At 40.7% G+C, this 72,089-nt stretch overlaps 2 protein-coding genes across 2 annotated transcripts; both read right to left on the bottom strand.

Moving 5' to 3' along the window:
- Positions 1-27,976: 27,976 nt before the first annotated feature.
- On the bottom strand, positions 27,977-36,322 carry ndufb8 (NADH:ubiquinone oxidoreductase subunit B8). Its single transcript, XM_053640450.1, has 5 exons — positions 36,183-36,322; positions 35,381-35,507; positions 31,444-31,543; positions 30,784-30,939; positions 27,977-28,139 (listed from the first exon to the last, which is right to left on the bottom strand). The coding sequence occupies exons 1-5, from the start codon at positions 36,262-36,264 to the stop codon at positions 28,047-28,049; spliced, it is 558 nt and encodes a 185-aa protein (XP_053496425.1). The 5' UTR covers positions 36,265-36,322; the 3' UTR covers positions 27,977-28,046.
- Positions 36,323-43,611: 7,289 nt separating this feature from the next.
- On the bottom strand, positions 43,612-49,819 carry LOC128617365 (acyl-CoA desaturase 1). The gene is made up of 7 exons (XM_053640448.1): positions 49,720-49,819; positions 49,138-49,375; positions 47,924-48,054; positions 46,185-46,390; positions 45,283-45,515; positions 44,677-44,880; positions 43,612-44,340 (listed from the first exon to the last, which is right to left on the bottom strand). Exons 2-6 carry the CDS (start codon positions 49,358-49,360, stop codon positions 44,681-44,683), a joined length of 993 nt encoding a protein of 330 aa, XP_053496423.1. The 5' UTR covers positions 49,361-49,375; positions 49,720-49,819; the 3' UTR covers positions 43,612-44,340; positions 44,677-44,680.
- Between the last annotated feature and the right edge of the window lie 22,270 nt (positions 49,820-72,089).

Raw genomic sequence — 72,089 nt, 5'->3', positions numbered from 1 at the left:
GTGGGCCGAACGTACCTTCGGTACAAAACTCAAGCGCCAGACGGTCGACGAGGCCAGACAGTACGCGGAGATGACGGTAGCTCCGCTGAACCTCGAGACTCTGTTCGAAAGCCCACAGGCCGAACAGGAGTCCGAAACGTCCACCCCGCAGAGAAAACAAACGAGGTCCACGATGACTGACCCGCAGAGCGATGTGTCCTCCGTCGGCGACGAGGACGCGGGCAGCCTCTCGGACGTTTCTCTCAACTTCCCGGCCTCCCCGCAAGTACGACACGCTCCCGGCGTCCGCCCAAACTCCTGTACCAGACAGGAAAAAGACCCTATCCCTATCAGGGACCGCGAACGGGACGGTTCCGACGCACGAAGGGGAATCCGTGTCACTCCACCACAGCCTGACAGGCTCGACAAAGGCTCAATCCCACCGGGAGGCACGATAAAAAAGACACACGGCATGCAGACACGACATGACCGTAAAAATATACTCACCGAGTCCAACAAAAGAGAAAAAGAATGGTGGGAATGGACCGGCTGACATGGGGGTGAAACCCAGTGGAGTGAGCGACATAAGATGGCCAGTGCACACAGGTTAGCGCCTACCCTGACCCTAACCCTAACCCTAACCGCCTAACCCTAACCTTAACCCTAACCCTAACCGCCTAACCTTAACCCTAACCCTAACCGCCTAACCCTAACCCTAAACCCTAACCCTAACCGCCTAACCCTAACCCTAAACCCTAAACCCTAACCCTAACCCTAACCGCCTAACCCTAACCCTAAACCCTAACCCTAACCCTAACCGCCTAACCCTAACCCTAAACCCTAACCCTAACCGCCTAACCCTAACCCTAACCACCTAACCCTAACCCTAAACCCTAACCCTAACCCTAACCGCTAACCCTAACCCCAACCCTAACCCTAACCGCCTAACCCTAACCTTAACCCTAACCCTAACCGCCTAACCCTAACCCTAAACCCTAACCCTAACCGCCTAACCCTAACCCTAAACCCTAAACCCTAACCCTAACCCTAACCGCCTAACCCTAAACCCTAACCCTAACCCTAACCGCCTAACCCTAACCCTAAACCCTAACCCTAACCGCCTAACCCTAACCCTAACCACCTAACCCTAACCCTAAACCCTAACCCTAACCCTAACCGCTAACCCTAACCCCAACCCTAATCAGCCCGTGCCTCATGTTTGCAATTCGCTCTACTGTTCTTTTCCCTTCTGGTCGGCCTGTTCATAAGAATCATTCTAATTCATTACAACTCCCAATAAGGACAAACACAGGCGAACGCATACCTATGCCACCCTAGAATCCCTTGAAAGAAAAAGAAAAAAGAATTAAAAAAGAGATTAAAACAATTTAAACCTAAATGGAGAAATAAATAAATAATGGGAAAACCCACAGTACACAAGTGGGAAACAGTAATTTAATAAATAATACTATTAGGTTAAAATCTAAACAAAACAATGCAAAAAGCCCCACTACATATGAGTAAAATAGTTAATTTTCTGATTGGCCCAAGGCTGTTATCTTTCAAAAACCACAGAAACATGGGAGAGCCTCCTATTGGCCAATTCAAACAGAGTCCCGCCCCCTATACTATAAAAAGGGACAGTTGAGGAGGCAAAAGCTCACTCACTGCTTGCAGCTCTTTGAGAGAAAGCCTTTAAACAATACTCATATTCTTTGGATCCTCAATCTTTTTGCTTAATTAATTTCAAATAATAACAAGCCTGCCTGAAGAAGGTTCCAGGAGAACCGAAACGTTCAACGGCTTGTTAATTTATCCTCACTCAACAATTCAAGGAAAGGGACTCCACTGATTCAGAATAAAAATTCCTCAAAATACAATTGATAACAAAGCATATAATACAAATTAAGCCCTATTAACCGGGAGAATAACAGATATCTTATACAAATTAAGCCCTACTTCCCTGAAAATTAAAAAGCACATATTACAAATTAAGACCTATTGACCTGAAATAAAAATTCCCCAAAATACAATTGATAACAAAGTATATAATACAAATTAAGCCCTATTAACCGGGAATATAACAAGTATCTTACACAAATCAAGCCCTATTTTCCTGGAAATAAAAAAGTACACGATACTAATTAAGATCCTACTTACCTGAGAACACACAAAAAAACATTAAAAATAATAAATAAGCCTACTTACCTGGTTCTGTTCTCCCCAGGAATCCTCTGGCACCTAAAATACAGAAAAAAGGTCCAACTTCATTCATTTAGCTCCACAATCACTCTACGAACACACATACACATTAAAAAGGATAAGACTCTTAAACCATGGCTTGGCCAGAGAGAGACGGTTGGACTATGGTCACACGCGGACGCAGACGTGCCGTCCAGAGTATGGCTCGGCCTACGCCCCGTTCCCACCGCGACATAGAGCACCGTGCACAGGGGGAAAGAGTGTTCTCCTACGCGGAGATGGTCGAATACGGAGGCCGTAGGAGCACGGCCCCTACTCACTATCGTGACTTTGATCGTCGGCCTGACAGGCCGCAACCTTTTGAATCCCGGGCCCGTTCGAGGCCCTGTACCTCTGTGCCTCAGTATATGGTGCGCTCGCACCCCAAAAACAAAAAATCACACCACGGGCAGAAACAAAAGCCAAAACAGTTTACGGACCCTCATATCGACTCGGTCCGCACGTCGTTCAAGATTATAAAATTGTCACATCATATCAACAATATCCGCCAAGGGCAGCCTCCTGCGATCGGCCAGATTGTAAAATACCTGTCGGAGGTGATCAAACCGGCTTTGCCAAATGCCGCCACACGAGCCCTCATTGAGGACAATGCGAAAAAGTGGGCTCAGAACACCATCGATATTCTGAATAGCCACTACGCAAAGGCGTTGTCCGAAGAGGGGAACAAACTCGAACGGATCGGATGCGAAGGGTGGGACCGTTCCTTCGACAGAGCCACCCAGTGGGCCGAACGTACCTTCGGTACAAAACTCAAGCGCCAGACGGTCGACGAGGCCAGACAGTACGCGGAGATGACGGTAGCTCCGCTGAACCTCGAGACTCTGTTCGAAAGCCCACAGGCCGAACAGGAGTCCGAAACGTCCACCCCGCAGAGAAAACAAACGAGGTCCACGATGACTGACCCGCAGAGCGATGTGTCCTCCGTCGGCGACGAGGACGCGGGCAGCCTCTCGGACGTTTCTCTCAACTTCCCGGCCTCCCCGCAAGTACGACACGCTCCCGGCGTCCGCCCAAACTCCTGTACCAGACAGGAAAAAGACCCTATCCCTATCAGGGACCGCGAACGGGACGGTTCCGACGCACGAAGGGGAATCCGTGTCACTCCACCACAGCCTGACAGGCTCGACAAAGGCTCAATCCCACCGGGAGGCACGATAAAAAAGACACACGGCATGCAGACACGACATGACCGTAAAAATATACTCACCGAGTCCAACAAAAGAGAAAAAGAATGGTGGGAATGGACCGGCTGACATGGGGGTGAAACCCAGTGGAGTGAGCGACATAAGATGGCCAGTGCACACAGGTTAGCGCCTACCCTGACCCTAACCCTAACCCTAACCGCCTAACCCTAACCTTAACCCTAACCCTAACCGCCTAACCTTAACCCTAACCCTAACCGCCTAACCCTAACCCTAAACCCTAACCCTAACCGCCTAACCCTAACCCTAAACCCTAAACCCTAACCCTAACCCTAACCGCCTAACCCTAACCCTAAACCCTAACCCTAACCCTAACCGCCTAACCCTAACCCTAAACCCTAACCCTAACCGCCTAACCCTAACCCTAAACCCTAAACCCTAACCCTAACCCTAACCGCCTAACCCTAACCCTAAACCCTAACCCTAACCCTAACCGCCTAACCCTAACCCTAAACCCTAACCCTAACCGCCTAACCCTAACCCTAACCACCTAACCCTAACCCTAAACCCTAACCCTAACCCTAACCGCTAACCCTAACCCCAACCCTAACCCTAACCGCCTAACCCTAACCTTAACCCTAACCCTAACCGCCTAACCCTAACCCTAAACCCTAACCCTAACCGCCTAACCCTAACCCTAAACCCTAAACCCTAACCCTAACCCTAACCGCCTAACCCTAAACCCTAACCCTAACCCTAACCGCCTAACCCTAACCCTAAACCCTAACCCTAACCGCCTAACCCTAACCCTAACCACCTAACCCTAACCCTAAACCCTAACCCTAACCCTAACCGCTAACCCTAACCCCAACCCTAATCAGCCCGTGCCTCATGTTTGCAATTCGCTCTACTGTTCTTTTCCCTTCTGGTCGGCCTGTTCATAAGAATCATTCTAATTCATTACAACTCCCAATAAGGACAAACACAGGCGAACGCATACCTATGCCACCCTAGAATCCCTTGAAAGAAAAAGAAAAAAGAATTAAAAAAGAGATTAAAACAATTTAAACCTAAATGGAGAAATAAATAAATAATGGGAAAACCCACAGTACACAAGTGGGAAACAGTAATTTAATAAATAATACTATTAGGTTAAAATCTAAACAAAACAATGCAAAAAGCCCCACTACATATGAGTAAAATAGTTAATTTTCTGATTGGCCCAAGGCTGTTATCTTTCAAAAACCACAGAAACATGGGAGAGCCTCCTATTGGCCAATTCAAACAGAGTCCCGCCCCCTATACTATAAAAAGGGACAGTTGAGGAGGCAAAAGCTCACTCACTGCTTGCAGCTCTTTGAGAGAAAGCCTTTAAACAATACTCATATTCTTTGGATCCTCAATCTTTTTGCTTAATTCATTTCAAATAATAACAAGCCTGCCTGAAGAAGGTTCCAGGAGAACCGAAACGTTGCAACGGCTTGTTAATTTATCCTCACTCAACAATTCAAGGAAAGGGACTCCACTGATTCAGAATAAAAATTCCTCAAAATACAATTGATAACAAAGCATATAATACAAATTAAGCCCTATTAACCGGGAGAATAACAGATATCTTATACAAATTAAGCCCTACTTCCCTGAAAATTAAAAAGCACATATTACAAATTAAGACCTATTGACCTGAAATAAAAATTCCCCAAAATACAATTGATAACAAAGTATATAATACAAATTAAGCCCTATTAACCGGGAATATAACAAGTATCTTACACAAATCAAGCCCTATTTTCCTGGAAATAAAAAAGTACACGATACTAATTAAGATCCTACTTACCTGAGAACACACAAAAAAACATTAAAAATAATAAATAAGCCTACTTACCTGGTTCCGTTCTCCCCAGGAATCCTCTGGCACCTAAAATACAGAAAAAAGGTCCAACTTCATTCATTTAGCTCCACAATCACTCTACGAACACACATACACATTAAAAAGGATAAGACTCTTAAACCATGGCTTGGCCAGAGAGAGACGGTTGGACTATGGTCACACGCGGACGCAGACGTGCCGTCCAGAGTATGGCTCGGCCTACGCCCCGTTCCCACCGCGACATAGAGCACCGTGCACAGGGGGAAAGAGTGTTCTCCTACGCGGAGATGGTCGAATACGGAGGCCGTAGGAGCACGGCCCCTACTCACTATCGTGACTTTGATCGTCGGCCTGACAGGCCGCAACCTTTTGAATCCCGGGCCCGTTCGAGGCCCTGTACCTCTGTGCCTCAGTATATGGTGCGCTCGCACCCCAAAAACAAAAAATCACACCACGGGCAGAAACAAAAGCCAAAACAGTTTACGGACCCTCATATCGACTCGGTCCGCACGTCGTTCAAGATTATAAAATTGTCACATCATATCAACAATATCCGCCAAGGGCAGCCTCCTGCGATCGGCCAGATTGTAAAATACCTGTCGGAGGTGATCAAACCGGCTTTGCCAAATGCCGCCACACGAGCCCTCATTGAGGACAATGCGAAAAAGTGGGCTCAGAACACCATCGATATTCTGAATAGCCACTACGCAAAGGCGTTGTCCGAAGAGGGGAACAAACTCGAACGGATCGGATGCGAAGGGTGGGACCGTTCCTTCGACAGAGCCACCCAGTGGGCCGAACGTACCTTCGGTACAAAACTCAAGCGCCGGACGGTCGACGAGGCCAGACAGTACGCGGAGATGACGGTAGCTCCGCTGAACCTCGAGACTCTGTTCGAAAGCCCACAGGCCGAACAGGAGTCCGAAACGTCCACCCCGCAGAGAAAACAAACGAGGTCCACGATGACTGACCCGCAGAGCGATGTGTCCTCCGTCGGCGACGAGGACGCGGGCAGCCTCTCGGACGTTTCTCTCAACTTCCCGGCCTCCCCGCAAGTACGACACGCTCCCGGCGTCCGCCCAAACTCCTGTACCAGACAGGAAAAAGACCCTATCCCTATCAGGGACCGCGAACGGGACGGTTCCGACGCACGAAGGGGAATCCGTGTCACTCCACCACAGCCTGACAGGCTCGACAAAGGCTCAATCCCACCGGGAGGCACGATAAAAAAGACACACGGCATGCAGACACGACATGACCGTAAAAATATACTCACCGAGTCCAACAAAAGAGAAAAAGAATGGTGGGAATGGACCGGCTGACATGGGGGTGAAACCCAGTGGAGTGAGCGACATAAGATGGCCAGTGCACACAGGTTAGCGCCTACCCTGACCCTAACCCTAACCCTAACCGCCTAACCCTAACCTTAACCCTAACCCTAACCCTAACCGCCTAACCCTAACCTTAACCCTAACCCTAACCGCCTAACCCTAACCCTAAACCCTAACCCTAACCGCCTAACCCTAACCCTAAACCCTAAACCCTAACCCTAACCCTAACCGCCTAACCCTAACCCTAAACCCTAACCCTAACCCTAACCGCCTAACCCTAACCCTAAACCCTAACCCTAACCGCCTAACCCTAACCCTAACCACCTAACCCTAACCCTAAACCCTAACCCTAACCCTAACCGCTAACCCTAACCCCAACCCTAATCAGCCCGTGCCTCATGTTTGCAATTCGCTCTACTGTTCTTTTCCCTTCTGGTCGGCCTGTTCATAAGAATCATTCTAATTCATTACAACTCCCAATAAGGACAAACACAGGCGAACGCATACCTTTGCCACCCTAGAATCCCTTGAAAGAAAAAGAAAAAAGAATTAAAAAAGAGATTAAAACAATTTAAACCTAAATGGAGAAATAAATAAATAATGGGAAAACCCACAGTACACAAGTGGGAAACAGTAATTTAATAAATAATACTATTAGGTTAAAATCTAAACAAAACAATGCAAAAAGCCCCACTACATATGAGTAAAATAGTTAATTTTCTGATTGGCCCAAGGCTGTTATCTTTCAAAAACCACAGAAACATGGGAGAGCCTCCTATTGGCCAATTCAAACAGAGTCCCGCCCCCTATACTATAAAAAGGGACAGTTGAGGAGGCAAAAGCTCACTCACTGCTTGCAGCTCTTTGAGAGAAAGCCTTTAAACAATACTCATATTCTTTGGATCCTCAATCTTTTTGCTTAATTCATTTCAAATAATAACAAGCCTGCCTGAAGAAGGTTCCAGGAGAACCGAAACGTTGCAACGGCTTGTTAATTTATCCTCACTCAACAATTCAAGGAAAGGGACTCCACTGATTCAGAATAAAAATTCCTCAAAATACAATTGATAACAAAGCATATAATACAAATTAAGCCCTATTAACCGGGAGAATAACAGATATCTTATACAAATTAAGCCCTACTTCCCTGAAAATTAAAAAGCACATATTACAAATTAAGACCTATTGACCTGAAATAAAAATTCCCCAAAATACAATTGATAACAAAGTATATAATACAAATTAAGCCCTATTAACCGGGAATATAACAAGTATCTTACACAAATCAAGCCCTATTTTCCTGGAAATAAAAAAGTACACGATACTAATTAAGATCCTACTTACCTGAGAACACACAAAAAAACATTAAAAATAATAAATAAGCCTACTTACCTGGTTCCGTTCTCCCCAGGAATCCTCTGGCACCTAAAATACAGAAAAAAGGTCCAACTTCATTCATTTAGCTCCACAATCACTCTACGAACACACATACACATTAAAAAGGATAAGACTCTTAAACCATGGCTTGGCCAGAGAGAGACGGTTGGACTATGGTCACACGCGGACGCAGACGTGCCGTCCAGAGTATGGCTCGGCCTACGCCCCGTTCCCACCGCGACATAGAGCACCGTGCACAGGGGGAAAGAGTGTTCTCCTACGCGGAGATGGTCGAATACGGAGGCCGTAGGAGCACGGCCCCTACTCACTATCGTGACTTTGATCGTCGGCCTGACAGGCCGCAACCTTTTGAATCCCGGGCCCGTTCGAGGCCCTGTACCTCTGTGCCTCAGTATATGGTGCGCTCGCACCCCAAAAACAAAAAATCACACCACGGGCAGAAACAAAAGCCAAAACAGTTTACGGACCCTCATATCGACTCGGTCCGCACGTCGTTCAAGATTATAAAATTGTCACATCATATCAACAATATCCGCCAAGGGCAGCCTCCTGCGATCGGCCAGATTGTAAAATACCTGTCGGAGGTGATCAAACCGGCTTTGCCAAATGCCGCCACACGAGCCCTCATTGAGGACAATGCGAAAAAGTGGGCTCAGAACACCATCGATATTCTGAATAGCCACTACGCAAAGGCGTTGTCCGAAGAGGGGAACAAACTCGAACGGATCGGATGCGAAGGGTGGGACCGTTCCTTCGACAGAGCCACCCAGTGGGCCGAACGTACCTTCGGTACAAAACTCAAGCGCCAGACGGTCGACGAGGCCAGACAGTACGCGGAGATGACGGTAGCTCCGCTGAACCTCGAGACTCTGTTCGAAAGCCCACAGGCCGAACAGGAGTCCGAAACGTCCACCCCGCAGAGAAAACAAACGAGGTCCACGATGACTGACCCGCAGAGCGATGTGTCCTCCGTCGGCGACGAGGACGCGGGCAGCCTCTCGGACGTTTCTCTCAACTTCCCGGCCTCCCCGCAAGTACGACACGCTCCCGGCGTCCGCCCAAACTCCTGTACCAGACAGGAAAAAGACCCTATCCCTATCAGGGACCGCGAACGGGACGGTTCCGACGCACGAAGGGGAATCCGTGTCACTCCACCACAGCCTGACAGGCTCGACAAAGGCTCAATCCCACCGGGAGGCACGATAAAAAAGACACACGGCATGCAGACACGACATGACCGTAAAAATATACTCACCGAGTCCAACAAAAGAGAAAAAGAATGGTGGGAATGGACCGGCTGACATGGGGGTGAAACCCAGTGGAGTGAGCGACATAAGATGGCCAGTGCACACAGGTTAGCGCCTACCCTGACCCTAACCCTAACCCTAACCGCCTAACCCTAACCTTAACCCTAACCCTAACCGCCTAACCCTAACCCTAAACCCTAACCCTAACCCTAACCGCCTAACCCTAACCCTAACCCTAACCGCCTAACCCTAACCTTAACCCTAACCCTAACCGCCTAACCCTAACCCTAAACCCTAACCCTAACCGCCTAACCCTAACCCTAAACCCTAAACCCTAACCCTAACCCTAACCGCCTAACCCTAACCCTAAACCCTAACCCTAACCCTAACCGCCTAACCCTAACCCTAAACCCTAACCCTAACCGCCTAACCCTAACCCTAACCACCTAACCCTAACCCTAAACCCTAACCCTAACCCTAACCGCTAACCCTAACCCCAACCCTAATCAGCCCGTGCCTCATGTTTGCAATTCGCTCTACTGTTCTTTTCCCTTCTGGTCGGCCTGTTCATAAGAATCATTCTAATTCATTACAACTCCCAATAAGGACAAACACAGGCGAACGCATACCTTTGCCACCCTAGAATCCCTTGAAAGAAAAAGAAAAAAGAATTAAAAAAGAGATTAAAACAATTTAAACCTAAATGGAGAAATAAATAAATAATGGGAAAACCCACAGTACACAAGTGGGAAACAGTAATTTAATAAATAATACTATTAGGTTAAAATCTAAACAAAACAATGCAAAAAGCCCCACTACATATGAGTAAAATAGTTAATTTTCTGATTGGCCCAAGGCTGTTATCTTTCAAAAACCACAGAAACATGGGAGAGCCTCCTATTGGCCAATTCAAACAGAGTCCCGCCCCCTATACTATAAAAAGGGACAGTTGAGGAGGCAAAAGCTCACTCACTGCTTGCAGCTCTTTGAGAGAAAGCCTTTAAACAATACTCATATTCTTTGGATCCTCAATCTTTTTGCTTAATTCATTTCAAATAATAACAAGCCTGCCTGAAGAAGGTTCCAGGAGAACCGAAACGTTGCAACGGCTTGTTAATTTATCCTCACTCAACAATTCAAGGAAAGGGACTCCACTGATTCAGAATAAAAATTCCTCAAAATACAATTGATAACAAAGCATATAATACAAATTAAGCCCTATTAACCGGGAGAATAACAGATATCTTATACAAATTAAGCCCTACTTCCCTGAAAATTAAAAAGCACATATTACAAATTAAGACCTATTGACCTGAAATAAAAATTCCCCAAAATACAATTGATAACAAAGTATATAATACAAATTAAGCCCTATTAACCGGGAATATAACAAGTATCTTACACAAATCAAGCCCTATTTTCCTGGAAATAAAAAAGTACACGATACTAATTAAGATCCTACTTACCTGAGAACACACAAAAAAACATTAAAAATAATAAATAAGCCTACTTACCTGGTTCCGTTCTCCCCAGGAATCCTCTGGCACCTAAAATACAGAAAAAAGGTCCAACTTCATTCATTTAGCTCCACAATCACTCTACGAACACACATACACATTAAAAAGGATAAGACTCTTAAACCATGGCTTGGCCAGAGAGAGACGGTTGGACTATGGTCACACGCGGACGCAGACGTGCCGTCCAGAGTATGGCTCGGCCTACGCCCCGTTCCCACCGCGACATAGAGCACCGTGCACAGGGGGAAAGAGTGTTCTCCTACGCGGAGATGGTCGAATACGGAGGCCGTAGGAGCACGGCCCCTACTCACTATCGTGACTTTGATCGTCGGCCTGACAGGCCGCAACCTTTTGAATCCCGGGCCCGTTCGAGGCCCTGTACCTCTGTGCCTCAGTATATGGTGCGCTCGCACCCCAAAAACAAAAAATCACACCACGGGCAGAAACAAAAGCCAAAACAGTTTACGGACCCTCATATCGACTCGGTCCGCACGTCGTTCAAGATTATAAAATTGTCACATCATATCAACAATATCCGCCAAGGGCAGCCTCCTGCGATCGGCCAGATTGTAAAATACCTGTCGGAGGTGATCAAACCGGCTTTGCCAAATGCCGCCACACGAGCCCTCATTGAGGACAATGCGAAAAAGTGGGCTCAGAACACCATCGATATTCTGAATAGCCACTACGCAAAGGCGTTGTCCGAAGAGGGGAACAAACTCGAACGGATCGGATGCGAAGGGTGGGACCGTTCCTTCGACAGAGCCACCCAGTGGGCCGAACGTACCTTCGGTACAAAACTCAAGCGCCGGACGGTCGACGAGGCCAGACAGTACGCGGAGATGACGGTAGCTCCGCTGAACCTCGAGACTCTGTTCGAAAGCCCACAGGCCGAACAGGAGTCCGAAACGTCCACCCCGCAGAGAAAACAAACGAGGTCCACGATGACTGACCCGCAGAGCGATGTGTCCTCCGTCGGCGACGAGGACGCGGGCAGCCTCTCGGACGTTTCTCTCAACTTCCCGGCCTCCCCGCAAGTACGACACGCTCCCGGCGTCCGCCCAAACTCCTGTACCAGACAGGAAAAAGACCCTATCCCTATCAGGGACCGCGAACGGGACGGTTCCGACGCACGAAGGGGAATCCGTGTCACTCCACCACAGCCTGACAGGCTCGACAAAGGCTCAATCCCACCGGGAGGCACGATAAAAAAGACACACGGCATGCAGACACGACATGACCGTAAAAATATACTCACCGAGTCCAACAAAAGAGAAAAAGAATGGTGGGAATGGACCGGCTGACATGGGGGTGAAACCCAGTGGAGTGAGCGACATAAGATGGCCAGTGCACACAGGTTAGCGCCTACCCTGACCCTAACCCTAACCGCCTAACCCTAACCTTAACCCTAACCCTAACCCTAACAGCCTAACCCTAACCTTAACCCTAACCCTAACCGCCTAACCCTAACCCTAAACCCTAACCCTAAACCCTAACCGCCTAACCCTAACCCTAAACCCTAAACCCTAACCCTAACCCTAACCGCCTAACCCTAACCCTAAACCCTAACCCTAACCGCCTAACCCTAACCCTAAACCCTAACCGCCTAACCCTAACCCTAACCACCTAACCCTAACCCTAAACCCTAACCCTAACCCTAACCCCTAACCCTAACCGCTAACCCTAACCCCAACCCTAACCCTCTAACCCTAACCCTAACCCCCCTAACCCTAACCCCCTAACCCTAACCCCCTAACCCTAACCCCTAACCCTGACCCTGACCCCTTAACCCCAACCCCCCCAACCCTAACCCTAACCCTGACCCGAACCCTGACCCTAACCCTAACCCCTAACCCTAAGCCCCTAACCCTAACCGCTAAGCCAATCCCCAACCCTAAAACCTAACCCTAACCTTAACCCTAAAACCTAACCCTAACCTCAACCCTAACCCCAACCTTAACCTTAACCCTACAACCTAACCCTAACCCCCCAACTCTAACCGCTAACCCAAACCCCAACCCTAACCGCTAACCCCCTAACCCTAACCCCCCTAACACCTAACCCCCAACCCTAACCCCTACCCCTAACCCCTATCCCTAACCCCCTAACCCTAACCCTAAACCCTAACTCTAACCGCTAACCATAACCCCTAACCCTAACTCTAACCACCTAACCCTAACCCTAAACCCTAACCCTAACCGCTAACCATAACCCCAACCCTAACCTTTAGACCCCAACCCTCACCCTAATCCAAACCCCATCCATTAACTCTATCCCTTATCCTAAACCTTGTCCTAACCCTAACCTAAATCCCCATCCCGATCTGTGGCACAGACTTTAACTCTTATTTCATATCCTGTACCACAACCCAACATGAACCTCAATTAATACCTAACCATTGAAACCCTATCTCTCAATTCAACTTGGGGTCTCAAATCCCAAATTCCCGGCTTACACTAAGTAGTCCAATTTTTAACCAGAAAATGATGGACACACAGTTCATTCTAAAACTCCTAAAATGATCTCTCTACACATAAATACAGGATAAAATCCTGAAAGTATAAAACTTGAAAAAAAGAGAAGGAAGTTTTAGATGTGCCAGTGCACAATTAACCCGAATTTGGGATTTTATTTAAGAAACAAGCAGTTCAAAAACCTAAACCTAACCCTAACCCTAACCTGCTTGTAACCTAAGCCTAACCTAAATCCCTAAACCTAACCATAACCTTTGATCCCAAGGTCTGGCCCTAAACCATAACCTATCCCAAACCATAACCTGACCGGCATAAAATAAATAAATAGTAAAATCACGGCCAACATCATCATCAAAGCCTGAATCAGGAGTAACAACTTAGGCCCAAATGACTTCTACACTCAACGCTCAACTGTGGAGGAAGCAGAAAGCCCAACCTCGGGTAGAATTACAGCCACATATCATCAGCGAAGCCTCAATCATGGGGAATGTCTTAGCCACAGTCAACTAAATACCACCTCCAACTGAATACCATCTCCACCGCCCATTGAGAACTAGCTCGTGACCCACCAACTGAAAAATCTAATCAAGTTACGCTCGATTAGACTTGTTAAATAAGCAGACCCGAAGCCGGGGCCTGCTGCATGAACAATAGCTGTGCAATAACAAGCACCGGCCTGCACACTTCCTTGGTCCCCTATTCAACCATGCAATGGATTATTGTGATGGAGGATCATTGTATTCTTACTACAACCTAACTCTAACCCCCTAACCCTAATCCTAAACCCTAATCCTAACCTAACGGTGACTGAAGTAATTACAAAGTACTAGCAATAAAACCTAAGAACAGGATCGCAACTTAACCTCAAACAAACTGTCACAACCAACAGGATATTAGCCACATTCCGTTATCTCGACATGAAACAGGAGTAGCAACTTAAAACAAAACCCACCAAACAATCCCCAAGGAACGGATATAACTATGATCAAAATACGATCCACAATTGAATGAATAAATAAATGTAACAACTCCTGACCCACCAACTAAAAACACTAACGGAGTTAGAATCTATTAGATTTGTTAAAACCAGCAGACGCCAAGCCGGGGTTTGCTATAGGAACAATAGTTGTGCTAAACAAGCGCCGGCCCGCACACCTTCCTTGGTTCCTCACTCAACCACGTGATGGATTATTGTGATGGGGGGAACTATTGTATCCTTACAAAACCTAACTCCTAACCCTAACCTAAACTTTGAGCAATTAAGTAGTGCCAATTAGATTGTTACAGCGATGTGTAATGTCCAAAAAGCTCAAAAAGAATCGGATTCCTCGCACACTATATTCATACTTGGCCAATCAAACATAATTATGAACTGGGATTCTGATAATTGTGCACCTTTAACTCACTGTGTAGGAAAATGAGGTCAACTATATAGACAACACCTTTCATGATGTATTTAATTACTACGATTGAGGTCATTATTAGCATTAGTAGTAGTAGTAGTAGTAGTAAAATACCTAGAACCCATCTTCTGTTTTAGGCAGCATTGTGTGTTGTGCTGGATGGAACATGACTGCCCTCGTCTGGCAAAACACGGGAACGGCAATTTCCCAGAAGCAGTATTCTGTTATTAAGCTTTTAAGGGCAGTGTTTAGAAGTCTATATTTGTAATAGTTAGCCAAAAGTGGGGTAAGCTGTATTAGATGCTATGAAAATTCATGTCTCTCTCTCTCACACACATCTCTCACCCCATATAGACTTATACATGACTATTTTAATTCTAAAAACAGCTACTAAACTAAAAATAATGTGCAGATGTAAAGTCTGCAAAAAATCTTAAATACATTCTCTATTTGTTTGTGTGTGTGTGTTTTTTTTGTACTGTATATGTATTTCATCAGAGTTGCTATGAGCTTATTTCTCGTAGCAGTATCTGAACTTCAAATTCTATATTTCCTTCTCTAATGTAGTGGGTTCATAATGAAACTGCCAGATTTGTTCATGAGCACCAACGTTCATGGTCATTCTCATCACTGCTCCTATGCAACTTCATGTGTTCCCTAGGTGGCCTCATCTATTACAAAGATCTAGATTACAAAGATGAAGGTAATGTATACAATTATTACATGACAACAATAATTATCATGAGCGGGACAAAAAGGGAGAGAGAGATTAATAGTAATATCATATCATAGTTCTTACCACACTCTTGGCTAACTACTACAAATGTAAACTTGGAAGAGAATACTGCTTCTGGGAAATTGCCGTTCCAGAGTTTGGACACATGAGGGCAGTCAAGCTCCATCCTGCACAACGCCGCCTGAAACAGAAGGTAGGTTTGGGCTATTTTACACAGACACAGCTCATCAGCGTTATTACTGTGCATTGCATAGTTTTCACATATCAAGGACAATACATGGACAATACACTGTTTAACAGCATTATTATTATTATTATTATTATTATTATTATTATTATTACTATCTTTTTAAAGAACATATCCTTGTGTCATGACATGGAAATGGTTTTTATTTTTTATTTTAAAAAGTTTACATTGAAATAATATATCCAGATATCTGTACAGCTGCTTTGTGACAATGTCTATTCTTAAATATGTTGGATAAACAAACAAAATGAAAAGGTTAGATAGACCAGTCATTAAATTGAACCCCGTTCAAATGAATACAGAGGCATGCTCAGACACCACAACGTTTAAAAACTAGAAATTTGCGGCGTCATAAAGGGAACAACCGTCAAGCATACCATCAAGATAGGTCTAGAACTCTGAATGTGACGTCATAACAGATCTTATGGCTCACTGCTCCGATTTCACTATATATGTCTGTGTGTGCGCCGGGGAGACCGACAGAAAGAGAGATGGTATACATCTTTCATTCCATTAACATTCTACCTTGTACATAGCAGTATATTTATCAGCATAATAATAAAGTACACACATTCTTTTCTAATATAATATTAACACTGAAATCTTCACTATTTCTGTATATTCTCGAGTGAAATAGATGAGGCCACCTACGGAACGCATTAAGTTACATAGGAGCAGCGATGAAAATATAAATATATTTCTGATGTTATTAGAAATTTCAAAGATAAAGGTAATGTAATAATAATAATAATAATAAACTTTATTTTATAAAGCACCTTTAAAAGCAGCTTCTCAAAGCACTGTACACAAAATAAGCAGTACACAGAAAAATGAAACATAAAAGTTAATAAGAACAACAACAATGTTAATAATAATAATTATTATAAAATAATAATAATTAAAAAAGACATCAGCAGTCAAATGCAAGTTTTAAAAAGTGTGTCTTGAGTAGAGCTTTAAAAATGCCAAAAGTCTGAGCTTCCCTGAGTTCAGGAGGAAGACAGTTCCAAAGTGAAGGAGCAGAGACAGAAAAAGCCCCGTCACCCATAGATTTTAGGCATGTTTATGGAACAGTTAACAGATTACACTGTGAGGAGCGCAGTCTGAGATGTGGGGTGTAAGGGATTAGTAAACCAGATAAGTAATGTGGAGCCAAGCCATGTAATGCCTTGTATATCAACATCATGATCTTAAAATGGACATGGAACCGAGCACGAGTAATATGTTCATATTTCCTGGTCCCAGTCAGGATCCTGGCGGCAGAGTTTTGAACATATTGCAATTTGTTAATTGTGGATTTAGAAACTCCGGCTAAAACGGCGTTGCAGTAATCCAGCCGAGTGACAACAAATGAGTTAATCAGCTTTTCAGCCACAGAAAATTTTAGCATTGGGTGCAGTCTAGCTATATTTCTGAGGTGAAAAAAGGATGCCTTCACAGTGCTCTGAACAAAAAAATCAAATGTGAGGCTGGTATCGAAAATTACTCCAAGGTTCCTCATTTTACTTTGGGTCTCTAGAACAGAGCCATCAACAAACAGACAGTGGACCAGCTTTGCGAATTTGATAACGGGAACCTATAAGCATAACTTCGGTTTTCCCGCTGTTCAGGCACAGAAAGTTATTGTTCATCCATGTTTTTATATCAGAAATACATTCAGAAAGAAAACAAATATCAAGGTTTTCACCAGATTTTGAGTGAATGTAGATGTATAGCATACATTATTACATTACAACAATAATTATCATGAACGGGTCAAAAAAGGAGAGAGGGATTAATAGTAATATCTTGTCATATTTCTTACCCAGAATACCACTACTGGGAAATTGCCATTCCCGAGGGTGGATACATGAGGGCAGTCAAGCTCCATCCAGCACAACGCCGCCTGAAACAGAAGGTACACTGTAAAAAAAATCCAGTAAAATTTTACGGTAAAAAAAACTGGCAGCTGTGGTTGCCAGAAAAAAGTACTTATGTAAAATAAATTTTGTAAATACAACAAGAACACCCAGAACTGGTATGAAAAGCAAATGCACTTTTTATTTAAATTCCACAAACATAGTAAATATATACGTTGGACAACCATATTCTTCTCCTTAAAACAGCAGTACAAGAATGTATTCCATGATGGCTTCAACGTGAACAAATATTTTGAATAATTACAATCTTTAGCAGAAAGCAACGCATTCAATAACCTGAATAAGACAGTACACCATTCTATTAACAGAATAGATTACTCATCAACCAAATGCTTGGAAAGCACAAACATACAACTTTTTACAATATAAGATGCTCAAAACAAAACTTCCTTGCTATTGCATGCTTGCTCTGTTATTTGTCTTTGTGTTGAGAGTAGTATTTTGCTTTCAGAAGGTTGCTAACTGACTCTCTTTAGTCTCATTGAGCAGGTAATGATGCTTTGGTTTTAGTTATAGATTTTTACATGTGTAGCTCATACAATCAGTTATTGCATTTTTATTATTTTTCTCTTTTACAAAATAAAAAATAATAAAAATGTAGTTTTTATTTTAAAATGATAATAAAAGAGAAATTATTAAAGACTGAGATTTCAAATTCTATTTGCTGTACTTGATAGCAATAATAATCTGTATCATAGTACATTTGGTTTTACATGTGTAACTCCTATAAGCAATGACTACGTTTACATGGACAGCATTAATCTAATTATTTACCTTACTCTGATTAAGATAATAATGTGATTAAGGTGTTTACATGAGTCGCTTTTAGAATACTCCTGTCATATACCCGTTTTACATGTTTTAGAACATAATTAGATTAACAGCCCGTGTCATTACGTCACCGCGCCACGCCGTCCGACGTCCCTCCAAAATTTCACGTATCAACATACAGTTCGTCTACGTTATGGTACCGTATACAGTTTTGGGTGTTTTTATTTTATTTTTACGAACGCTTTAAGTGCAGTTAATTATTTGTCATGCTGTACGTGCAAATAGACAACTGCTTGAGGCCGTGGGATATGTCCCAAATCGCGTAATTACCGTCTATATAGTAGCATCTATATAGATACATGTATTTTTCCCCACTGCAGGCCTAAAGTAGGCAAGTATACGATTTGGGACGCGGCCGAACTCTCTTGTTCGCCGTAAAACTGCCGTGTGTGATCGTGTCCTGTCGCAAAATGCGGTGAAAACTCCCACACGACGTCATAATGTGATTAAGGTGTTTACATGTCACTACTACACGTCCATAATGCGACTAAAACAGGAGTACTCCACCTGTCTTAATTAGATTATTGCTTACTTCGATTATGACCTTAATTAGATTAAGGTAAGTAAAAATGGCTGTTTACATGGTGGTTTCTTAATTAGAGTATGGTCTTAATCGGATTAAGAGTGGATTATTGTTGTCCATGTAAACGCAGCTAATTTTATTGCATTTTAATTATTTTTTTTATTTTTTAACCCCTTTCGCCCCGACACTAGCGTTCATTCCGCCGGCGGAATGGAAAACGACTTATAGGATATTTTCAATTAGTATAAACAAATGAATTATTGTATCAACGCAGTTGTAGTACAAGATTAGTCAGGACACTTGTGGCTTTCTGTGTGTACAGTTTTATGTCTGTGTGCTTATCTGCTAGTGAGCAGGGGGATGGGAAAGGGGCGGAGTTTGAGCTCCCTGCTGGGCAAACAATTCACACCTCTCCACGAAAACATTGAGACAGAGATAAATTGGAGAGCAGGAGTAAAGCTTTTTTGATAGTAAAACACCGTATACAACTGCCACAATAAAATTATAACATTTAAACCAAAGATCGGACTTGTATAAACGTTTACTACCTTACATTACCCACACAGACGAAAATCCAGTTCGCTCGCGGTTTTATAAATCATGCACATTTCCATCGGTATAAAGTCCATCAGCTTTATTGAAGAAAGCAAATGCAAACTTCCATATTTAGTCATAAATGTCCTCTTCAAAATGCATTAAGTGTTTTGGTATCCCACTCAACTGGAATTTAGTAATTAGCCATAAACGGAACTGAGACGTCATCTAAAAAAAACTAATCTGCTTTGGCGATGTTGAAATTATAATCGGGTAGTCTAACTTGATTGACACCCACTTGGACCAATTGTAGATATTCTAGCTTTCAAACAAGCCCAAACTCGACATGATTGCCCACTCATAGGCTGAGAAAATCAAACGCGTAATCAGCACAACCAAACCTTTTACGCGTGCGTCTTGAGTTGTGTGTCAGCGGTACAGGCCAATCAGCACAATGCTACAGGGCCGTGTAGAGAAACTATCAGGAAATGGCAGCTCCACTGTAGCGGGCTTCCTGCAAAACTTAATACAGCAGGTTTTTGCATGTTTGGCAGTTTTTTCCTGATCTACCGGTTTTCGCTCAGCGTGCGATTTATCGGCGTTTTATAGCGGCGGCGTGCTCTCGAAAAAGCCTGAATGCGTCACAGCTTCTGGAGGAGTTATTTCCGAGTGGTATTTGTTTTTTTTTTCTCTCGGAGAAAGACTATGTGGATTGAGTTGAGGGGCTCTATCTACCAACCCCCCTCCCCCCAGAGAAGTCAGAGAAGAGGGGTCACTCGTGTGTCTATCATTTGAGCCATTCGGAGAGCAAGTGCTCCTTCACCTGGGGCTCTGGCACTATTTTTAATAAACATTATATTTTATAAATATATTTAAGACTTTTTTGTGTGTGTGAAATTACACATTGTGTAACAGAGTTCATGCTACTGCCATTTGTTTTCATTTGGTGCCATTTGGAGAGGTTATTTTGTGCTTTGAGACCAGGAATGGGGTTGATATCAACATTTGCTGTGAAGATATAATATTTGTGTTAAAAGTAAATATTTTTTTAAATATATATATATTTTTTAAAATTCTGAATATATTGTCCCAGGTAGGCTAGGTCAAAGAAGAAATACTTGAAATAACTGCTAATTCTTGAAGTCTTAAGTGTCTACTTTCATATGAGCCATTAACCACTACTGTGGTCTGTGAGATCACAAAACAAATCAATGCTGAACACAGGTACCCCCAAAACAGACAAAAATGTCATTTTTTTGACTACCAGTAAAAGAGGCTAAACAAAAAGAAACAGAATTGTCAAAACAGAGTTGTTGATAAGAAGAATGGCGTATAATATAGTGTGAATGATAAAAAAATTAATTTCTATGTATTTACAGAAATTCTTTAAGTAATAAAAACAGCATTTTGCGGTAGTTGCTAAGACTAACCCTGGGTTTTACATGGCACAATAAGTTTATATGTGTAATAGAAAGGTATATAATTAATAATATATATCCTCTAAAAAAAAAACAAAAAAAAAACTTTATCCACACTGTATCCTAACACTGCAATAAGTTAGATATCCTGGGAAGTAGACGACTATACACTTAGTAGAATCTTATACAGTTGCCCAGGTCATGCACTTTTTAAGACTGGACTTTAAAACATGTCACACATTGCATTTTACATCAATTTAATAATAATTCCATAACACTGTATTAGTTTTTATTTGTAAAGAATTTGGAGTCATCACTTATAATAACAAATCATTACTTATAATCATGAACACTCGTCAAGTTAAGTCCTGTCTGACTCTAAAGGAGTCATTGAAATCTAAATGATCATGTAATTAATGGGAGAGACCAGGGCAGGCCTAAAATGGATTATTTTCATAGAGGTACACACATATTCTTGTTGACCATATCGTTGAGATTTATTGTTCAAAGAACACAAGGAGAAAAAAACTGTTCAAAGAGCATGCATCTGTAGTAAACACAGTGATTTACTGTTTAGTGTACTTTACTGTTGTTTTAAGGGTTTTTATGGTAAAATAATGCAGTTTTTACACAACAATACTGCAAAACGTATCAAATTTCTTGTATTTACATTAACAGTATTTAACTGTTAATTAAATGGTAATTTCATGTTTTATAATTTACAGTTTTTTACCTTTGCTATTTTACAGTCTTTCAGCATTAAAACTACAGACATTTTTTAGTGTAATTCTTAAAGAGCATACCCTCATCTCATGACATAGAATTTTTTTTTAAGTTTACATTGAAATAATATATCCAGATATCTGTACAGCTGCTTTGTGACAATGTCCATTCTTAAACACGATAGATAAACAAAGTAACTAACCAAATGAAAAGGTTAGATAGACCAATGATCACCAAGTCTCATCACTGCTCCTATGCAACTTCATGTGTTCCCTACACAGCAAATTTTAAAGTGTTATTTTCACACTCACAGTGTTCAAATTAACACTTACCCAGAGTTTATATAGGTCCACACTAAATAGAGTTAAATTTACACTGTAAGGAGTGTTAATTTTTCTACACTTTCATAGTGTTGAAAAAGCACTGGAAGTGTTCACTGTTAAGACCATTGGTGTAGTTTTTTACTGCTCACAGGCTCCATTTACACTAAGCAAGTGTTGAATCTACATTAAATGTGTGAATAGCTCAACATTAAGGGAGTTATTTTCACCACTAAATAGTGTTCATATCCAGATTGAGGTAATTAAATGTCATTGACACCCTGTATGCCTAAAAATGCATGCCTATAAGATGTGTGTACTTGTCAATAAAAGAACAGCTAACACAAGTTGTATCAAGTTGAACTTTTATTTTCAACACAGTATATTATGTAACAAACCAGCATGAATTGAGGTACAATATATTCACCATCATCACCAACATCTCTGTAGATCAAAAGGCCTGTAGAACTTCAAACTCCAGGCTTTTACAAGTTCACCCAAGTCACATCTGTGTACTTTAAATGTATGGTGATGCTCTGAGAAACATTCTGTGAAAAGTTTGTCCACAAAATTGTCGGCTACAGCCACTCTGCGCACATAACTTAAACTTTAACGAAGGATAGAAACTTACAAAACAGGACTCAAACAGGAAGTAAGCGCAGGAGTAAAGTCTTTATTTACACTTAAGGCACTGTACACTTTCACTGTGTGTCTGTTTCTGTAGTGGTTTTATTCCGAGTTAATTTTGCTTCCGTGTTTAATAGAAATCTAGGATTATTTTTGTTATCTTCTATTAAGGTGGAGAGATAGACTTTTCTAGCATCACTAAGAGATTTTCTATAGTTCAGGAGGCTCTCCTTCCAAGCTGTTTGAAATACTACCAATTACGTTCTAATTGTCGTGTGGTCTGTTTTAAGGTACGCGTTTGATCGTTACACCAGGGTGCTAGCTTTTTCTCTCTAATTAATTTTCTTTTGAGTGGAGCCACTCTATCTAGTGTGTAGCGGAGTGTTGACTCTAAGCATTCAGTCGCCTGATCAAGTTCTATGGGATCAGACAGTGATCCAAATCTAATTGATGTCTCTGGGAGGTTATTTATGAAGCTCGGTGCAGTAGCTGATGTGAAAGTACGTTTTACATGGTAGCGAGGTGAGGTGCAAATATTATGATTAATAGCCAATTTGAAAGAGATAAGATAATGGTCTGAGACAACTTCAGACTGCAGAAGTGTTACTATATTTTCTATAATTAATCTGTATATTAGTATCAGGTTAAGAGTGTGAACACCATTATGTATAACTGTTCACTCCATGTCCTGCACCCACCACTCACTCATATTAACCTTTAAATACAAAAGTACAACACATCTGAAAACATGAGCAAAAAAAAATATGAAAGTCTTAATGGCTCCCCAGAGTGTGTGTGTGTGTGTGTGTGTGTGTGTGTGTGTGTGTGTGTTTGTGGGGGTGGGGGGTGAAGGTTTCACAATCCACTATTCTGTATACTAACACAGAAATGAGCCACAAAGGTTATGGAACCAAGATTAACCTCTACCAAAGTGATGGAAAGGGCAAAGTGTGGAGAAAGAAAGGATCTGCTCATGATCCAGAACATACAAGCTCATCTGTGAAACATGGTGGAGGTAGTGTCATGGCTTGGGCTTGCATGGCTGCTTCTGGAACATTCTCACTAATCATTATTGATGATGGAACTAATTATGGTAGCAGCAAAATGGGTTACAGGAACACCCATCTGCAGATTTACAGAGAAATGTATCCAATCTAATCAGGAGGAACTTCATCATGCAGCAAGACAATGATCCAAAATACACTTCCACCTCAACACAGGACTTCATCAGGGGGAAAAGTGGAAGGTTTTAGACTGGACAAGTAAATCACCAGACCTTCACCCAACTGATCAGCATTTCACCTTCTGAAGAGGAGACTGAAGAGAGAACCTGTCGCAAACAAGTCTGTAAGTTTGAACATTTACTTGCGTCTTCCTCTAATGCCTTTCTGTTATTTAATCTAACCTTTTCTGCTCCCCCCTTTTTTGTTGCTGGATCGGGCTGCAGCCTTGAGCGTGGGCACAATCGCTGGGGGTCATTGGGTGGAGAGACATTACCCTGCCATCCGCTGGACATCATTCAGCGCCTCATCCAAGATATAAGAGTGGTGATGTACATTATGCTTCCCATTTTCAACTGAACACTGGTAAGCAAGTCATAGTGTTTTCTCCTAAGGGATAAAGACCAAACGGTTGAGTTGGAAAAACTTTTATTCATGGAACCATGACCAGCGACTTTTCCTAAAAAGGATTCATATACTCTTCCTATGTGTTCATGAACATTCTGACACGTGATTGGACTGAATAGCATCCTGTTGGATTTGGAGGTGACCTTTTGTTTCTATTTTGAGCTGAACTGACTCTCCTGAATTACTTCAGCGTGGTCAAAGAGGAATCCTGATCAATTGTTGTTTTGTTTGTTTAGTTAAATTTAAATAGTCAAAGTTTATTTTAATTATTCTTGTTTATTCAATATTACTTTGTTACACACTCACCCATAGTGAATAAACACATTTGTTAGTTAAACTGAAAACTGTCAATGCTAATTCTGTCACTTACTAAGGAGTGGGGGCGTCTCTCTATCCTGTTAGAGCCGGGGAGGGTGGGTGCCTGTAGTTAACTATACTTACCTTGTTATCTATACACACACTTCAGGTGGCTGCTGTGCTACAGAACAAATCCTGAAGCCCACCTCACCTCATCTTGAGCATCACTACGTTGCAACACAATAAGTACCAACATACAACCACAAGTTGTACACAGACTAAAAGCATTGGGTAGGGGGACTAGGATCCTGTTGCTCACTCAGTCCTCCTTAGTTAAGTGTTGAATAATTCCCCCACAAGGTGGTTGTACATCCCTTCCGCGAAATATCTATCAAAAACAGATTATAGATCAGGTTATATATAGATAGATTTTATATAGAATAGAAAATCATTACATATGTTTTCCTCCAATGTGTGTGTGTGGGGGGGGGGGGGGCATTTAGGGGGGTAGGAGCTACGAAAGTTTGAGAAACTCTGCTCTATTTAAACAAGGCTGCATATTACTGAGTGAACAGTAGGTGGCGCCAAAGCCATTTAAAAGCTATTTTAAAGGCAGAATCAGAAAAAAATGTATTGGTGAAGCCGATTTTTCTTAGAAGGAATTTGAAGGAAACAGGGCAGGTATACAAGTACATGGGGTAAGTTTTCAAATAGGGTACAAGGTAAAAAGAACATAATGTGTAGAAAGATATGGAAAGATGAATATATACATTTCTGTGTCTGCAATCTGAGAGTAATATGTACAGAACAGACAGTAGCATGAGCATGTCAGTATGTGTAAATATTCCTGTATGTGTAATACGAGTAGTGTATTGTGCAGTCTGAGAATTTTAAACCTCATTCAGTATATTGTGTATGTGGCCAATTTGCAACTCCTGGCAAAAATGATATAATCATCACACTTGGATGTTCACCCAACTTTTTTACTTCGTAGCAAATAAACAAATCACAGATATGACAAAACAATTTTTGTTTAAAAGCTGAACATTCTGGCTTCATGAAACATACCTCAAAGAAATTAAATTCAATTAAATTGTTTCAATTAATGGCCTGAATTCTCTGAGGCGTGGACTTCACCAATGAAAAACAATATTCTCCATCAAGTTGGTTCCAACTTTCTTGAATAGCGGGTGAGGTGTTTAGGTGTTACTGCTGGTTTCCTTTTGGCTTTTCTATACGCAACTCCTATTTCATTCAGACAATTTACAGTTCTGTCACAAACATTGTTACGTTATCCAATGTATTTCTGTTTGCTCTATGTGCCTTTTGTGTGTTTATGTCGGTGGTGGGCTGGGTTTTCTTTTGTCTCCTCCCCCATCTCTAGGCTCCGCCCACTGCATGTGTCATGTTCCAGCTTGCTACTGGACGATCATGTCTTGTCCACGCCTGCTTCGGCCTTGTGCGACAGGATTGGTTGCCTGCTCGCTTCCAGAAGTGTACTTAAGTCTCGTCAGTCTCCATCCCAGGGCAGATCATTGCCATTACGTTTTGTGTAGAGAGAAATGCTTTTTGCCTGTGTATGACCTAATGCCTGTTTTGACTTTGTTTATGATCTGCCCCGTTACGATTCATGTGATACCCTTGTGTATATATTACTTTTGTTACTTAAGACAGTAATAGTCACCTTTGTAAATAGTGCACTGTTAAGAGTGGTTTGTAGGAAGTCGGTGCCATTTGTGTTGATTATTCTTTTCTCTTGTTTTTGGGTTAGCTAGGGAGTGAGGGAAGACGGTGTATTTTTGTTTTCTTTTCTTGTAGGTTAGTTAGTTTTCTTTGGTAAAGTTAGAGGGAACTTTTGTTTATTATTTTGGCCTGGCCGGCTTCTGAAGATTTAAACCACTGTGTATATAAAGGTGCTCCGTTTGGAGAATAAACTAAACAAACGCAATCTTGGTCTTGCCAACCCTTTTCTCTTTTTTTGGTATGTTGCGGCCCGACCTAGACCGGGTTCGTAACAACATTGACTCCTGTTTCCATCCATTTGTTTTTCATTTGTTTTTTGTGCATATGGCTTAGAGTTTTCTATCCTTACACTTTAATGTTTTCCTTTTATAACCTTCCCATTTTGTTTATACTTGTACCAAATTTTAGACACAGCTGACTGGAAACAACCGATATCTTTTACCACACTACATGTCGGATTTCTTTCTTCAAGGAGTTTTATAATTTCCATTCAATTGAAAATTCTCTTGTTGGGGCCATGTTTCCTTTCAATTAGCCAAGTCCAACAGCTTAAGGTCTGTAAGCACTCTCTTGAGAGAGGGAGGGAAAGAGAGAGAGAGAGAGAAAGAGAGAGATAAACAGTAATAGTAATTCACCTGAAGTGGCTGCAATCAAGACACAGAGGTGGAGCTATGGCTGAAATTACTCCAAATATGGTGGGTATTTTTTCCGCTGTTTTATTGATTTTCCTTTTACTCAATACAAAATACAATCTGATATATTAACCATTAAATCCTGTTAAACAGTTTGACAAACACACTTCTACACTGCTCCATCATCTGCAAAAGGTTAATCTAGGATATATATATATATATATATATATATATATATATATATATATATATATATATATACACATACATATATAATGGGGGGGGATACAGCATGTGGAGGTGTCAAACTAACGCAACCACTTAATGGGTAAGGACTTCTAAAGGAGCAGATAAGAAAAAAAATTGATAGCAATACTTTTATTTCTTTATTTGACTATTTATGCCAAATAAAAGTGTTTAATGCACTTCACACTTGATTGTTCACAGCAAATGTATTTACTTGAGATAAATAAGTGCACTGAAAAGTGAAAGGAATGAAATTAGTTGCGCTTTGTGTTATATATTATAAAGGACAATGAGCAGAATATTACAAGGCATTATTGCTGTGGCTTTTTATTCAGCAGAAAAATTCAAGCATAAGTGTTGGCCAATCAGAAAACTGCCTTATTTTATTTTAAATTAAGAGCCAATAGGAACTAAGCAATTTGCAGAAGGTTCATTTGAACAACACTTGTGCTTTAAACTGTATACCCTAATCCTCAATGTGTGAGCTCTTAAAAAGGCTTCTGAAATAGCAACATACCTTCAGAATAAACATACAGCATGTTGAGAGACTGAAATCAGGGATAATTCAAACTATTTTACCACATTGGCAGATGAAACCATTGGTATAAATGGCATCAAACAATTGGGAGCCTCCATTTCATATAATTAGGGTATAATTATTTATGACTTGAAACAGCAGATGAAACACCAAAATAGTCACAAACAATTCTAGCTGAATGGTGCACCAGGTCAATATAAAAAGTGGTCATTTTTCCCTGTAATAGTCAGTCACGCCCATCCACCTGAAGATCGGCACCAGTCCCATGCGCTACAGCACGGTGCTTCAGTTAAAAAGCTTCCGGATTGAAGATAATCAAGTTCACATTAAAGAAAGCCAGACAATAAAGGAAACCTGGAACATTTCAGCTTTAACTTTATTACACACACACACACACACACACACACACACACACACACACACACACACACACACAGAAGTAACACACAGAGGATAATGTCTTAAATCTCATAATGTTTAATAGGTTCTGACTGCTTCTCTGGATCTCCACCATGTTCCAGATGCAGGTTGTTGTAGGGATACTGCTTTGGGGCCTGCACACAAAAACCACCACAATTTCATCCAATACACACCAACATACAAAACTCTCTATCAATCAATCAATCAATCACTCTCTCCCTCTCTCACACACCCCAAACATGCAATATAATCACACAAACACACACACCAAAAACACTCACACCCCTAACAAACAATTATTTACACACACAATCAACATATTCATACACACACGTAACAAAAAAATATTTTACACACCAGAATAATCTTACTTACATACATACACCCCCCGCAAACAATGATCCAGAAATTTAATGATTCCCAATCATGCTGTTGATTGTTAGTTGTGTGTAGTTATGTTGGGTATATTGAGGTTATATTTGCTATGTACTATTATACTGACTATTAGGTCCGTGTGTAAGATTATGTTAATTGTTAGGTGTTATATATATATATATATATATAAAATATTACATACAGTGCATCCGGAAAGTATTCACAGTGCTTCACTTTTTCCACATTTTGTTATGTTACAGCCTTACTCCACAATGGATTAAAATCATTATTTTCCTCAAAATTCTACAAACAATACCCCATAATGACTTCTTGAAAGAAGTTTGTTTGAAATCTTTGCAAATTTATTAAAAATAAATAACAAAAAAAGCACATGTACATAAGTATTCACACCCTTTGCTCAATACTTTGTTGAAGCTGTAATTGGTGCCAAAGGTGCTTCAAGTCTTTTTGAGTATGATGCTACAAGCTTGGCACACCTATTTTTGGGCAGTTTCTCCAATTCTTCTTTGCAGGACCTCTCAAGCTCAATCGGGTTGGATGGGGAGCGTCAGTGCACAGCCATTTTCAGAACTCTCCAGAGATGTTCAATCGGGTTCAAGTCTGGGCTCTGGCTGGGCCACTCAAGGACATTCACAGAGTTGTCCTGTAGCCACCCCTTTGTTATCTTGGCTGTGTGCTTAGGGTCGTTGTCCTGTTGGAAGATGAACCTTCGCCTCAGTCTGAGGTCCAGAGCGCTCTGGAGCAGGTTTTCATCAAGGATGTCTCTGTACATTGCTGCATTCATCTTTCCCTCGATCCTGACTAGTCTCCCAGTTCCTGTGGCTGAAAAACATCCCCACAGCATGTTGCTTCTGCCACCACCATGCTTCACTGTAGGGATGGTATTGGCCAGGTGATGAGTGGTGCCTGGTTTCCTCCAGACATGATGCTTGCCATTCAGGCCAAAGACTTCAATCTTTGTTTCTCATGGTCTGAGAGTCCTTCAGGTGCCTTTTGGCAAACTCCAGACGGGCTGTCATGTGCCTTTTACTGAGGAGTGGCTTCCATCTGGCCACTCTACCATTCAGGCCTGATTGGTGGAGTGCTGCAGAGATGGTTGTTCTTCTGGAAGGTTCTCCTCTCCACAGAGACACGCTGGAGCTCTGTCAGAGTGACCATCGGGTTTTTGCTCACCTCCCTGACGAAGGCCCTTCTTCTCCCCTGATTGCTCAGTTTGGCCGGGCAGCCAGCTCTAGGAAGAGTCCTGGTGGTTCCAAACTTCTTCCATTTACGTATGATGGAGGCCATTGTGCTCATTGGGACCTTCATTGCTGCAGAAATGTTTCTGTACTCTTCCCCAGATCTGTGCCTCGATACAATCCTGTCTCGGAGGTCTACAGACAATTCCTTGGACTTCATGGCTTGGTTTGACATGCAGTGTTAACTGTGGGACCTTATATAGACAGGTGTGTGCCTTTCCAAATCATGTCCAATCAACTGAATTTACCACAGGTGGACTACAATCAAGTTGTAGAAACATCTCAAGGATGATCAGTGGAAACAGGATGCACCTGACCCCAGTTTTGAGTGTCATGGTAGAGGCTGTGAATACTTATGTACATGTGCTTTTTTTGTTTTTTATTGTTAATAAATTTGCAAAGATTTCAAACAAACATTGTCATTATGGGGTATTGTTTGTAGAATTTTGAGGAAAACAATGAATTTAATCCATTTTGGAATAAGGCTGTAACATAACAAAATGTGGAAAAAGTGAAGCGCTGTGAATACTTTCCGGATGCACTGTATGTGTATGTAATATATATTTTATAATATATATATATATATTTTATAATATATATATATATATATATATATATATATATATATATATATATATATATATATATATACACACACATACACACACACACACACACACACACACACATATATACACATATACACATATACACATATATACACACTTACATACATACACACACACACACATCTTAAAGTTTAACTCCAAGTGTAGACTTCAGCAGCCTAGGACATGTCCAGAAGAGATTAGATGTCAGGTTTACAGCTGGTGCAGGTGCATAAAGAGAGATAATCGAACAGCAGAATACTGTTCAGTGTCACTGGCTCTGATACTTATATCCTCCATAATCCAGTCCATAATCCCCATACAGTCCATATGAACCTGCGGGATTATGTATTTTTCTGTATTCTGTTCCTTTATTACACGTCCTGTATTACTACTTTGCTGAGTGAACATAAACTAACTGTTAAAGAGTGTGTGTAAATCACTAAAGATTGTTAGGTGGGGAGTACCTCCCCAAGTACTGTAATGTGTGTGTGAGAGAGAGAGAGGGAGAGAGAGAGAGAGAGAGAGAGACTTACGACAGGCTGGTAGGCAGGGAACACCTCCCCCAGGCCAAACATCACCATCATGAAAGTGAAGAAGCCGAAGAAGCGCTTGCACATGGTGGACCAGTCGACGGGGCTGGGGGACGTGTCCACTCTGTTCCTGATGTACATGTCAAAGTCATAGTGGATCTACACACACAAAAACACACACACACAGAGAGAGAGAGGCTTAACCCACAGAAACACTGAGGCCACCAGTAATCACACACCTGTGCTGAAGATTAGATTAGACTTAGTTTAGTTTAATTAGGTCTGGTCTGAGGGTTTGAGGGTTAAGGGCCTTCCTCAGGGGCCCGGCCATGGCAGATTGGTGGTACTGGAATTTGAACTCATGAACTTTTGATGAGTAGTAAAATGCCTGAACCTCCCAAGCACATGATACGTGTTGAAAGTTAATGTGATTTGTTTCAGTTCAGTTTGATCTGATTAGGTCTGATGCAGGTCAGTTAGATTAGGTCTGATTTGGTTCAGTTTGGTTTCTTTATGTGCGATTCATTTTGGGGTTATTATATCTGATTCAGTCCAATTAGGTCTGACTAGGTGCAGTTCAGTTTGATTAAATTCAATTTAATATGATTAGTTCCAGTTTTGTTCTGACTTGATTAGATCCAGATGAAGTGTGTGTGTGTGTACCGGCTCTCCCCAGTTCCTCCGCAGGTCTGGATGGTCCCACTGGTACCAGGGGTCTCGCTCATGCTGGGAGCGGTCCGGCAGAACTGGGTAATCGCCATAGCTACAGCAACAACAAGCAATAAAATAAAGCAGTCTTACACTGACGGCTCCATGAGCTGTATTTAAAAAATTTTCTTTATTGAGGAAACCACAGAGCTGAACTACAGAAAAACTGCTGGGACTTTACACTACAAACTACACTACAGCAAGGTGGCACTGATGAGCCACAGTATAAATAAGAATGGGTTATACTCAAATTGGGTTAAGCGAGAATTTCATGTCATTTAGACATCAAAACCACTCTAGCAACGCTTTACAGCAGAAAATCCCCCTGCATGCACTTTCCACCACCACCAGATATCGATCACTTCCGTATGTATAACGTCATCCTGATGCCCCATGCTGATTTCTTCTGTTTTTGTGTAGCTCTCATACCAAATATATTTTAGATCTTCAAATGAAATACAACACAAAACAAAGGCAACCTGAGTAAACAGTACAGTTTTTACTTATTATTACTGAAGCAAAAAAAAAAAAAAAAAGTTATCCAACATCCATCACCCATGTGAAAAACTAATTTCCCCCTTAAACTTAAAATCTGGTTTTGCCACCTTTAGCAGCAATAACTCCAACCAAACTCTTCCGATAACTGGAGATCGGTGTTTCACGTACTTCTAGGACTAGGATTTATGCCAACGCTTTGGATTTTTGTCTTGTTGCATAATCCAGTTGCTCGAGTTTCAAATTACGGACTGAACACCAGACATTCTCCTTTAGGATTTTCTGGTAGAGAGCAGAATTCATGTTTCCCTCATTTACTGCAAGTTGCCCAGGTCCTGAAGCAGTAAAGCATCTCCACACCATCACACTTCCTCCACAATGCTTGACCGTAGGTATGATGTTCTATTTGTGGAATTATGTGTTTGGTTGACGACAGATGTAACGGGACCCGTCTTCCAAACAGTTCCACTTTCCACTCATCAGTCCACAGAACATTCTCCCAAAAGGTTTGAGGATCATCAAGGTGTGTTTTGGTGAAATTCAGATGAGCCTTAATGTTCTTCTGGGTTAGCAGTGGTCTTCACCTCACCACTCTTCCATGGAGCCATTTTTGCCCAGTGTCTTTCTGATAGTGGAGTCAACAGTGATATTTATTGATGTAGGAGAGGCCTGTAGTTCCTTTGCTGTTGCCCTTCGATCTTTTGTGACTTCCTGGATGAGTCCTAGGGTTAGGGTTGTTGTTATGGTTGCTGTACTCTTGGAGGAATTTTGGAAGCTCATCCACTTCTGGGAAGGTTCACTACTGTGCTGAGTTTTTCCATTTGGAGATGATAATAATTAGATTTAGTTTTAATTTCTGGAAAATAGATACTATGAGATATACACAAAACAGAAGAAATTATTATGGAGCAAATACTATTTCACAGCACTGTATGAAGAATGGCAGAAAAATATGCACAATCACTGCAGCGTCCATAAATGCATCAATAATTCATCCAAACATCCATACTTGAGCTTTCTCTCATTTCACACCAATGTGCTTGTGAGAAGGAAATGGCTTTGTGCTATTTGCAAGGATGCAGGTGAACATTTTAAGATGTTAAAGAGCGGCATGTACATCTGTAGCATTTTTATTTAATCCGACTACTCAAAATCCACTGCCTGTAAATGACAAACATGGAGCGACACCGTCTCAGTGTGGAATCTACGGACCTGTATGGCAATTTTAAAAAAAATACACAATCAGAAAATCCAGCAGTATTCATGAGATGAGCGCCTGCTGCATACCCTGACTATAGCAGCTGTTTTCTTCCAGATAAATGAGAACATTTAGTGTACATTATAAACATTATCAAGTGACAATTTTCATTGCACCCTGCAGATGATTGCTGCCAAAACTAGCTAACTAGCTTATTTAAATGAACTAGCTAGCAAGCAAAGTGTAGCAGTGAAACGTAGCTAGTTTTTTACTAGTTCATTTAATCCAGAATATACCATTAATAGAAGGTTCGTATTCACAGCCTTCTCATGCAGTTCACTACCTAAACTATGTTCTAGTGGCAGTGGGAATGCTAGGGTTAAAAAGCTCTGGTTATACTGCTTCAACATGCCATTCAGTAACCGCACCTCAGTACATGGAGTACCAACATCAGTGTTTCCGTTTTATCACAATTTAGAACAGTTGCTATTTTCCTGAGCATTTGTGTCTTTTACACAGTCTTTCATTTTGTGTAGCATACAGTCATGAGGAAAAGAAAGTACAATTCTATGTTTTTATTGAAAGCTGACCCACTCTTCTTTACAACATTGCTTCACTTCATTGACGTTCGAGGGCATTTGTTTATACACCGCTCTCTTAAGATCCCACCACAGCATCTCAGTGGGGTTGAGGTCTGGACTTTGAGATGGTCATTCCACACCTTAATTTATTTCTTATTTGGCCATTCAGATGTTGAGTTGCTGGTGTGCTTGGGATCATTGTCCTGTCCTGCTGAAGCTAGCTCACATTTGTCTCAAGAATATGCTGGTATAAAGTGGACATCATCGTTGTCTCAATGACTGCAGGTTCCACAGGTCCTGTGCTGCAAAACAAGCTCAAATCATCACCCCTCCACCACCACGCTTCACAGTTGGTGTGAGGTGTGTGTGTGTTACAGTGTGTTTGGTTTTCTGTGCATGATGAGCAAACATCTCCATCTTGGTCTCATCAGTCCACAGGATTTTGTTCCTGAACATTTGTGCTTTGATCAAATTCAATTTTGCAAACCTGAGTTGTGCTCAATATTCTTTTTGGAGAGAAGGTTTTTCCCCCTAATCACCCTTCCATGAAAGCTGTTCTGTCTTTTTCCTGATTGTGCTGTCGTGAACATAAACATTTAGATTAGATGCAACTTTATTGTCACTGTGCAGAGCCAGTGAAATGCAGTCAGCATCTGACCAGAAGTGCAAATAGCAATATCACACACACAACCCCCTTCCACCTCATTCCAACCATGGCCCATTTGAAGCTTTCTGGCAGAGGCAGTCAGGTTTTCATTTAATGTCTGTTGATATACACGTCCAATTACAGGTTGATTCATAACATTTCCAGTTGACTGGAATGTCTTAATTATTGTCCTGATGGTGGAAATGGGCATTTTCAATGCTTGTGCTATTTTCTTATAGCCACTTTCCATTTTGTGAAGCTCTTGTTCCTGAGTCTATGATTCCTGTAGCATTTCCCAGATGGTAGAGGAGAAAACAGATGGGGTGAGAGGTGACTTTGATTATGCTTCTCACTATTTAATGTGCTTACAAAGGCCTGTAGGTCACATGATATATATCTTTGACATTAGATGTTCTGACCTTGGACTGAATTAGCTGGGACACTCACTCCTGAGAAGATTACCAACTATCTTGAAGGCTCTCCGTTTGTAAACAATCCTTCTCACTGTAGAATGATGAATTTCAAATGGTTTGGAGATGGCCTTATAACCCTTCCCAGACTGATGAGCAGCAACAGTTTCTTCTCTGAGGTCATGGCTGATGTCCTTTCTTCTTCACATGATGTAGACACACACCTGAGTGCTCCAAAACATCAAGCTTGTGCATTTCATTAGTAAAACTGGCTGCTAATTACTCTCTTAATGATTGCTGAAGTAGGAAGGACATATTTATTTTTCCCACCTGGTTTCTGAATGCTGGTTTAATTTTTGTGGGAAAAATGACTAGATATTGAAGTCTGTTGTGTTGTTTGTTGTCACCAAAACTTATTTATTTGTTTATAAACATTGGTGAGGAACACACAATTATTATTTATAGCCTGATAAATAAAAACATAGACTTGAAGGAGAGTCTACTATCTGTTCCCCATGGCTGTACGTGCTGTACGTGATGTGCGTCTGTGTGTGTGACCAACCCATGTCCATCATCAGGGTGAGGTTGGTAGTCCTCCAGTCTCAAGTTGTATTTCTTTGCTGCAGCGGCTCGTTCTTCTGCAGTGCGAGGATACGGTCCGGGGAGCACATCCTGCGGGACACCAGAGGCTACATACACACACAGAGAAAAAGACACTACAGACCTAAGCATTAATCATGCTTATTTAAATTTCTTTAAATAATTTTAATAAATAAGCAGCATTTAAACATAATTGCATAGAGTAGAAAATAAATGTATGCATATTGTACATATTTTATTATATTCAAAAATGTCTAAATACATTTAACTGTACATCCACCTATAGAAAACTATACTGTAACAACCAGCAAAATAAAGATACATGTAGAGTTTTATATATTTTGCATTAAATAAACACATTTCTGCAGTATGGAAAGGTTCAGTATTGATCATTTCCCTCACAGGGTTCTCGACTCTTCATAATTAATCTCCTAAACAATCCAGATCTTTTCACCACTTTATAAATGCTGTTGTTTTCTTGCTCGTGTTTTAAGGTCATTAAATTTTAAACACTTTAAACTTGATAAAGCAAGGCTGATATATGATGTACATTAGAGAGCTCCACTGGAAAGGGAAAACAGAGTGAGAAGTTAGCTAGAGTTGGGGTTATATTGTGGTTAATAAATCCTTAATTAAATCTTCCACATCTAGCTGAGCAATAAGGTTATATTACAGCCGAGCGGCTTTTACTATAAACACGTCATTAAACATCACATTTTTATCAGTAATAAAATAATAATAACCTCAAACACAGAAACACCGACCTGCTCTTGCAGAAATTAATTTATAAATGATTTGCCCTCTGTTTTTGCTGATAATCCAGCGACCTCCTACCAGCGCCGCCATGTTCGCGAACTTCAGCAACGCGCATGCGCACTACACAACCTACCTGCGGAAATACGTCGTCAATAAACGGAAGCAATTCTTCCACAGCGGTGTTTATAAAGTTTAAATTACATTCGTAAAGCAGAAGCCTGTGTGTGTGTGTTTATGCGGTATTATTACAGTCAAATCTTATTCTAAAAAAAAAAAAATCACAATAAATTTTTAGAAAGATTTTTATAGTGTAGCTCCTCAGCTTTGGGAGAAACAGGAAATCCATAGAAATAAACCACAGAATTGTATTTAATTATATAATCTGAATGACTAGATAAAGTTTCTGTTGGATGGCAAAGGATACTGTACATCCTGTACTGTACATGCAAATAAACATTTTAGAGTATTTAAAAATATATATATATATATATATAATTACAATTACTCATAAATTATGTGTGCCCTTTTCTAAACATTAGCTTTTTGCCTTTTTTTTTTTTTTTTTTTACAGATAAAATGTATTTAATTAATTGATTTAATCATTTCTTTTAAAAAGATCAAGTAGTAAGCTGCATAAATGAATCTAGAGATACCTTCCAGGTCTGAAGCATTTTGGGCATGTCATGAATGCTTTTCAGAAAATGAGAAATATTGTCACCACAAACCACTGCAAAATATGGATCAATCTGGAACACAATTTCCTCCAAGTTTCTGTTATGTTGCACCTGCTTGCTAAATTATATATGTTTACAACCTTCAAAGATTTATGACTAAACTCCCATACGAAATTATTGATCTGACAACCATTCACTTTCTTTTTTTCATCAATTTGTGGTCAAACAGCTTCCCTCGTCTTTAAGCATTTAGGTAATATATAGAGAAATGATAACATTGTGGCACAAATGTCACGTGTGGGCGGGGCTTAACAGCACTTTAATCTCATTGGCTAGTGAGATTCAATACTTTTGGTATAAATGTAATTTCATATGAATCAGAGATAACAGACCTGGAGCTCATTACATGTAAAAATTCTAAACTCAGCCTTCAGCCATGTTGCTCATTTAAATCATTCAGGACCTGCTCTGCTCCAGTTATAATACTTCATTACTATTATTATTATTCATACCATCTCTAACCAGCACTGTGAGCTTTAAATAATTTAATGTTTTTATAGTGACCCTGGATCTAATACACTGCCGAATCGCAGGCTGATCACAGAGTTTAAACACACTGCCTCCTCTGATAAAGCAGCTCCTGATTTATCTCACATCAGAGAGACTGGCCAGACTCGCTAGCGTTAGCATGTGTCTAATCGCTAACTAGCAAGCTAGCATGACTGTGTCTTATCGATATCCACAGCATTTCAGCAAAGATTTGAAGGCGGGAACTCAGACCACCGCCGCGCTGCCCTGGGGGAAATGTACAAATAAAACTGCAACGCCTCCATCGTACTTTAATAAATACTTGTAAAACAGGAGAAAGCGGTATGCAGGGCGATATGAAATATTCCGTTCTGCACCGGAAATCTGTTTGGTCCAGCACAGTCACGTGGGCACGTGCAGCGTCTCTGCGTTTCTGATTGGCTGCTTCTAATCAGGCGGGTGGACAGTTCGCTCGTGAACTTATCTGAGAGTTCATGACATGAAATAGCCTGATGGGGGGGATTGAAACGGAGGGAGAGAGAGAGAGATAGACTTTTGAATTTTAAGACACATTTAATGCATCAGTGTGGTATATTTACATTTTAAAAAAAGAACCCCATCAGACCTTCCACCCAGGAACCCCAAACCTCTTCAGTCTAACTCCATTACAGTCATAGATCTGTATGAAAGTCCACAGTCCTGTTTATAATAAAGTCTTTCTTGCAGCTGATGTCCATGTCCTCAGTCTGACCTGTCTCCGTGTCCATTTCCTCAATCTTACCCATCTCCATGTCCATTTCCTCAATCTGACCTGTCTCCGTGGTGAGAGCACATTCAGGTTTTAATTTGTTGTTGTGTGTTGTGCAGATTTGATGAATTTTTCATTGTCTTGGAAGTAGTTTGTTAGTGAGATGTTCCGTCAATACTAAAACCTGGTTAATTTGTTCTGTGGTGTAAAGTTGTTCAGGTTGTTCTGAAAAGTCAGAAGTATTTGGCTGATCTGGGTTGACTTCTTCCTCCTCCATGTGTGGGTTTGCAATTAATGTTATCTTCAGTGTTCGTTTCAGTGTTATCATCGGCACGGGTGTCCGCGTTATCACTGGGTGCTGTGTTTGTTTCATTTACAATTACATTTACATTCATTCATTTAGCAGAAGCTTTTATCCAAAGTGACTTACAAATGAGAAAATACAAGCAAAGCGATATATCAAGCAGAGAACAATGCAATTAGTGCATTGTAAACGATTTATAATTGAGTTCTAGAGAAATAAAGTGAGCAGAGTAGAGGAGTAAGACCCAGTGTAAGGTTGTTGTTGTTGTTGTTTTAAATAATGTGGGGTTGGCATGTTAGGGGTTAGTTACATGCTCACAGAAGAGGTGGATCTTTAGCTGTTTTTTGAGGATAGTGACAGATTCTGCGGTCTGGATTGAGGTTGGAAGTTCATTCCAATACTAAGGAACAGTTAGTTTGAAGGTTCTGGAAAGGGATCTTGAGCCACGCTGAGTAGACACTACTAAGCGTCGGTCATTAATCGATCACAGATTGCATGAGGGAACGTAAGCCTTCAGGAGAGAGTTGAGGTAGGAGGTCTTGTACGTGAGCATCAAGGCCTTGAATTTTATACGGGCGGCTACAGGAAGCCAGTGAAGGGGGAGGTGAAGAGGGGTGTGACATGGGTTCTTTTGGGCTGGTTGAAGACGAGGCGTGCTGCTGCATTTTGAATCATCTGAAGGGGTTTGATGGAGCTGCTGGGAGGCCCGAGAGTAGTGCGTTGTAATAGTCTACTGTTGAGATAATGAGAGCCTGGACTAGTATCTGTGTGGCCTGTTCAGTGAGGTAGGGTCTGATTTTCTTAATGTTGCACAGAATTTACCTACAGCACCGTGCAGTTGTTGAAATGTGGTCAGTAAAGGTCAAGCTGTCATCAAAAGTCACCCCAACGTTCCTGGCCGTCCTGGTTGGCTTGACTGTGGTGGAGCCGAGCTGTATAGTGAGGTTGTGGTTGATTGAGGGACAGGCTGGGATGACGAGGAGCTCAGATTTTGCCAAGTTGAGCTTAAGGTCATGTTCCCTCATCCAGACCGAGATGTCTGACAGGCAAGCAGAGATTTGTGTAGAGACGGATGGATCGTCAGGCTGGAAGGACAAATAGAGCTGGGTGTCGTCAGCATAGCAATGATATGCGAAGCCATGAAACTTAATCACAGGCCCCAGAGATGTAGTATAAATAGAAAAGAGCAGTGTACCCAGAACTGACCCCTTGGGGAACACCAGTTGTGAGTTACTGAGTTTCAGTAAGTAAGTAAGTAAGTAAGTAAGTAAGTAAAATTTATTTATATAGCACGTTTCACACAGCAAAGCTGACCAAAGTGCTGCACAGAGTAAGGAAAATAACATAGAAACAGAATTAGACCAAATAAAAACAGACAATGGACAATAGAAAAAATTGATTAAAAATTTGTTTAAACAATTAAAAATTTTAAAATTTTAAATTAAATTAAAAAAGCCTGGCAGAAGAGATAAGTTTTAAGCCTATTTTTAAAAGTGGTAATAGAAGGTGCAAGGCGGATGTCCAGTGGCAGTTGATTCCATAGACGGGGGGCAGCAACAGCAAAAGCTCTATCCCCCTTTGTTTTTAACCGGGAACGAGGGACATGCAAAAGCAACCTATCAGAAGATCTTAGACATCTGTTTGATGAATGTGGTTTAAGAAGATCCTCGAGATAGGAAGGAGCTTGATTGTTAAGAGTTTTAAAAACAAACATCAGAATCTTAAATTGAATCCTAAAACGGACTGGGAGCCAGTGAAGCGTTGTTAAAATTGGGGTGACACGATCAAACTTCTTTGCCCTGGTCAACAGCCTTGCAGCTGCATTCTGAACCATCTGAAGACGAGCCAGAGATGACTGAGGAAGACCCAAGTATAATGAATTACAGTAATCTAAGCGAGAGGTAATAAAAGCATGAATAACCTTCTCCAAATCCTGGAAAGACAAAAATGTTTTGAGTTTCGAAATAATCTGTAGTTGATAAAAACTAGTCTTAAGGACCGAATTTATCTGCTTGGTTAAGCATAATTCTGAGTCCAGAATGAAGCCAAGGTTCCGAACCTGGGAAGAAATTGAGGGAAAGTGATTATGGAGCTCGTTAATGAGACCATCTCTCAATCTCAGGGGGCCAAAAACAATTATTTCAGTTTTGTCTTCATTTAGTCGGAGGAAATTATTTGTCAACCATTTTTTAATGTCATCCAGACAGTCCAGCAATGGCTGAATGGAGTCACCAGCTTTCAAAGGAATGTACAACTGGGTATCATCAGCATATAAATGAAAAGAGACATTGTGAGCCCTAATAATATTCCCCAACGGCCGTATATATAAATTAAAAAGAAGTGGGCCCAGAATGGAGCCTTGAGGAACACCACTAATAATAGGACTAGAAGAAGAGCAGAAATTACCCAACGCTACCGAGAAAGACCTGTCCTCAAGATATGAGCTGAGCCATTGTAGGGCAGTGCCCTTGATACCAAACAGATGCTCTAAGCGCCAGAGAAGTATGTTATGGTCTACAGTATCAAAGGCAGCTGTAAGATCTAATAGCATCAACACAGTATTTTTTCCAGCATCCACTGTGAGTAAAATGTCATTGGACACTTTTAACAAAGCAGACTCCATGCTATGAAAAGCAGTGAAACCAGATTGTAAAGGTTCAAATAACATAGCTGAGTTTAAAAACAGGAGCAATTGAGATTGTATACTTTCTCTAGCAGCTTTGACAGAAACAGTAGCTTAGAGACAGGCCGATAATTATTAAGGCAACCTTCATCCAAACCCTGTTTCTTAAGCAAAGGTTGAACAATAGCATGCTTAAAACAATTTGGGACCACCCCTGCATCCAAAGAAGAATTTATCAACACTTGGATACTGGGGCCAATTTCAGAAAAGGTTGCTTTCATAAGCACAGCGGGAACAACATCAAGTGGCGTGGATGATATTTTCATCTGGTTAACCAGATCACACAGTTCCTTTAGACAAACGTGTTCAAATTGATCAAATGAACCCGGTAAAGCCAGTGAATTTGGGGACAGGTCTGATAAATGCAAAGTGAAGGAAGAACGAATGGTAATTACTTTATCAGCAAAAAACTTTAAAAACTTCTCACAAAGTTCAGCCGAAATACCTCCCCTCCACAATACCTTGAAGGATCTGTCTGAGCGATAGGATTCTGCCCAGCGCAGAGCCGTTCTGGTGATGCCTAGACCGGAGAGAGTTGACAGGATCTGATGGTTCAGTGTCGAAAGCAACAGAGAACTCGAGTAGGATGAGGTCGCTCCTATCATCTGCCCCATGCTCCTGTTCTCCGGTGTTCTCCTGCTGTTTGTCTCTGTGCTGCTGTTGTACCCCGACCGTGTCGCCCCAGAGCTCCCTGGCTGCACAGCTCTGCATGTGCAGCTCAGCCTTTAATGCCCGATTTCCCCAGACCTAAAACATCTCAGACATTCGGTGGTGGCAAATATGGTGTAGCTGCTGTCGCCATCTTTGCATTTGAAATTTACATCTAGTGTTTGGTCACGGTTGTTAATAAACATGTAAACTTGTCTACGGAAAGACAGGACATGTTTCACTTCAGAGTTTTTACAGCCGAGCGGAATTGCTGTCCTAGGGATGGCGAACTTTCTGAAGCGGGCCAGCTCCTTCATGATCAGCTCATTTTTTATGAAGGGGGGCACGTTAGAAATGATGACCCGTGTTGCAGGGGCAGAAAGAGTGGTAACATATAGCATGACACCTTTTAACCATATTCCTGTTTCAATCACCGTATTGAATCTTTCATTTTTTAGGAAAACAACCACAGCTTTGTTCATTCGCGAGGCGGAGTAGATGTTCTCGCACCCGACCTACTGTCCCATCACTAGCAGAACCTCCTCCACCTGTTCCCCATTCTCTGGCACACACCTGACGCCATGGCGGAGAGACAGCGTCTCCCCTCCGGCCTCAGAGGCCATGGCGTCCCGCTCCCTCTCACCCACTCTCAAATTTTAACGAGAGAGTGTGTGTGTGAGAGAGAGACTGAGTGAGAGAGTGAGTGTGTGTGAGAGAGAGTATGAGAGAGTGTGTGTGTGAGAGAGAGAGAGAGTGTGTGTGAGAGAGAGAGTGTGTGTGAGAGAGAGTGAGTGAGAGAGTGTGTGTGAGAGAGAGAGAGAGAGAGAGAGTGAGTGAGTGAGAGTGTGTGTGTGAGAGAGAGAGAGTGTGAGAGAGTGAGTGAGAGATAGATACCACAGTTTTCCAACCAAATGCAGGTGTTGGGGGGGGGGGGTTACTGCTATGATCACATCTCACTGGATAATCATACACACTCACACTGATTATTTACTCTGTTTCTAATTTACCTCACTGTATTTTATTTTATTTTGTGGTATATATGTACATAATTATTGGAAATTTTTATATTTTCTACACTGGCACCTTGCATTTAGTCACTTGATTTATTTATTTATTTATTATATTTTTTAAATACTCCTTTCTTATCTATACAGGGATTTCTGGAGGCCAACATGGAAGTTAGCATCACTGGTTCCCTCGACAAAAAGTCAATAGGATTTTTCCATTAGCTTTTGGATTACATTTTGTTCATTAAGATAATCTTCACAAACTAACACAACTCTTATTAATTTTGAAACCTAAATAGAATCATCAGAAATAAAAAGCTAAAGTTAGGCTATAAACGAACTACACCACGGTCACATGACTTCAACATCACCACCGCTAAACTTCCGTAACTCTTTCGGTCTTTATTTAAAAAACACTACAATTACTATAAATACTATAAACTATAAATACTATAAACTCTTCATCTCTAAGTTGGAATAGTTTGCAGAAGTGTGAGAATAAACACAACGAGTCTGATGAGTTCTCGTTTCCTGTTTGCAGTGCCGTTATTGTCCATAAAGAAACTTACTCTTAAACATTAAGGCCACAGACAGGTGAAGGTGCGTTACTGTTCCCACCCCAAAGTGGATTATTTTCCTGTAACAGCACATCCCTGTTTCATTTCTCTTATATCACTGCAATTCACCAAAGATTACATGTTTTTATTACATTTAAATTAATTTACATATGACTTATAGTTTAGTTACATTGAATGTTTTGTGAAACGAGGTACTTCCTGTTCTCACTTAAATTATAGTAGCTATAAACACTCATTCCCTCAACATCCCTCTCTTTATTCTCTTTCTTTATTCTCTTTGTTCTCTCTCTTTATTCCCTCTCTATTCTTTCTCTTTATTCTCTCTTTTACAATTAATAAGATAAAAAAATGCAGCTTGTCGTGTTAGTGTGAAACCACTTACACATACCAAGAAGTGTAAACTCCTCTGTGATGAAGATGTGGGAAAACTTAAAGTTACAGCTTCATCTCTGACTGTTACACAGCGCTGACAGTGGAGACTCCATCCATATATTTTACATAAACATCTCCTTACAGAAAACTTTTTCTAATCCGTTTTTGAGGAGCGTGCACTGTACACGTCCCTGTGAACAAGACGTTACTATGCAAATGATAACATAATAGAGCGAGTGCATTAATATAAACCTGCACTACTGTCAGAGCCGCTGTTATAGAGAACTAATCAACTCCTTCTGACCAATCACAATAAATAGGTCTATGAGATGAATAAATATCTCAGTGTTCAGTGGAGATGAAGGAGTTTCAATGCTGCAGTATTTTACTGTTTTATCAATTTTTATTGAGAAATTCCTCCACCACCCCAAACACACACACACACACACACACACACACACACACACACACAAAATCATTCAGTTCAGCTACATTTAACATACAAAACATGTAATTCAGCATGTGGGAATTTGAAGCTCCTCAAGTGATCTAAACTCTTCTCCATTTGTGCATGTACAGAGTGACGACGCCCATCCAGCCATGATCAGAGACAAATCACTGCAGCTGAGACACACACACACACACACATCTATAATTAAAGTAAGGGTTACAATGGGGGGTGAGGGGGGGGGGGGTTTAGATTGAAATAGGAGTTTTATTAGGGGTGGGGTTAAAATGAAGGTAGGTGGTTACAGCAGGGGTGGAGTCAATGTGAGGAGCGGGATTCATATATCACATGGTCTGTCTGTCTGTCTGTCATTCTTAGGAAAAGTTATAACAGCATCAGGAGCTGAGTGAACTCATGCATAGTTAATGATGTCATTTATTTAGTTGACATATTTACTGCATTATCCACTATAGAAAATTTACAATAGTTGTTAAGTTTTTAGAAGTATTTACCGCATTATCCAGTCCTGTGGCTCCCGTCACCGGTGCGTTTGGCGCGAGCCCTGACGAGGTCAGTGGGGACACGGTGGCGGTCTTTAGCCAGTCCCAGGACACACATGAGGTCAATGAAGCAGGTGGTAAGGTTCAGCTTGCAGCCAAACTCACTGGTGGCGTAGTCATATGGAAAGGTGTGGTGGTAGTTATGGAATCCTTCACCTGAAAATGAAAAACTGATAATTTATATTAATGAGAAAATTCAAAAAGAGAAATACAGTACACACTGAGCTACATGTTTAAAGAATAACAGCAGACTTAAACACTCAATCTGTCTCTGAAATGAAGTAGATATAGAGCATATATGAACAGTAGATATAGAGCGTATATGAACAGTAGATAGAGTGTATATGAACAGTAGATAGAGTGTATATGAACAGTAGATATAGAGTGTATATGAACAGTAGATATAGAGCATATATGAACAGTAGATAGAGTGTATATGAACAGTAGATATAGAGTGTATATGAACAGTAGATATAGAGCGTATATGAACAGTAGATATAGAGTGTATATGAACAGTAGATATAGTTCATGAACAGTGTATGTGAAAGTAAATCCCACCAATGGCACTGAAGGTGACAAAGCGGTTCTCCCGCGGGTTGATGTTCATGTTGTATGGCCGGTTCCCCCACATGTGGGCGGCACTGTTCACTAACCAGGTGGCATTTAGCACCAGCGTGTACCTAAGGAGGACAGGTACAAAAAAGCCCATCCACAGAGACTCTGCCCACAGGAACCATGGCAACATTGCTGGGATCAGGAAGCACATCACTACTACAGAGGTCTTATAGAACCTGAAAAGACAGACAGACAGACAGACAAAAAGCAAGAGAGAAAAAAAAGAAAGTAAGAAAGAAACAAAGCATTACATTTTATCACCTTCATCCCTCAGATCATCATTTTCTGACCCCTCCACTGCTCGCTCTTTCCATACAGACACACATTCCTTATCTGCCTCTCCATCCATCCCTCCCTCTCTCCATTCCTCCACACATCCTTTTCATCATCCCTCCATATATCCGTCTGTCCTTCTTTCCATCCACCTTTCCATACTCCCTTGGTGCCCATTGTTATTCAAAATGCTAAAGTTTCACACACACACACGCACAGGTAGATTATAAAAACACAGGCTACAGAACACCAACCAAGTTCAGATGCTCGCTCGAATTATTTATGCTTTTGTGGATGCTGCATTCTCTCACCAGAAATTTTCAGATGCTACTGACATTTCAAAATTTGTACACAGAACTGTGAAAACAGGTCTATTAATAGACCAATCACCAATACAGGCGATATCAAGTGTTTTCATCACCAATACGAGACAGACCCTCTGCCCACACAGACGTATCTACTGCACGTTCTGGCTCTAAGGCTCTGACTCCATGTTTCTGCAAGATCACTCACATTTCAAACAAAAACCACACAGTGGCAGTAAAACTCATATATACAGTTGTTTTTCTCACCTTCTCTGGAACATGACAACTCTGTCATTCTTCAGATCACTGAGATCCAGTTTCTGGCCATTCTCAATGACGTCGGGGTGTTTCCTCACCAGCAGCCAGCCGATATGAGCAAAGAAGAATCCCCGAGAAGCATTATGGGGGTCTGCGTCCGTCTCTGAGTACTTATGATGGACTCGATGGTCTCGAGACCACTCATAAATGTCATTCTGATAAATAGACAAAAAATACACTATTCATTCTAATTTACATTTCTATCAAATGTCTTAATGAGTTATTAAACAGTGACATTGGTGAGGAAGTATTTAGCATGTAACCAAAATGGTCTGTATCTGTGTTTATATTTAAACTGGAAGTGGGCATAGTCTAAGGGTTTTTCTTTTTTCATAATTGGACTACCGTAATTTTCGGACTATTGAGCGCACCTGAATATAAGCCGCACCGACTAACTTTAAAAAGAAAAAAATTTTTGTACATATATAGGCCGCACTTGTCTATAAGCCGCAGGTGTCCACGTTGTAACATGAGATATTTACACAGAAAGATGTTACACAAATAATTTTTTTAACTTTTAATTAAATACGTACCGTAAATGCTTTTTTCCGAACAGTGCCTGTAACACGGCTGGTTAAAAAAATAAAAAATACAGTTGCCTACCAGGAAAAGTCATTGATCGCTATCTTCATCTTCCTCCTGCGCACTAAAACCACTAAAGTCGTCTTCTTCAGTGTCGGAATTGAACAGCCTCAGAATTACCGGTACTTCGTCAGACACTTCCTCAGTCTCTCTTTCGTTGTCGCTCTCAATGTCACTTACGTCTCGAGGCAAATTCGCCCTTGAGCTCGTGCTGTCCTCTTCATCACGCAGTAGTCCAGCCTTTCGAAACCCGTTGGTGATAGTAGATTTTTTGACACTGCTCCACGCTGTTAGGATCCACTGGCAGACTTGAGCAAAAGTTGCTCTTCGCATGCTATTTCCTTCTTCGACAGCCAGATCGATCGCCTTTAACTTGAAAGCTGCATCATATGCATTTCTTCGTGTGTTTTCCATGATGAGGGTGTGTGCATGAAGCGCAAAATGACTGATCTGAAGAATTTAGTGTGAGTGCGTTTGATTTAATTCGAACAGTTTCATTGGTCCACTGTGACCTGTTCGGTAATTTCATTGGTCCGATGTGACGAGGCTAAATGTTTTGGTGGCATGAAGCTCGTTAGCCCATAAAAATCCATAAATTAGACGCATCATTGTTTAAGCCGCAGTGTTCAAAGCGTGTAAAAAAAGTAGCGGCTTATAGTCCGGAAATTACGGTACTGTAGATGTGCTCAGGACTGTCTTTTTTTAAAAAAATCACGTTTGCACAGTTATTTTTATTTATTTGTATCTGCCTGCAATGTTTTCAATTTAACTGGTTCTACTTCCCAAAATATAAACTAACTAGTAGCCTAATGTAAACCACCACAACTCTGACCAGGCAGTTAGTAAGGATAAATCCACGGTAAGTGGAACAAGCTTAGCCACTCATTCATATTGATGTACATGTAAACGTTCATGTTCTTTTTCATGGTTATGCAATGTTCAGTGTTAATAAAACCGGTCTTTAACTGTCTGTTTCGCCACATGTAACAGCATGAAAGTAAACGTCACACACCAGTCCTGACACCTCTAGTGTCAACCAAATGCCTTTCCTACAAAACAGTTTGTGGTTTAAAGCACGTGTTATTGTGTGTGCGTGTGTTAGTTACCTGGAAGGCCATGGAGTTAGCGACAGCAAGGAAGATTCGTAAAGGCAGTGAGGCTTTATATGATCTGTGACTCCACAGTCTGTGCGCTCCTGCAGTTATACCCAATGCACTGAACACAAAACAGACCACAGCTACACACACACACACACACACACACACACACACACACACACACACAAGGCACACAGCTAAGCAACATTTGTTTGTTACAAACAAGCTACAAAAAAGTCACAACTAACAAACAATATGGTCAAAAGTATGTGCACCCCATGACCATCACACCCATATGTTCTTGCTGAACGTCCCATTCCAGATTTATTGCCCCTGTGTTCGCAGTTATAATAACCTCCTCCTCTCTTCTGGGAAGGTGTTCCACTAGATTTTGGGGCATGGCTGTGGGGATTTGTGTTCATTCAGCTACAAGAGCGTTAGTGAGGTTGAGGTCAGGCGCTGATGTTGATGTGAGGAGACTCCAGTTCCAGATCATCCGAAGGTGTTCAGTGGGGTTGAGGTCAGGGCTCTGTGCAGGACACTCGAGTTCTTCCACCTTCTTCCAACCTTCACACACCATGTCTTCATGGAGCTCTTCATTTGTGTACTGTGTGTCTCGCTGGAACAGTGTTCAGGTCTCTTAGTTCCAGTGAAGGGAAACTGTAAAGCTACAGCGTACAGAGGCGTTCTATACAACTGTGTGCTTCAGACTTTGTGGTAACAGTTTGGGGAAGAAGCTCATATGGTGTGATGGTCAGGGTGCACATACTGTGCACATACAAGGGTGCACATAATGTTACAAATACAACATAATTTGCTTATGATAGCTAATAAGGAGCTGAGGAAATGTTAGGCCCCCAACCTGTTTGTTCATTGTGGTGAAGGAAGAGTTCACGTCTATGATAGCTAGCTAAAGTTCTTGCTCCTGCATGACATTACACACGTTTACAATTCTCACCGTGGACAATGATGAGATAAACTTTTAAATTCCCCAGAAATGTTGTAATGGCCTTTCATTATTATTTATACTGGCCTATCATAGTGAGATTATTATTATTATTATTATTATTATTATTATTATTAGTCTTACAGAGGTGGCTACCCTGTCCACGCTCTTAGGAGATCTGGGTGATAAGATGTGATAAGATTGTAATGCTATTGTAAAGTGTGATGTGATGTGGTAAAGATTATGGAACCGTGTAAACATAACTATATGAACTCACTCCACAGCAGTGTGTATGTTGATGCTGAGGGGATGAGGACCAGGGCGTACACGGCTGCAGTGTGAAGAACACTCATCAGAACCACATTTCTCCACACCACCACCATTGGAGCTTCTCTATGCTGAGTGTGAGAGTGTGTGTGAGTATGTTTGAGATGACACTCATCCTCCAGCAGTGCAGAACCTCCAAGTGTTCCTGCACATCCATCATCCACCGCTGTCATTTCCACACGTCCAAACTGAAAAGATCACAAGATTCTGGACATTATAACAATCAGGAACATACCACAGTATTAAAACATCTGTTCTAGCGTTTGGGACACACACACATACACATACACACACAAACACACACACACACACACACACACACACATGCACACGCACGCACGCACACACGCACGCACACACACACACACACATGCACACACACACACACAGAGTTTCACGTTTAAGTGTCCTACTTTACATTTTTTCCCACTTTAGCAATATATATCTCTGTATTAAAATATATTACCGACAACAACCGTGTATAAGTAAATAAACAAATAAGTAATTAAATAAATACGGTGTGTTTACTCACCTCCCGAGGCGGTAAATAAAAAGTAGAGAATAACTGAAGACCGAAAGGGACTGAATGAATGTGAGTCAGCGCGTGAGTGTGTGCGGAGTTTTACACATCACGCGCTCGCGCTGAAAACGCTCGAGCTCCTATTGGGCAGTCAGTTTGATGCCACCTGGTTCGGTGCTTCTGATTGGCTGATAATCATCTGCTGTTCAGGCAGCTTCCTTCTTACTCATACCACTTTTATTCCTGCGTTCATGTTACAGCATGGAGAATTATATATAAATATATATAAAACAATAAAAACATACAAATAAACATAAAAAGACCGCATTTACACTTAGAAATAAAATAATACAACACGTTGCTGCAGGAAAATAAAGAACAGATGCAAGAAAATATAATCTGATATTTAACCCTATTCTGCACATTATTGCCTCATGGCCACATTACATTTATCAGGATTTATTATTAATAATAATAATAATAATAATAATAATAATAATAATAATAATAATTCATTTAAATTCCGTTGTATTTGTATAGCGCTTTTACCATTAGACATTGTCATAAATCAGCATTACAGAAATATATACATTCAGGATATAGATTATAAATGTAGGAATTTATCTCTAATGAGCAGCCAGAGGTGACGGTGGTGAAGAAAAACTCCCTGAGACGATATGAGGAAGAAACCTTGAGAGGAATCAGACTCAAAAGGGAACCGTCCTCATCTGGGTGACCAGATAGTGCGATTATAAATAAATACACCCCTTCTATAAATGTGCTAATACTACATGCTCAAATAGTGCAGTTGTGTAAGCAGGAAATTCATTACAGTTTCTACATGAAGTCTGTTTTGTTGAACTTCTCCACTGATCACTGATGGAGACTCGAGTGTAAAACTGTTTGTGGTAATTGTAGTGCTAAAGCTATCACAGCATAACTGTTCATATGAACTGAGGTCCAAAGCATCTTTATGGTGTTTAAGTGGTACCATCCTCAGTAATCCCATTGATTGAAAACACCTGACTCTTATTTCACCTTCAAATTAACTGCTAATCCTAGACGATCACATACTTTTGCCACTCACATATGATATGTAATATTGGATCATTTTCCTCAATAAATGAATGTCCAAGTATAATATTTTTGTCTGATTTATTTAATTGGGTTCTCTTTATCTACTTTTAAGACTTCTATGAAAATCTGATGATGTTTTAGGTCATATTTATGCAGATATATAGAAAATTATGAAGAGTTCAAAAACTTTCAAGCACCACTGTAGAACAAACAAACAAATAGGCCTTGCCATTCCAATAGTTTCGGAGGGAATTGTGAAAACTTGAGTAAACAAATATGTTTTCAGCCTGGACTTAAACACTGAGACTGTGTCTGAGTCCTGAACAGTAATTGGAAGGCTGTTCCATAACTGTGGGGCTTTGTAAGAGAAAGCTCTTCCCCCTGCTGTAACCTTCACTATTCCAGGTACCAACAAATAGCCTTCACCTTTTGATCTAACTAGGCGTGACGGATCATAAAAGACCAAAAGTTCGCTCAGGTACTGTGGCGCGAGACTGTTTAGTGCTTTATAGGTGTCACGATTTCCCCTTGAGACAGCGCTGCAGCTTGCAGCGTGCTCAGAAAGCCGGCGTGCATGCACATGCACAAGCCAGGTGCGCGAGCACTCAGCGAACGCACGCTTTTAAATTGTTGATGACTGTGACTTTGTTTACTATGGACACGTGCATTTGTTTTGATTATGTTCTGTCTCCGCCCCCGTTTAGTCATTGGTTGTTGTCTGAAGGTGTGTCTACATTGGTTTCAGCTGTCTGTATTTACCCATGATTACGTTTGTGATATAAACCCCTTGTTCCCTGTGCACTTTGCGCAGTATTTAGTATAGCGCTATACCTAGCTCTTGTCTCTCATTTCTCGTTGCCTCGATTCATGTTTCATGTTTCATATTTATGACCTTGTTTCTCGTTTCCTCGTTGTGATTCCCGCCTAGCCCATTTAATGCCTGTTTGCAAATCGCCCGACCCATTGCTTGTTTTTGACTACGTCTCTGTATCACGTTTTGGATTTGTCTGCCTGCCTCCTTAATAAAACGTCTTTAACTGCCTTTGCATCCGTACTTAACTCCCTTACATCTCGGGTCATTACAGAATGCTGCGCCAAACATGGACGCAGCAGGAAGACGGAGGAGACATCACACAAGGAAAACCAAGCAAACCATCCCAGCTGTGAATTCGATCCAGTTTCCGCAGTGGACTAGAACCGATCTCCCGGAACTGTTTGATGGTTTGTCAGGTGATCCTGAATTTTTTCTTGGGGACTGCCAGATATACTTTTCCAGCCTAACAGACCCCAAGCCCGGCGAGAAGCAATGGATAGGGTTCCTGTTGTCCCGGTTTTGCGGCCCAGCATGCCAGTGGGCACAGCATTTAGCAGCCATGGCATCCTGGGACTGGAGAATGTCAATTTGTTTGTGGGACTTGTCATAAGGTTGTACGGTAGCCCAGACTACTGGGCGATCTATGAGGATCATGTTGGGGAGCCATGCCTCAGAGATGAACTGGACGTGCCGTTTACTACATATTATCAGCAGACTAACATGGTGACCGCAGAGCTCCAGCTCGAGACCTACGAGGTGGTCTCACCTGCTGAGCTTCAGCCAAAGGTCAACGTGGCGACCTCAGAGCTCCAGCTTGAGACCCATGAGGAGGTCTCACCTGCTGAGGTACAGTCAGAGGTCAACGTGGCGACTTCAGAGCTCCAGCTTGAGACCCATGAGGAGGTCTCACCTGCTGAGCTACAGTCATAGGTCAACGTGGCGACATCAGAATTCCAGTTTGAGACCCACAAGGAGGTCTCACCTGCTGAGCTACTGCCAGAGGTCAACGTGGTGACCTCAGAGCGCCAGCTTGAGACCCACAAGGAGGTCTTACCTGCTGAGCTCCAGCCAGAGGTCAATTTGGCAACCTCGGCACCAGAGCTCAAACCTGAGACCCATGAGGTGGTCTCACCTGCCGAGCTCCAGCTGGAGGTCAATGTGGCGACCTCAGAGCTCCAGCTTGAGACCCATGAGGCGGTCTCAGCTCCAGAGCTCCAGCATATAGCCAAGTTCCTGTCTGAGGTCAAAGAGGTGACCTTTCAAGCCAAGTTCCTGTCCTAGGTCGAAGAGGCGACCTTTCAAGCCAAGTTCCTGTCTGAGGTCGAAGAGGCGACCTTTCAAGCCAAGTTCCTGTCCAAGGTCGAAGAGGCGACCTTTCAAGCCAAGTTCCTGTCAGAGGTTCAAAGAGACGACCTCTCAAGCCAAGTTCCTGTCCGAGGTCGAAGGGACGACCTCTCGCGCCAAGTTCCTGTCAGAGGTCAAAGACACGACCTTTCAAGCCAAGTTCATGTCAGAGGTCAAAGAGATGGCCTCTCACGCCAAGTTCCGGTCCCAGGTCGAAGAGACAGCCTCCCAAGACACGTTACTGTCCCAGGTCAAAGAGACGGCCAACCCAAGCTCTGCTCATGCCAAGTTCCTGTCCCAGGTCGAAGCCGATGTCATGACCAACCAGGTTCTGCTCATGCCTGAAGCTGATGTCACGAACCACCAAGTTCTGATCACACCGGAGTCTGATGTCACGACCAACCAGTTTTTCCTCATGCCTGAAACCGACGTCACGACCAACCAAATTATGCTCACGCCAGAGTCTGTTGACATGACCAACCAAGATCTCCTCATGCCTGAAACCGACGTCACGACCAACCAGGTTCTGCTCATGCCTGAAGCCTATGTCATGACCAACAAGGTTCTGCTCAAGCCCGAGTCTGCTGACATGGACGACCAAGTTCTACTCACACCTTAGTCTATTGACATGGAAGACCAAGTTCTGCTCACGCCCGAGTCTGCTGACACGCATGACCATGTCCTGCTCACGCCTGAGTCTGCTGACACGGACGACCAAGTTCTGCTCACACCTGAGTCTGTTGACACGGACGACCAAGTTCTGCTCACAGCTGAGTCTATTGACGCAGTAGACCAAGTTCTGCTCATGCCCGAGTCTGCTGACATGGACGACCAAGTTCTGCTCACACCTGAGTATATTGACACGGAAGACCAAGTTCTGCTCACGCCCGAGTCTGCTGACACGCATGACCATGTCCTGCTCACGCCTGAGTCTGTTGACACGGAAGACCAAGTTTTGCTCATGCCTGAGTCTATTGACACGGAAGACCAAGTTCTGCTTACGCCACAGTCTGCTGACATGGACGACCAAGTTCTGCTCAAGCCCAAGTCTGCTGACACGGACGACCAAGTACTGCTCATGCCCGAGTCTGCTGACATGGATGACCAGGTTCTGCTCACGTCAGAGTCTGCTAACATGGACGACCAAGTTATGCTCACGCCCGAGTCTGCTGACACACACGACCAAGTTCTGCCCAAGCCTGAGTCTATTGATACGGAAGACCAAGTTCTGCTCACGCCCAAGTCTGCTGACACGGACGACCAAGTTCTGCTCACGCCCAAGTCTACTGACACAGAAGACCAAGTTCTGCTCATGCCTGAGTCTGCTGACATGGACGACTAAGTTCTGCTCAAGCCCGTGTTACGGCCCGGTCTAGGTTGGGCCGCACAGAGTAACCAGCTCTGGATTCAAGTTGATTGATCTTTAAATTGTAAGTGAGGGAGCCAGGAACAACAACAAAACAAGGTGTTTCAAAAAGGTTGTGGTGTATTATATCACACAATATATACATATAACTATACAAACTAACCAGAACAGGCGTATCTTCAGGGTGGGCCAAGGCCAAAATAATAAACAAAAGAACTCTATGATTAGGTAGCTAGCTTACCTAAAAGGAAAAAAAAGAAAATACAAATATTCTTAGCTAACTACCTAAGCAAAGAAACAGAGACAAAAGGAACCCTCTCCCAAAATAAATGGCAGCCACACCCCTACAGCCAGTGAACTAATTGAACATATATATATATATATATATATATATATATATATATATATATATATATATATATATATACACACACAAGTGAAGAGAATACAAAACAGATTTAGGGATAACCAAACTCAGAGTCAAAACCAAGCAAAAGTCAAAACCAGGACAGCAGTCAAAATACAGAGTTAGCCACAAGGGCAAGCACACAAATAAAGCAATCTCCTAACAACACACCAAACACCTCCAACATCCCACACATTCTCACTCTGGCTTCCTCCTTAAAAATGGCCACCAATCAGTGAGGTCATTAAGGGGGTGGGAGCAAGGCAGGCTAGGGCAGGCTGGAAAGTCTGGAAGGGAGTTCGGACCTGCACACAGAATGTCACAGCACAAAAAAAAACTTCCCCCCCAAGATAGCGGGTTGTAACACCTGAGTCTGCTAACATGGACGACCAAGTACTGCTCATGCCCGAGTCTGCTGACATAGACGGCCAAGTTCTGCTCATGTCCAAGTCTACTGACATGGATGACCAAGTTCTGCTCACATCCGAGTCTGCTGACATGGACGACCAAGTTCTGCTCATGCCTGAGTCTGCTGACACGGACGACCAAGTTCTACTCATGTCCAAGTCTGCTGACATAGACGGCCAAGTTCTGCTCATGCCCAAGTCTGCTGACATGGATGACCAAGTTCTGCTCACATCCGAGTCTGCTGATATGGACGACCAAGTTCTGCTCACGCCTGAGTCTGCTGACACGGACGACCAAGTTCTACCCATGTCCAAGTCTGCAGACATGGACGACCAAGTTCTACTCACGTCCGAGTCTGCTAACAGGGACCACCAAGTTTTGCTCACACCCGAATCTGCTGGCAAGGAAGACCAAGTTTGTTTACTATGGACACGTGCGTTTCTTTTGATTATGTTCTGTCTCCACCCTGTTTAGTCATTGGTTGTTGTCTGAAGGTGTGTTTACATTGGTTTCAGCTGTCTGTATTTACACATGATTAAGTTTGTGATATAAACCCCTTGTTCCCTGTGCACTTTGTGCAGTATTTAGTATAGCGCTATACCTAGCTCTCATCTCTCGTTTCCTCCTTGTGATTCCCGCCTAGCCCAGTCAATGCCTGTTTGCAAATCGCCAAATCCATTGCCTGTTTTTGACTATGTCTCTGTATCACGGTTTTAGATTCGTCCTTAATAAAATGTCTTTATCTGCCTTTGCATCCGTACTCAACTCCCTTACGTCTCGGGTCGTTACAATAGGTCAATAGTAATATTTTATAATATTTCACTGGGAACCAATGCAGTGTGGATAAGATCGGGGTGATGTGGTCATATCTTCTGGTTCTAGTAAGGACTCTAGCAGCTGCATTCTGGACTAACTGGAGTTTGTTTATGCTCCTACTGGAACATCCAGACAGTAAGGCATTACAGTAATCTAGTCTAGAGGTGATGAAAGCATGAACTAAGTAGAATTAAGTACAAGAATACACAAGTTAATGATTTTGATGAGAAAATTAGTTTGGTCTTTTGACTGGGATTAAAGCTTTCTATTCAATGCTCAGATGTGGTTCTAATCTTATCTGCACAGTCAGTTATCAAATTGCCTGGCTTTAATTTAATAGTCTGAATTTTGCACCTAATATTTTGTCATTGAAAAAAATGATAAAGTCATGGCTACTACATATTCATGGTGTGCATGCTTCTGTGGCGGTCTTAATACAGTTTGTATCTAAGACATAAAACATTGACATGGACAAGTACCAAACACTAATTGGAAGGCTCTTCCTTAGCTAGGGGGCTTTGTTAAAAAGCTCTGCCTACTGTTGTAGTCTTCATTGTTCTAGGTTCCAACAAAGAGCCTGCACCTTTTGATTGAAGAAGGTGTGGTGGATCATAAACACAAGGATGAAACCTTTGGAGAACCAGACTCAAAAGGGAACCCATGCTTTTCTAGGTGACACAGAATAGTGAGATTATAAATCATTACTCTTCCACCATTGTACACTATAATGTCAATTATAGAGTGCAGACTTTTAGCTTTAGGTCTATAATATCCAGGTGACGTTATCCACAGTATAATACATGAGACCTGAGAATAATTTTCATTTCAAAGCTTTATTAAATTGGTATTTACCATCTGGCTTTACTGAGATATATAGTCATGTGTCATCATCAGAGTGGAAGCTAATATGTTTGCAAATAGTTGTGCTCAGAGGTAGCATATAGAGAGAAAAGAGCAGTTGGGCAGTTTGCACAGAGAAGTCACCAATTACATTTACAAACTGGTAACGATCACTCATTTCCTTTACTCATCAACATTTTCAAGTTAATCTAGAAGAATACTGTGATCTATGGTATCAAAAGTGTCGTGGCAATCTTTCCAGCCTAAGCCAAAAACTTCAGAGACAGAGAGTTTGTAGATGTCAAAAAGTAAACATTACGTAACACACATATTTTTATACCTTTCTCCACAGCATACTCGCAGGGTTTTACCTTTTCTCATTAAAAACAGACCAATCTTCTTCATCACAGTTAATTATTCATGTCTATATGTTATATTAAATTTGTGGAGTATGCGCAGTTAGTTGTTTTTCTTGAAAAGGTTTTATGAGGACATGGTTTCTTTTTAAAAAAAGGTTTCACTCAGTCAGAGTCTTTGTTTTTTGTTTCTCTCTGACCAACACTCCCTTCTTATGTCTCAATGAGCTTCTGTCTATTTCTATCTGCTCTCCTAGCTGATATCTACCTCCCTTCCTGAGGCCCTATCCTAACTCCTTAACTGGTATCCAGCCTCAAGGTTATTTACTTTTGTGCAGAAAACTGCAGGACGATACAGAAAACAATAATTATTCAATAAGGCACAGAATTCATCTAACTCTATACACTTAGAATATAACTTGATTAAACATTGTTCTATGGATTTAGATTATGCTTCTAAATATTGATTATACATACTGATTATGCGTAAGTAATAAATCCAAATATTAGTTATACATATTGATTACACTTCATAAATATTTTCTATAAAAGCTGCAGAAAGGTCAAGCAACAATTTAATTTCATCTGTAGTCTGTTCTAGTTCAGAAACATGTTGTTATGCCTCAAGTACTTTGATGCTTCTTCTAATTTCATATATTTTAATCAATTATTGAACTTGGCTACTATTTTAATATTACACAAAGCTATTCTAGAAGAACTATTCTATTAATAAGACTGATCATTTAAGTAGATGTATAGAGCAGCATTTACATGACTACACAGACATATATTCCTTGTGTTCTTGGTGCTTCCTGTATAAAATAAGATTATACTTTATTAATCCCCAGATGGAGAAATTAGGGTGTAAATACACATACAAGGCCAACACATAGGTCTAAATTTTAAAACAGAGACAAATCCAAATCTCTTTATTAAACAATTACACTCTAAGGACATCTTAATAAACATCTCCTGTCCTTTCCCTTTTCTGTCCTACCCCACCCCATCTCATTTGGTTAAAAACAATTCTATGGAAAGTGGGGACGAAAGGACCTGGAGCTTTGCATAACTCAGTTTATTGGATATTGAATTGAATAATTGAAGGACACAGGTGTTAACCGCAGGGATGTTTCAGTACTGAATGCAATACTTTAGTTATATTATAAAGATAGGAAATTTAAACGACAGCTTGGCTTTAACTTATTATTTGTAATAATATTATAAGGTAGCACTTAGTAGATAATCCAAAGTAGAAACTGTCAAGAGCATATATAGACTCACATGGAGACAGACTCCTGGAAACCAATGAATCCATGGAGAGAAAAGTACAGGTTTCAGAAAGTAGAAACCTTGCACAGCCAAATGGACCAGCCATGTGACACCCTGAAATCACCCAGCCCAATCAGCAGCTCCCCACCACTCAAGAGTACCATGGAGGCTGATCAATAAGGATTGGTTTTGCATGTGGGAAGCTTTAGGACTGAAAACATTGCTCATGTGTAAGTACAGTATATCAGACTAATGGATCCTGATGACAATATGGAAGGGGTACAAACGCCAGTTCTGCTGTCAGTCCCCCAGGTTGTTCAGAGCTCGGAGCTGTGTCAAATTCAGATACCATGAAGAGCCAAAAAACACTGCCATATATGGAGCAGGCCACAGTACATGCCTTACTATACTATTTGACCAGACTATAGTGATTTAATAATCAGATAAACTGTCTCTCACAGGGGAAAGACATAGGGATTTCCCTTTTTGAAACAGAGACTGGCCCACCAGGTGGTGGACATCATCAGCTTAAACTACTGACAGGCAGGATGCCTGGCTCCTACAGTAACATGCCTCTCTACAAGGAGCATCTCCTCATCATGGGCATTATTGTAAAGGTGTGCAGGGGCGTAGGGGGGCGTGGGGGGGACAGAATGTCAAGGGTATCCTTTTTTCTGACCTTTGTCTAATTGATGGGTTTTATCTCTTCTTGCTTTTACTTGGCTTAATATGCAATTTATGATTGTGTACTTGCATGTTATATTATATATTGCACTGTATTATTTAAATAATGCAAATTGTGTTTAGTGTACATTGTATTGCATATACATATCACACAATATATAATATATACTTGTATATTCACACACTACTTTATTCTATTCTATTCTACAGTCCACAGTTCAGAAAAGAAATAAATCACTGAAACTACGCTGCTGCAAAGAGACGGTAATTGAACTAAACTAACAAACATGTGACTGTAATGAGACCTAATATCAGTACAATAACATGTTATATCAACAGTAAAACAAACCATTATATAACAACATACCACACTGCCTGATCCAGACACGTGTACTCCACACAAATCTGAGCGTGTGAAAAGAAGTGCATGTTTGTACGGGACTGCGGGTAATCTAATATTACCATCAAATCTTCATCAGTGGAAATTTAAAAAGAAAGATGTAGCAAATTATTCATCATTGTGCAACACGAATACCACACGCCCAAAGAACTCACTCTGATCGACTTAGTAAAAAAGGATTGAAAGTTTTTTAAAGAGTGAATGTTTTTGACATGCGTTGCAGAAAGATTCACTTCAGCTGTCTTTAACGGGAGAAATTGTAGTGTATCAAGAATTGTATTTGGTTCTCTGTCCACTCCAGAGTAAGAAAATACACATTTTGTCCTTTGTGTTTATTTCTTGAGAAATAGAAGAGAGAAGCTCAAATGTGCAGCAAATGTCCAATATAAAACCAACTTTACCACAGTCGCTTATAGCTCATTGCGACCTCTGAGCGATCAACACGGGTGTGAGCATGGGCGTGACACGTGACGTGAGTGACCAGTTGTCATGGTAACATCAGGTCACATAAAGACTTATAGATACGTATATGTTTAGAAATCAAAGATACGCAAATTGGCCATGGCCAGTGAAAAAATGCGGGGGACGAACTTATGTTTTATTAAAAGTGCAGTGGACATGTCCCACATGTCTACGGATTCTACGCCCCTGATTTAGGTGTGCCACTCCAGAAATTCTACAATGCTGCCCCCTGGGTGTCACTCCAGGTTCTACAGGGTTAAAATTACTACAAGTGCAGCAGTCATCTCACACTTTCACACTTTTACTGTCAGTCTATCTACTCTGATTTGATTTAAGCAAATTTAGGGAAATTAGGGAATGAGAGACGTCATCAAAGCTGAAAGAAGACAAATAGCAAGTCAGTTAATCAGATACTGCAGAAAGTCTCTGAAGGACACAAGCTGAAGGACAAAATTGTACAAAAGCTGCAGCTTTGAATGTTTACGTCCTTCAAATTTCAGGTATGTTTCATTACTCTAGTGCAATAATTCAGTTATTCCCTAACATTTAACAAGGCTGAACAGGTTTTTACAGAGCTTGACATGTGGGATAATGTTTATGATATTTGTATTCTTTATGGCTAAGCAGTGATCTTTGCAGTGGCAGGTGATTACAGTTCAAAAGAACCTCATGGATCAAAGGTTTAGAAACACCAACTTTAGCCAAAGAAACAGAAATGAAACATTTAAATGACATAGTTTAAAGTTATGTTCAGGATATATTTTTTTCTTTGCCAGTCTCACATATTAGGGCTCAAAATCTACATCTTTGTGACAGTGTGTATTGTTAAAAGTGCTTTACAGATAAAATGCAGAATTGAATGCAATTGAATTGAATGGTTTCAAAAGAACACACAACGTACAAGCAGTTAATGAAGAGATGAGTTTAAATTTAGTTGTATACAAACAAGATGCAAGATTGATTTAAACACAATAAACTCACCATGTTCACATTGTGTTTCCTTTGTATCACAAATGCAGCTTAAAAACACTTGTATTTAGTGAAGTGAAGGGTATTTATGGTTTATTTTTACTTTGTCTACTACGACTACTACTAATTTATATAAAACCTTTCAATGTAATTATAATAGGCTTAATTTATCTTTCAGTAAAGTAGTGTGTAAATGTCTCCGTAAGCACAAAAAATGTCATGAGTAAAGGCAGAAGTGCAGGTTATTTGATGTAAATGCTGTAAATATATTAAAAATAAGCTAAATTAAATTTCTAACTTCACAGTATATTCCCTATTTAAAAGTGCAGTAATCCATGCAAATTGTACTATTTGATGTCGTTAATAGACCTTTATTATTAATGTAAAGTTACACATGTAATATGTGTATATAATGCGTATAGTCACACAAACTCAGGAGCATGAGGAGGATATTCTGAATATCATGAGTAGGGATTTCCTGAATATCACTTTATTGTGTAAAAGCTTGTATGAACGATTTATGAATAAATCTGTTTGTATCCAACTTGATAACTGAGGTCTGATGCGTGAAACATCTAAAAAGAAAGTTTTTTTTTTTACATGTACACTTTTAGAAGATCAGAACAATGTGTTTATGATGAAGCATATTTAATAATCAATGTAAATCACTCTTTTTTTATCATGTTAAATATATTAAATCCAGTATAAACATGTATATGTTTCCTGAGCTGCTCTTACTCACCCACTCAAGCAGGAAATTCGTACACAAATTCAGAGCACCAGCTCTAATACATAGAATGTCATCATGCAAAAGATCTGACAAAACATCGGCCCTGAAAGAAAATACATTATATGGCCAAATGTATGTGGACAGCTGACCATGATCAGATCTATATGTGAATATTGAACATCCCATTCCAGAACCATCCATATGTGGGTCTTCCCCACACTACTGCCACAAAGTTAGAAGCAAACAATTATCTAGAACAAGAACAAATGATCAACAAGTCTAGAATGTCTTTGAATGCTTTAACATTAAGATTTATCCTTCATTGGAACTACGAGTCCTAGCCTAAACATGTTCCAGCGTGACAATGCTCCCATGCACAAAGCAAGCTCCATAAAGACATGGTTTGCCAAGGTTGGTGTGCAAGAACTTGAGTGTCCGAACTTACGAATGCTTTTATATCTGAATGAGCACAAATCCCCACAGCCAAGTTCCAAAATCTACAGGAAAAACTTCACTGAAGAGTGGAGGCTGTTATAGCAGCAAAGAGGGGCTGGATGCCGTTGGTCCTGGAACAGGATGTTCAATAAGTACATATCGGTGTAATGGTCAGGTGTCCATATACTTTTAGCTATATAGTGTACATGGTGACTAGCACAGCCAATCAGGATAGAGAGAGTGTGAGGGTGGAAAAAAAAAAAAATGTATTTGAGAGTGATGTTTTTCCACAATATTATCAGTGGCACTTTTTTCAGGACTATTGAGTGGATATATTAATGACATGTTTTATTTCTTAGTGAATTTAACTAACCCCTAAAACACTAACCCCCACATTATATATATATAAGTAAATAAATAAATAAAAACTCTTACTTTACTTCTCTAGAACTCAATTATAAATCGTGTATGGTAACACTACTTGTATTGTTCTCTGCTTGATATATCACTTTGCTTGTATTTCCTCATTTGTAAGTCGCTTTGGATAAACACGTCTGCTTAATGAATAAATGTAAATAATGCTAAATATCATTGTACAGAATGCACATTACAATGCAAGTTCATCTGATATGTGCTATACCCATTATGTACATGTCCTGACTTGGTGTGTGTGATGTGTATGCTATTGGAATGAATATGCTAGAACAGTCCAGGTCCTCGTATGTGCAGCTGGGTGTGTGAGATAAACGATATTATGAAACATTATGCCTGATTGGTGGTCCTATTCTGAATCCTGAATTGCTTGTGGAATGTACAGTATCTCCTCCTGAAATGCTCTGTGTTGGTTTTCATGCTGTGGGAGCATTTGCCTGAGCACAGCAGTGAGAACAGGGTATGCTTTGGGTGATTAAAGTCCTGGATTGTCCTCACAGACTTCTCTCTGTATTGCCAGAAGTAGATGTCCTCTAGAACTGGTGGATGTTCATCAGTGGTATGCTTGGCTGACTGCACCACCCTTTTCAGACCTCTGCAGTCCCAGTCAGTGGTATTTCCATACCCATACACAGTGATGTTGCCTGTTAGGATGCTTTCGATAGTGCTCCTGTGATAGGAGAGAAGGAGGCAAGAGGGCAATCTGAGCTTAATCAGGAGATAGTAGAGATTCTGTTGTGCCTTCGTCACCACCATATTGGTGTGTGTAGACCAAGTTGAGTCCTCAAAGAGCTGAACTCAGAGATCTCTCTCCATTGGGGTCCCATTGATTGAAAGTATGTAACTTCTCCTGTGCTTCTTACCAATGTCGACCACCATCTCCTTTGTTTTGCCAACATTCAGCTAAAGATTGTTGAGCTGACACCACTGTGTGAGGTTTTCACCCTCTTCCAGATAGGCCTGTTAGTTGTTCTTGGAGATCAGTCCTACCACAGGACTGGGTTAGGGTTAGGGTGTCATCAGTGAACTTGACATGATGGTGGAGTCCTGTGTGGCCACACATGTTTACATGTAGAGGGGATACAGAAGGGGGCTCAGCATAGATCCTTGAAGGGCCCAGTGTTAGGAGCTACTGGGTTACTGATCAGAAGGTCGGGGGTTCAATCCCCAGCACCAGCAAGCTGCCACTGTTGGGCCCTTGAGCAAGACCCTTAACTCTCTCTGCTCCAGGGGGCGCTGTATCATGGCTGACTCTGCACTCTGACCCCAACTTCCTAACATGCTGGGATATGCGAAGAAAAGAATTTCACTGTGCTGTAATGTGACAAATAAAGGTTTCTTCTTCTTCTTCTTCTTCTTAAAAAGAAACACAGTCTAGCAGGAGCAAGCTGGATGCTGTCTGGATGTGGCTGCAGCATCTGAATTAAAAATGTTTGTGTGTGTGTATATGCATGATTTATTTATATTTACATTAGCAGTTACTACGTTTGCAGAAATATTTTTTTAACTGCAGTAAAAACAGCAATAAAGTTAAGGGGACTTAGGGAGCTGCCACAGATATAACATCGTTCTCTCCTTTACAGGAGTTGTCCACCTTGTTCTGTCTGTCTCTCGTAAGTACCATCTGATCTAGCAGTGGAAAACATGGAGGAATACTGCCGGACCAATCACGGTGACCTGGCTATCACCAAAAATAATGATGACATGGTCCAACTTCAGAATGAAGCACAGATTCAGCAATTCAGTTCCAAGGCTTGGGTTGGACTGTACGATGATATCAACAGCTGGTGTTGGTCCGTTGGAAATGAGATGCTACTTATAAATAAATGGGCTGCAGGGGAACCTAACAATTCAGGTGGACATCAAGAGTGTGGTGCAATACCTCCAAAATATTAAAGAATATATAAAATATTATAGAATATGTACATCCACATACTGCTTTGTATGCTTTGATGGTAAGAAGCTGTGTTATTCACTTTCCTATTTTTTCAGTACAGAATGTTGTCTTTAACTGTATGTTTTTGTTGTTTACTAAACTTAAGTGTACTCTCATTTTCCAAAAATATGAAACAGAAAATTTTAGAAAATGTTTGAGCTCTCATGCAAAAACAAATTATGTTTATGCACTTTATTTTTATTGCACCTGAAAAATGGTTTACTGGTACACTTTCCCTAAGGCATAATATATGTGCCGTGTTCTTAATATATTTCTATCTTTGCTTGTTTCTGGAAAACTTTTATTGTATTGATATAACTCATTTAACTTATTTTGGAAACATTTACATTTCCTGAATATTCAAGTTTATGTATGTGATTAAATTCTCACCCAAATGAAAACTGGCACTGACAGGTACATTTTCATCTCTACTGTAGACAGTATTACACAGACCTGACCATCTCAAGAGAATACGCAATTATATATGATATGAGAACTCCTTTATGATTAAACGCTTGGATTGGTCTGTTCAGAGACTCCTGGAAGTGGATAGACCAAACCAAAATGTCTGTGATCAGCTGGATATCAGGAAAGGGAAAGAAAATTGTGGTCATTTAAATAACAGTGAGGCCGCTGATGCACAGTGCTCAGACATAATGCCTTTCTTCTGTTAGTCAGGTGAATTAAAGTTTTATTCTTAAAAAAATGTTTTATTTTATTATCTTATATTCTGAGCAATTTAAACTACTCGTGTGTGTTCATGTTTGTGTTTGTATTTATCTTACAACAGGTTGTTGTTGTTGATGTTTTTACAGGAAAATAGTGCACCTATTCTGCATCATTTACTAATAAAGTCTCATTCTGTTTTTCAGATCAAACAGAACCTAAAGGAACATGGAATGGCAGAGGACATCAGTGTGAAATGGAGAGAGCGACCAGATGGAGTGGCATTTCAAAGGGAGAACGAAAAGAACACTACAGTAGGAAAAGATCTCTAAGTTTTTAGCCGAGTCTCAAATCATGTAATTATTCAGTTGTACGTGTCACATATCGGAGGCTGAGACGGATGCTAGTGCAGATAAGAGCTTTATTATAGATGAGATAGGCAGACAAATCCAAATTGGGAAACACAGGTTGAAAATTTTCATTTTCAGTACCTTTAATTGTCTGATTCTGCAACTTATTTAAATCTAGGCTTTATTAACTCTCAAAACCATTTACTGTCATTAGATAAGCATTACGCAGGATTTAAATAAAGAAAATAGACAAAAACAGAAATTATGTGTCCTGTGTTTTTAAAAGAATTTATTACCCTCATGGGTAATTAACATGATAAAGAAGCTGCTTACAGTGTTTATTTATTTTATTTTATAAATAAAGGACAGCATGAAGGAAAGATGGATAACAGTCAATACAATTTCACTAGAGAAGGGGTTTCGCATGCATCTCAGATTAAAGAGTAAAATTTTGCTCTTAAATGGCAAAGTGAGGGTGAGATAGTTTGTCATCTCATGTTAACTCTGTTAGGCCAAATAGATTTATAATGATATGAGTGTATATGAGCTTTAAAACTTTATACATCATTATACACTCATATCATTATAAAGCTCATATACAGGTGTTTCCAGAATTTGATTGCTCTTTTTTGTATTTTTATAATTAATGGATATCGGTCTAATTCAGCTGTCTCTGAAAAACTATAGATACAGTATATGCAAAATATACCAAATATTAACTGCAGAAAACTTCACTTTTACTTTTTGGGTGATTTCATAGTTGTTGGGTAAAATACATACATACAGAGAACTGTGACCTTATAGTGGTTACTTTTCTGAGAAAAAAAATGAAAAATAATTATAATTAATTAAAAAAATTAACCCCCCATTCTTATTTAATACAGTAGCAAAGTTAATTAACAAGACCATCAAAGAACCATGAACACCATCTGTATGTAGTAATAGACATGAGGACTTTACAATTTTCAATGACAAAAGTTTAAATATTAGCCAAAAAATTCAGACTATTAACTTAAATGGTAAATGGTAAATGGCGCACTTATATAGCGCTTGAAGCTCATTTGAAGCTCATGCAGATAATGCAGCAGCCAGCGTCCTTAATAGAACCAAAATATATGATCACATCACCTCTATTTTATCCACAATGCATTGGAGCCCAGTCAAATTTGGCATTATAAAATACTACTCATGACCTATAAAGCTCTGAATGATCTCATGCCAAGATACCTGTGCAAACTTCTGGTCTTTTACACCATGCTTGCTTTGATCAAAATGTGCTAATACTACATGCTCAAATAGTGCAGTTGTGTAACCAGGAAATTCATTAAGTTTTTACATGAAGTCTGTTTTGTTGAACTTCTCCACTGTTCATGTGAATTGAGGTCTAAAGCCATCTTCATGGTTTTTTAAAGGGTTTATCGTTAGGCTTTCCATGATTCATCTGCTTAGAACCTCAGCCCTAACCCTAGGCCATGGTAATTCTTTACAACCGTGATGTGCAGAAAAGCATCTCAGAATGCAAAACATGTCAAACTTTTAGGTGGATGGGCTACAACAGCAGCATACCATATTGGGTTCCACTCCTCTCAGCCAATAACAGGAATTTGAGGGAACATTGGACAAAGGCTTTCAAGAAACTGGACAATTGAAGACTGGACAAAATTTACCCAGTCTGAAGAATCTTTAATTAATTCAATAGTCAGCTTCATGAATCCATTGAACCAACCTGAATTGTGTCAACAGTTTAACATGGAGGTGTGGGGAATGTTTTCCTGGTACATTTGAATGCCACAGTCTGAGTATTTGTTGCCGACCAGGTTCATCCCTTTATGATTATTTAACTTAATCATCTTATAATGGCCACTTTCAGCATGATAAATCATCATGTCACAAAGTTGTTTCAAACTGGTTTCATGAACATAACAATGAGTTCATTGTACTTCAGTGGGCTCCCAGTCACCAGATCTGAATCTAATAAAGCACCTTTGAGGTGTCATAAAGGTCATAAAGGATTGAAGCTGCTCGGAGTGCTCCTATTAAAGTCACTGATTAGTGTATATCGCTTACACAAATGTCAAATGATCAAAATTGAGCCAAATACTAATCTTTATAATGACAATCTAAGGTCAAATTATATAAACATCTCCTGTCCTTTACTGTAGCGGTCATACCCCACCTCCAGTCAGATTTGGTTCAAGTAAATTCCATGTAAAGTAGGAAACCAAGGACACAGCAGTTTGCATGTGTCACCTCTAGTGACATTGGGTACAAGGTCACCTTGTCCTATGCAAACCAACAGAAGTCTCTGACAGAATGATAATCATAAACATAGTAGATGAGAGAAGTAAAACTCACGTTTATTGTTATAGCAGCCACCATGAGATCGATTCATTGACACGTCTCAGAATGATCTGAACTGACGGAGCTCTCTTCCCCTGTTTATCTGGTGTGTCTCCGGTACCCCTCCTATTTTCTTTTCCTGTTTCCCTGTCTGGAATTTCACATTATATTGTTTTTATGGCTGTTTGAATTCCCCTTAGATTCCATTCTTGACTTTTTGAGTTCCCATTATCTTTATTTGTCAGTTATTTGAATTCACCTTATGTTCTAATTTTGGCTCATCCAATTCCCCTTATCTTTGCCCCTCTTCATTCTGGCATATAAAAATTCCCTTTGGCCTTGGCTCAGCATTCCCCTGCAAGACATCAAGCTGTGTGGATCTAAGCGCATTGTTTCTCTGGCTATTTCCAATCACTCATTTTGCTATGGGTGAGTTTTTCCCTGATAGCTTCCATTTTTATTAAACATTATGGTTGTGCTTATGTTATAGTTTGGTGTTGAGCCTATTTGTGTATATGTTAGTGTGAGTTAAGTGTTTCTTAGTACTGTGTTTTTACTGTTTCTTTCCTATCAGCTGCCCAGCACCCTTCTTCCAACTTCTCCAGCCTGGAACAATACTTATGTCACCAGCTGATACATTCAGCAGTGGACTTAACTGCCCTACTCGAGCAACTCTGCTCTTCTTCTATCCCTCCAGGATTTCCCTCTCCTTTATCTTGTCATATACTGCCAGCTGTGACTGTATCACACACCTCCACTCAAACTGAGGCTAATTTTACCTCTCCCAATGAAGGCCCATTTATTATGGAGATTCATCCTCTGTTTCTGATCACAGCCATGACTATAGTCCTACCAGTCCTATTTAATAATCAATAAACTAGGTTTGTATTCCTCATCCTTGACGTTTGTTCATTTTTGACTTGTGTGTTCATTTTTGACTCGTGTGTTCATTTTTACACAAATTCTTTCCTACACATGAGTCATCAAGCCTGAACGAAAACAAACAACAATTCACTTGAATACACACAAACAGTACACTAACACACACTAACACACACTAACATTGCATTAACACACAGTAACACTGCCCAGTATTAGGACAAACCTCACAACAGAACAATAATAATAACCAAATTATAACACTCCAAAAACAGATCTACATGAGGCATTATCTCTGTACAGACTCAGCACATAGAGACAGGTCAGCGAAACAAGCTGGTTTAAGTAGAGACTCCGTACACACAGACTGGGCACAGAAATGTGCTGATATAAGTACAGTAATATTTAATCACAGTAGATTGTGTAAGTGTAGATCTGTAATGCCCTGTGCAGCACTGTGATTAATAACCGGAATCGCTTTGAAGTCATGCTTCAGTGATTAAAGTAGTCTAATCTTGCAAATACATTTGTTCTTGTTTCCAATCCTGATGTCATCAGAGTGATTAGCTGAGAAGCAAGGGAAGGAAACTAAGAACACCTGCACATTCATGCAGATACTAATCGTATAAAAAAGCGTTAGTTAATGTTTTCAGCTTAAGTTAATGTTCACATCAAACATGAGAATTGGGGATAAATGTGATCTCCTCGTATTTTTATAGAATAGTGCAAAAAAAAAAAAAAAAGCATCCAGCGCACAGCATTGTGGGCAGAAACACCCTGTTGATGAGGGAGGTCAGTGGAGAATGGGATGAGATTTCAGTGAGATCACTGCAGCTGGTACCACACCATAAAAATCACTGTGGATGTTCTTCCTTGTATAGCCTTAGGACTGCAATTTCTTCAAAGGATTTTGCACTCAATTCGCCATCATTTGATAACTTCAACAAAATAGCTTCAAGTTAAAACTACAATGAATTCAGAAATGACTCTGATGCTCATATTCCTAAGTTGCTCCTAAGTTTCTGTTTACATAAATGCACTTTTTTACTATATAGTATACTGTTATATAAGGGAAATTATTTTCCCTACATTGAAAACAAACAACTCTCTTTATCAGATCCTGCTTCAAGTCTCTGAAGGACACTGCTGTAATATGTTTCTTCATATTTCAGGTAGGTTTTTGTACTCTACTGCAATACTTCAGTTATTTCCTACATTGTGATAATTAAATGACATATAATTTGACTATAATTTCTTATTTTAATAATAATATAAGATATAGTTAATTGTGGACACACTACAAACTGACACTCATTTACAGACTATAATGAAAACAGACCCCACAAGCCAAAGTATCCCTGGGCCTAACATTGAAGGATGGGGCTGATTGGAAGCTTTACAGCTGAAAACCTTTATAGCACATAGTCTCAGAACAGGCCTAGTTAATTGTTGACAATCCAGAGCCAAGGCCAGGGAGCAGACAAGCAGTCTAAACTGAGCGTCTGCTAGCTTCACTGAGTCCTCACGTAGGTTCCACAACATCGAGACTGTGTCTATTCCCTGAAATAAACAATAATGTAGAAATACTCAAAAAGTTTGTTTTAGTAACCTAATTAATATAAAATGACATCATACTGAATGCACAGCTGGCTTTGATCTGAAGCTAGCACTGTTAAATATTAGATCTCTTACGTCTAAAGCACTTATTGTTAATGAAACCGTTACTGATCAGGAGCTTAATATAATGTGTTTAACAGAAATATGGATTAAACCTGATGAGTACACAGCACTGAATGAAGCCAGTCCTTCTGGATACATGGCTGATACAAGGCTGATGTATAAACATCAGCCTTGTCTAACTGACAGAGGGGGAGGAGTCTCACTTATTTATAATGATAATCCAGACCTCACACACAAACCTAATCATAAATTAAACTCTTCTGAAGTTCTTTATACCAGTATAACATAAATAGCCACAAAACAGTCGATTCCGCTGATTATTATTTACAGACTCCCAGGGCCATATTCTGAATTCCTTAGTGAATCTGCAGCTTTCATCTCAAACCTGGTTGTTTCTCTAGACAAAGCTTTAATTGTTGGAAAATTTTATATTCATTTTGATAACCCAGAAGTCCCTCTGTGAACAGCGGTCTATTTTAAATTCAGTAGGGGTTAATCAGAATGTAATAGGACCTACTCATAATGGTGGTCACACTCTTGCCCGCATACTAACATACGGATTAAATATAGAAGATATAGTCACACTTCCACATGCACACTGTTAAAAGTGCTATACAGATAAAACTGAATTGAATAGACACCTGAAGTCATGCTCCCATGGGGTGAGCCTTAATATTAGCTTTGGCTTTGTGGTTATGCCATTGAGTCGTCACCCCTTCGCCGCACTGTGAGGGTGCTAATGGCAGAGTTGGGGAATTGCTATCTCTGCCTAAGACATCCAGACTTTCCCCTACAGAAACTACGCTGTTCTCACTCTCACTAATACTATTACTAAAGCTATTACAAACATCCTGCACTCAACACACTGAACAAGCTGAGTGTTTGCCTTGTTGAGTGTGTAATGTACCTTAGTCAAAGATTAGCTGATATTATTTTAGACAGATTCAAAGTTTATTGCCTCCGCTTCTAGTCTTTACACAAAAAAGCTAAATCATTCTTCGAGAATTCAATGATGTGTAACCTGCTGAGCGTTCCCTGCTAGTCCCAGTAACCTACAGGGTTCTACAGGTTTAAATCACTCCTCCAGTTACAGGGGTAATCTCTGGAGTATATTACACTACAAACTATCTATAGACTGTCATGATGACAGATACTTCTGAAGCCAAAGAAGCCCTTCAGAGAAGAGCACAGGTCTTAACCATCTGAAAACCCTTCATTTACCACATGAACTGATTCCTGTTTAGTTCCTGCATAGTTACCTCTGAGTTATTGAACAGTAAAGTGTTAACTTAATGTCTATTTATAAAAATTAATGAATACTCATTTCTAAAATTACACATTAAAAACAACTAAAAACATCTCCAGGGTTTTCCCATTTCAACTGTACCCCACTCCCAAAGGCTCTGATTTTTCTCTGCTCTGATTTGATTTAGGTAAATTTCTAGGGAAAGTAAGAAAGGTGTCATCAAGCCTTAAAAAAGACAAACAGACAGATCAGTCTAGCAGTTAATGCAGAAATTCTCTGGAGGACACTTGCATGTAAAAAAGCTACAACATTGATTGATCACTGCTTTCACATTTCAGGTATGTTTCGATGATCTACTGTAGTACGTCAGCTATTTCCTACCACTTTATAAGTGAAAAAGTTTTATATAGCTTGACATGTGGGACAATTTCTTATTTTTTTGTATATTTGTGTTCTTTAGAGCATGGCTGTGTTGAA

Source organism: Ictalurus furcatus, chromosome 13 (genome assembly GCF_023375685.1).
Source record: "Ictalurus furcatus strain D&B chromosome 13, Billie_1.0, whole genome shotgun sequence".
Classification (NCBI taxonomy): domain Eukaryota; kingdom Metazoa; phylum Chordata; class Actinopteri; order Siluriformes; family Ictaluridae; genus Ictalurus; species Ictalurus furcatus.
The sequence above is the reverse complement of the archived record's forward strand: the minus strand, read 5'-3'. Positions and strand labels throughout refer to the sequence as shown.

Coding starts and splice junctions, on each gene's coding strand:
- ndufb8 (XM_053640450.1), bottom strand. CDS start 36,264: ATGGCGGCGCTGGTAGGAGGTCGCTGGATTATCAGCAAAAACAGAGGG. Junction 31,544..35,380: donor CACCCTGATGATGGACATGG/GTTGGTCACACA, acceptor TTGTTGCTGTAG/CTATGGCGATTACCCAGTTC. Junction 28,140..30,783: donor TCCCTGCCTACCAGCCTGTC/GTAAGTCTCTCT, acceptor TTTTGTGTGCAG/GCCCCAAAGCAGTATCCCTA.
- LOC128617365 (XM_053640448.1), bottom strand. CDS start 49,360: ATGACAGCGGTGGATGATGGATGTGCAGGAACACTTGGAGGTTCTGCA. Junction 45,516..46,184: donor GTTGTCATGTTCCAGAGAAG/GTGAGAAAAACA, acceptor CTGTCTTTTCAG/GTTCTATAAGACCTCTGTAG. Junction 44,881..45,282: donor TGTCACCTTCAGTGCCATTG/GTGGGATTTACT, acceptor TTTCATTTTCAG/GTGAAGGATTCCATAACTAC.